The 72,089-nt window shown below is 36.6% G+C and overlaps 3 protein-coding genes across 3 annotated transcripts; 1 reads left to right on the forward strand and 2 right to left on the reverse strand.

The window, feature by feature from the left end:
- Nucleotides 1-39,047: 39,047 nt before the first annotated feature.
- LOC145103707 (glucan endo-1,3-beta-glucosidase 3-like) lies at nucleotides 39,048-42,479 on the forward strand. The gene is made up of 4 exons (XM_079040991.1): nucleotides 39,048-39,240; nucleotides 40,679-41,932; nucleotides 42,025-42,052; nucleotides 42,155-42,479. The coding sequence occupies exons 1-4, from the start codon at nucleotides 39,165-39,167 to the stop codon at nucleotides 42,303-42,305; spliced, it is 1,509 nt and encodes a 502-aa protein (XP_078897117.1). The 5' UTR covers nucleotides 39,048-39,164; the 3' UTR covers nucleotides 42,306-42,479.
- A 100-nt stretch (nucleotides 42,480-42,579) lies between these two features.
- On the reverse strand, nucleotides 42,580-43,651 carry LOC145103709 (F-box protein SKIP28-like). Its single transcript, XM_079040992.1, has 2 exons — nucleotides 43,224-43,651; nucleotides 42,580-43,139 (listed from the first exon to the last, which is right to left on the reverse strand). The coding sequence occupies exons 1-2, from the start codon at nucleotides 43,584-43,586 to the stop codon at nucleotides 42,600-42,602; spliced, it is 903 nt and encodes a 300-aa protein (XP_078897118.1). The 5' UTR covers nucleotides 43,587-43,651; the 3' UTR covers nucleotides 42,580-42,599.
- A 327-nt stretch (nucleotides 43,652-43,978) lies between these two features.
- LOC145103710 (Dynein light chain type 1 family protein) lies at nucleotides 43,979-46,064 on the reverse strand. Its single transcript, XM_079040993.1, has 2 exons — nucleotides 45,678-46,064; nucleotides 43,979-44,307 (listed from the first exon to the last, which is right to left on the reverse strand). The coding sequence occupies exons 1-2, from the start codon at nucleotides 45,918-45,920 to the stop codon at nucleotides 44,134-44,136; spliced, it is 417 nt and encodes a 138-aa protein (XP_078897119.1). The 5' UTR covers nucleotides 45,921-46,064; the 3' UTR covers nucleotides 43,979-44,133.
- Nucleotides 46,065-72,089: the final 26,025 nt, after the last annotated feature.

Genomic DNA, 72,089 nt, shown 5'->3' on the forward strand with positions numbered 1-72,089 from the left:
CTTTTTCCCTTTTTATCCTTCGGCCCAATACAAAATTCAAGGGTTGGATCTTACAACCATCATTATCACCTCCCAAAAGGTCTAAGCTTTACCTCCTTAAGTCCCAAATCCTTTACACAATCAATTTCCGACTCATGACCCTGAAATAAGAAATGACAAGAAACAATATGTTACAAGTTCTTTCATTCAAGACCAAATAAAATTGAAAACCAAGGGTTTACAAGCTCATCTCAGTTAGAATCATGTCCTAACATATAACCATGAAGAAACTGTATAACAACTCAATATCGGATGCTTAATCTCTTTATATCTTTGTTAATAGTATTTCAAAGTGCAATATATTTTGGTATAAACATAAATTCATCAGCCTAAAAACCAGTCTCTCTTAATTTTTTCACCCACCTGCATCACAATACACAAATCACATAAATGGTAATATAACTTATATTTTACATAAATGAAATTACTTTTAAAATGTCAAATAAAAGAATGCAACATAAATACTATAAATAATGCATTATTCTCCATCGTTAAATAAATTATATATTTAAAATTTTTAATAAAATATAACTATTATGTAAATATATCCACATTATAGCTTCAAAGGAATAAGTATTTGTATAATTAAACAACTATAACACCTGTTTTTCAAAGTGGATCAGCTAAAGACATAACGGGATCAAATATGGGGTTTTGGGGAAAATCTTTGTACCACGACGTGGGACATGGGTTGCCACGATGTGGAAATATATGTCTAAGCGTGTTTCAATCTTGTGTGTCACGATGTGACAAGCCTTTGGTCACGATGTGACGGCCGCATAGGTGTTTAACCCTAATTTCGGGATTTTTGCCCCTATTGAAGGGAAGTGAGGGATAGGGTTTGCACACCCTCATCCTTCATCACCTCCCTTTCACCCTCCAAAAAACCCTAGCCTTCATATTGACCTTGTGAGATCTTTGTGGTGATTTTAGCCCTTGAAGAATAAGGAGATGGTGTGCTTTCTAGTTTGAAGAGTGTATAACTCCAGATCTTGCATCTCCTGCATCTGGTGGATTTGGGAAGGTGTAAAACTTCCACCTTTTTGGTTCTCTCTCCATAGATCTAGGATTTATTGCATTTCTTGGCTCATTTTCAAGTTTAGGTTGGTTAGAGGAGAAAATTTTTACAACTTTATAGCTCATCTTGGTCCCTTGGTCTCGATATCTTTTGGATGTAAATTTTGATTGTGTATTGAGCTTCATGCATGAGATTTTGGTCTTATTTCTCCATTTTGACCTAGTTTGAGTCCTAGACTTGCATTGGTCATGCATGTCTGTAAAACTATGATTTTTATGTTGGGATAGAAGTAAGAAAGCCTTCTGTGAAGTATGAATGGGTGGCTTGAAGGATTTAGAGCTTAACCCATTAAGCTGTGAGAGTTTAGCTTTCATGACGTGGCAAATTGTTTGCCACAATATGACGTCTGGTGCCATCGTGATTGTTTTGTCGTGAATATGCCATGACGTGACCAATGGGTGGTCACGATGTGGGAGTGGACTGGGGGTTGATGTAACGCCCGTGTTTCTGGGCTAAGCATTAGTGCAATGATGTAATAGTCAGGTCAACCATTGTAACCTATTTTGAAGTAATAAAGATGAATTATTTGAGTATTATGTGAATTATGTAAATTTATGTGTTTTATACTTATTTATAAAGGTATAATAAATAAAGGATAAAAATAAGCGTAAAAAATAAAGTGTTAGATAAACACGATATCTATACATAAAGTTGTAGTGGTCGAAACAAGGATTTCGGATATATAAAGAACGCCGAAATCTGAGTTATCACGAATAAGTTATGGTATACCGAAGTTTCGCGACAAAACCGGCACGATACTGCGTGACGTAAATAGTGAATTTACGATAGAGGACTTTTTGGCCTTAGTGATCTAAACGAAAGTTTTAGTATACGTTAAACCGAGAGTGTGCATAAAAAGAACGCCCAAATCTGACTTCATATGGGGAAGTTATGAATTTTCTAAGATTTGGCATAAGAGTGCACAACTTGGAATTCGAATTTTAGATCGAGTGGTTTTTGGCCAATATAACCTAAATGAGAGTTGAAGATCTCATTATTAGTAGCGCAACAGTAAAAAGACAGACGAAAACGGACGTCGGATAAAGAAGTTATGAATTTTTAACGGACTTTTCCTGTCCCGGCCTGTTAAAAATATAACTTTAAAAATAAAGTCAAAATTAGCCGACGAAGTCTAAACGAAAGTTGTAGAGTACGGTCCCAACTACGCGTGGATATAAAGAACGTCGAAAACGGAGCTCGTATGCAAAAGTTACGGATTTTAGAAGATAATTAGTTTTTAGAGTAACCAGCGAGTGCGCAATCTGAGCCGCACCTTCTTCCCCACGACTTTGCATGAGATCGCAACACGTGGCACATTACGCCCAGCGTAATTTTGAGTACGCTTAGCGTAACCCTTAAAAACCCATTACGCTCAACGTAATTCTTGAGTACGCTCAACGTACTCGGCGCTAGCAGCCTAGCAGCCTATAAATAGAGGCGTTTTTCCTCATTTTTCTTCACACCTTTTCTCAACTTCTCTCCCAAATACCCCCAAAGCCTCAAGGATTTTCTCTAGCCTTTCTTAGGAGTTAGTAGCGAGTCCCGGAGTGCCACAAGACCCCGAGAAGAAGAGCTTTCGGCTCAGAAGTTCTGCCCGCGCAGAGCCCGGTTCTTCGCTAAACTCCAATATAAGTGAGTTATGCCTACCCTAATTTAAGTATAACTTATGTTTAAGTTCATTATCGTTATTATGAACCTATAAAAAAGATTTATCAGTGATTCCAAGTCGTTATACTTATTGATTTACTTACGGGAATGATGTCTAGGCTGTGATTCAGTGAGGTGTTTAAAGTGGGATTTCCAAACAGTATACTTTGTATACCAAACGGACCCTACCTCCGATATGATCCTACCTGGTTGTTCCTTACTTGATAGATCATGAAGTAGACTTTGAGTTAATGACGAATCTAGACTAATAATTAGTCGTAATAAAGATTAGACTAAAACTTAGCGATTATAATGCTAGGTTTCGTCGAAGTAAAATAGAATCGTTAGAAGCGAAGCGTTGCCCGAGTTTGGAATCATCACTTTAACAAGTGAGTGCATAGTTACTTTCATCTTACACATAGATATGAAGTATTTTATATAAATTACGTGTTATGTGTGCATATTGTCTGAATACTTGTTGTCTATGCTGGATGAAAGATTTTATACATGTTTTAAATGATTTAAACAGTATACGTATTTTATATCTACAAGATGTGTTGGGTAAAACATGGGTAGATGTAATAGTTGGGTGTGATGAAATAAAATGAGGAGAGGCCTCGATGTTGATGTTGATCTAGTCATCTAGCGGAGTATAGATCACGACCACGGACTCTTCTAGACAGTCCAGTGGAACGCTAGCAGGCTCGCAACTTGTAGGTGTTTGTGAACGATGTGTTCACCGGTGTACTCCATCCCCCTCATGGTTGCCTTAAGGACATTTATTGCTGAGGAATCCCCTTAGCAGTAGTGTCCATCCCGATGATGATCCTTAGGCTAGGTCCCTTATGATATGTGTTTAGGGACGTAAAGTGAGGATAACGGGAACGGGTAATCGGGTTATTGTTGGTTGATGAAATTAAATAACTTATTTATTGTGGGTTGAAAACCCTATGTGCTCACCAGGTTCCCAAGCCTGACCCACTCAGTTTCTTGTATTACAGGTAGTGGCACTCGAGCATAGATGTGATGTTTGGATGAGGGGTTACGGATTATAGGCCTGTAGATATGAATAAATGTTGTAAGGCTTATATTGTACTGTTTATGCTTTTGATTTGTATCGAACATGACATCCTGAGGTTTTTAATGAAATACATTTCTTCGGAAATTCTTTGATAAATCTTTATCATATTTTCTTTTGGGAACAAATTCCGCAACACTTTTATTTAAAATATTACTCTGATTTTTAAACAAAGCATAAACAAAATCGGTATATTCTGGCCGTGAAAATGGGGATGTCACAGTTGACTTTGGCTGTTGATTGTTGACTTTTTGATCGATTTGACATTTGGTCAAACTTTGAGGGGTGTTAAGCTGTAGTATGAAGTTTAGCATGTGCTTGGTTTAGGAGGATCATGTAGCTGATACCGTGGAACTTTGAGTAGTGGATTTCAACTCTTTGTTCAGCTGAATTTTCTCACTATACTTTGTATTGTAGTATGTGTCCTTGTGTGTAGGATGTTGTTATGGTGTAGTGGTCTGTTAGACTGGTAGATCTGTTATGATTACATGTGTCTGCATGTTATTTCTTTTGGGCATAGTATGGTTGGGTTGATACGGTACTGCTTTGTGTTGTAGTCCATTATACCCGAGAGCAATCCAGTCTTATGTTGTAGGCTCGGGGGCAATCCAGTCTTTGTGATTGTGGGCCCGGGGGAAATCCAGACTTCATGGTTGTGGGCGCGGGGGAAATCCAGACTTCATGGTTGTGGGCCCAGGGGAAATCTGGTCTTTATGGTTATGGGTCCAAGGGCAATCCAATATTTGTGGTTATAGGCCCGGAGGCAATCCAGTCTTATGACTGTGAGCCCGGGGGCAATCCATTCTTATGACTGTGGGCCCGGGGCAATCTAGTTTTATGTTGTTGGTCTGGTATGCATGAATTGTATGTGTATTGTTGTATGTGTTATTTTGTGGAACTCACTAAGCTTTGGCTTATAGTTGTTGATTTAAATGTTTTTCTGGTACTTATCGGATTGCGAAGGCTGAACTGTACACGCGCACATAAATGGTTTTATGATTCAAGATTCCACATTGTTTTCCTTATAACTCTGATTTTGAATTATAGTTTTTGAACAAATGATTTACTTAATGTAACTTTATAAAAATTGGTGTTTATTCTAGTTTTAAAATGAAAAACTTTATTCTGGAATTTGGGATGTTACAACAACATTCCTACTATTGATGTTAGGTCGGCACATAAGTCTCATCTCTTTACTTAAGAATAACATGCCCTCATAAAAAAATGACCCCATAATTATCTACTTTAAAACAAACATATGGAAGTAGGTTGCAACTCCTTGCATCTAAACCAAGTAAGTTGCAATCCAATGAATTCTAATTAAACATGTAATTAAACATTAAACGATCAAAATACAAATTCACAACATTTTAATTATTAGGGAACTTTTATAAGGATTCTTATTGATGCTAATTATCATGTCTTTGTTAACATTGAATCAATCCATTGTTTCCAAAAAACCCAAATTAAAGAAGATTGATTAAAACAACACCCTTGAATCATTAACCATAAAATTTTGCATTTAAATAATTCTAATATATATAAGTTAAATGATAAACAATATCCAATTAACTTGGTGTGGCCAACTTTATCTCCTTCTTAAACTGTCTAAGATCTTCATCATAAATTATAAAATAATACTATTCATCTTCAAAAAATCATCAAATTGATCAAATTAACTCAACACATTTTGAAAAACACAAATAAACCTCCTTTTTGTTGTACCTTTTAGAAATAAAAACCAAATATTAAAATGCTATTGTTTTTTCTTTTGGTGGATGGGGGGGGGGAGTGACAGAGAAGGTAGTATCAGAAAAAAAAGTTATAAAAAGGTTTTTAAACTATACATGTTGACTGGATCGAACTTCCTTCTCAACATTAGCCAACAAATACATGTTCTTTGTTCGTTCCCTCACCCATATTTCTAGGTACAATTCGATTTTATGGTTTGACAAAGAATGAAACTTTGGTAGGAAACATGAAGGCAAAACAAATTCAAAATTTTCAATTTATGAATATCTTTGCTAGATATTAATGTTTTTATATGTGCATATGATATCCACCAAATCAAAAACAGTGAGGCGGAATTCACATTAAACTTGGAACTATACAAGATTACCTTGAAAACAACCAAATGCTGAGAAATAACTATAAATTGGGGATACAATAAAGCCTCAAGTTGCAGTAGAACACAAACCAACATAGCTCTTTACATCTTTCACTTGAAACAAAATACAAAGCATCAACAACAATCGAGCATCAAACCACGTAGTGCACATAACACACACAACACAAATTATTAAATGTGAAAGTTGTCGTTGATAGCCATAGGCTAACTATTATCTTGAAAGGAAAGTTACCTTCTTGAAATTGGAAAGTATTGTTTATAGTGAACATCTATACCATAGAAGAAAAAACATTTAGGCAGTGTAATGAACTGAACTAAAGATCTAGGTCTCCTTCTAGATATTTGTAATATTCACTAAAAAATAGAAGTATAGAAGTGATGTCAAGTGAGAGAACACCAAGCAGATCAACCACCGAAATCAAACTTTCTCCCCAAAAAAACTAAAAACTTCAATTAAAGCATCAAAAACACATAAACAAATAAGCATGAGAAGATAATCACAATCAAAATCCCCTATTAAACAATAATTATTCAATGAGTTGCACAAATCATGCACATTGTGAGTTTGTAGAAGGAATGGGTGGAGATTGTGGATGTATTTATACTAATAAGTCAACAATAATCGTGAATTAAGGTTCTAGGATGAGTCGCAAAACGTACCTGTAGTAGCCATGTCGGTAAAGAAGAAGACGTACCAATAAAACGAAGGAGCAACAACGAAGGAGTCATACATAGATATTGAAATGGTTGTTTTTATGAGAGAATGGGAAATGTCAAAGAAGGAGACATGCTGAATCGAAGGTTATTAAGAGCAACATACCTGACATTAATTTCCATCGATGAATTAGGCAACAAAAAGAATGACAATATTCAAAATCAGAAGCAATAATATATATAGGCAAATCAGAAGACGGAAGCAATCGAAGCAATTGATAAAAACATGGAATGATTTACAGAGAACGCTAATACTTATATAGACGAGAAAGAAGATCGTGGGTAATGCAATTACCGGTTTACATGGGAGCAAAGATGCATAGAAAGACAGAGAAATAGAGTTTCTAAAAGGATAAATTGAGAAGTGGGAGGTTGAAGACGTACTGGGAGGTCGTGTGAGACTCTAGAGGTGGAAGATAGAACTGTCAAAATAATCGTAAATAGGAGTTATTACAGTGAAGATTGAAAGTTAAGGAATTTGAAAGGATGAGATGTTTCGGACGGTTATCCGCTCATCGTCAACGGTTATCCACTACTCGTCGTCAATAATATAAAGAATAACAAAAGCCTTGTAACTAGTGGTAAGCAATTATGGATGCTACAACTATTTGTGCCTAAGAGGTACAAACTATATAAAAGAAAAGGATGGTAATTATTTAAGTTTTTAGCAATCAAATTTTCGAAAATGTTGTTACTATGTTAAACTCTATTTATATATCATAATCACGAAGTTTGATTTCGAATAAATACATATCTTAATTAGTAAAGCATATATCAATATAATTTACAAAACAATCATTTTTGATGTATCTAAAGAAAAATACAGTATTGTTGGATTACAAAAATAATGAAAACCAACTTATAAACGTTGTAAAAAGAAATCCTTGTGATTTTTTATGCAAACCATTTTATAAGAATTAGACTAAAGTTATCATAGATAGGGGAACAAAGGACCTACTTTAGTCGTAAGTGCATAGTTTAGGGTCCAAAAAAGTAACTACTAATAATATTGGGATTGCATATCAAAATCGTTAATCTTTAATTCTGCATCATGAACCGCGATGCATCTGAACAAAATGTCTTTAAGACAGCATGCGTTAAATCCCGTCCGTCGGATCTCTGTCCCTGACAGGCAAACAACTCAGCAGATCAGCCCTTGCGTTATTTTTCTGGGAGTTGCGGATATCCTTTGATTTGATTTATTTGATTTAAATAAATTCGATTTGATTTTTTTTTAATTGTTTTATTATTATTTCGTATTTTATTTTATTTTATTATTATAATTATTAATTATTTTTAAATTAAGGTGTCTGAGATCATAACTAAGTTAATATACACTTATTAGAAGCAAAGTTCATTTTGGATTGCCCCGAATAGAATGACATTTGAAGAGATATGTTGATTTATTAATTTATTATATGACTAATAAATTTTAATAAATGATTTGTTAATATATTATATGATTAATACATTAATTAGAAATAGTATTATTTAATTAAGAATTAATCAAAAATAATTTGGAATTAATTTTGGGATTAATTAAAGGTGCAAGGACTTAAATTGTAATTGTTTAACAATTGAACAAATGAATGCTTCCAGAACCTTTCACATGTGGACGGTCTTGGAGGAGCCCAATTAGGGTTTCTGGAAGCCTCCTAAAGATAATGATATTGAATAATATATTCAAGATTAGGGTTTTCAGGGTTCCTTATATCAGCTATAAATATGACCCTTAGGGCTCCCATTTTCGTCCACTCCGATTGCTAAGAGAATAGTTGAATGTTCTCCTCTTTCCTCTTCTCTCCTCTTGTCTTCTAGTTGCTAGTGTTTAAGTACAACCCATTAGAGGCACTAATCTTTTGGTGTTTGCTTTCCAAGGTTTTCAAGAAAGATATTGGTGTGATTATTTGCTACAATAATCAAAAGGTATGTAACCCTAATCCTATGTTGTAACGTCTGGAACTTGAAGTACTTTTATCAAAATTTGACTTTTAGGAGTCGCCACATTGTGGTGAAGGATCGACACGACGTGGCGAGTCATTTTTGAGTCACAGATTTATTTGACCCGCCACGACGTGGAATATATAGGCCATGACGTGGCCGTCGTTGATGACTAAACCTTATTTTTTCTGGGGTTTGAACCTTATTTAAAGGAATGAGGAGGCTAGGGTTTGCTCACCCTCAACCTCCATCAACCTCCTAAAGATCTGTAGAAACCCTAATATTCTTCCTCCAATTTTGAAGCCCTTTTTAGTGTTCTTGGAAGTCCTTAAAGGAAGAAAAAGGAAGAAGTACTAAGCTAAGATTCAGCAAGCAAGTCTCCATTCTTCGTCCTAGCACTCTTCTGGACCTTTGTAAGTGTCAAAGACTTGATTTTTATCATGATGGGATGCTAGATCTTGAGTTTTGTCCCTTAATCTTCATGTTCTTGTTAGTTGGAGCGGTGAGATCTCATAAAGTTTGCAACTTTATAAATCTCTGGAACATTTGGTATGATTGTTGGGTTGGGTCTGAAGTACAGGTCGGCTGGATGATTTTGAAGGCCCTGTGCAATTTATAAAAAAAATGCCCTAAAACTTACAAATATCTAAAATTTTAAACAAAACAGTTTAATTTTTCAATTCTTAATTGCAAAATACATAAATAAAATTAAATTCAAAATAAAACAAAAAATGTTGTTTTTAAATGAAAACAACTATTCTTCTAATATTTGTTGAAATAAATTTTTCTATAACATCTTCATAAGTAACTTTATCCAAAAGGTTTCTCTCAATCATTATCAAATTCAATCCATTAAGTCGTTCATGAGTCATTTTCATTAGAGAATCTGTTTTTTGAGTAGCTTATCAGAATCTGATTTTTAAGTAGCTCATTAGAATTTGATTTTCAAGAAGCTTATCAGAAATACAAATAACAAACTTATCAGAAATTGAAATTATAAACAAAGGAAAAACCAGAATCGGATGTGTTTTTACCTTCAAAAATCATAAATGGATTTCCTTATAACTCTGTTGAGTATGTTCCTTCTATTCTTCGAATTTGATTTGTATGTCCCTTCAAAAAAAAATCAGAAACTGAAAACAAAAATGAACAGCTAAACCAGAAAAAATAAACCAACAAAAAAAATAAGAAAATCTTTTACCTTATGATTTCGAAACCTTTGAAGCTTCTAAAATCAAAGAACCGGATATTTAAAACAAAAAATGAACCAAAATTGAATCTGATTTGGTTTTACCTTCAGAATCTGATTTTCAAGAAGCTTATCAGAATCTGAATCAAAGAATAAAAATTTTAAAACAAAAAAACTTACCAGAAATTAAATATGTTCTTTCTGATTTTCGAATTTGACTCTCTTCTTTAACCCTTATGATTTTCAAGTTTAATTTGTGTGTCCGTTAAAAAAAATTGAAAAATCAGAAACATAAAACAAACCATTGATTAGATTACAAAAAGAAGAAAAAACGAACTAGAAAATATAAAAATCATAAAATCCTTTACCATATGATTTCGAAACTTGGAGCTCTAAAATATGATTTTCAACAAACAAAACGAAAGATTGTATGATTGTAAGAACTCAAAGCTATTTTTCAAGAAGGTTGTAAGATTGTTTTGCTTATGATTTTCGAGAAGAAAGAAAACATAAATCGAAAGTAGAAACCTCAAACCTCTATAATTGACTGATTTTATTCAAAGATCGAGACTGTTGTTATCTACAATTGGAGACGATTCATTAGCCATTATTAGTATCCGCATAATCAACAAAGAAATCGAAGCGTTTTTTTAACTTCCCCAAGTTTCATTCGATTTTCCCGCTTCTGAAGTAATGATGTGATGCATGCTTTCTTGTGCCTGGTAGTGAACAAAGAATTAACCTAAATTCATTTGGGCCTAAACTCAACCTAAGATAATATATATGCTAAAAAAATTGGGCCTTATGATTCAGTGGGCCCTGTTCATGAGCACATTATGAACTCCATTTGGGCTGGCCCAGCTGAAGTATAGTCGAGTTTTTAAGCCACGCATGAGATTTAAAAAAAAAACCCTTATTTTGACTCATTATGGATTCAAAACATGCATGTCTATAAAGCATAGACTTTTATATTAGTTTTGGTGTTAGTAACTTTTCTGGAGCTAATGGGTTGAGGACTTTTTGGAATAAGTGCTTAATGGATAAATCTATGTCTTATTTAGCCTTTTTGAAACCTAAGGTTTGAGATCTTGACCTTTTGGGTAGTCTTAATAGGTAAAGCTGGAAAATTTATCCTTCTAGACCATGTTTCAGACCAGATCTGAGCTTTGGAGCTCTTGGATCGAAGAAAACAGCTTAACCCATTAAGTCGTTGGGAACCCATCGCACACGGCATAACATTAGGTCATCACGGCATGGCAACCGTGAAAACCCCAATTGTATCAATGTATGAGGGTCATGGCGTAGCCATGGATGGCCACAACATGGCGGTTTACTAAATTCAACATTGACCATTGACTTTGATCGTTGACTTTTTGGCTTGAGTTGACTTTTGGTCAAACTCCTAGTTTTGGAAGAAGAGCTAAGGGCTTATCTGGTATGACTGTATAGATGGTGCGTAGCATCGACTGAGATGTGAGTCTTCTCATCGTACTTGTGGGTCGAAGGCACCAATACCGGCCTACTGGATTGTGTAATGTATGATGATAGCTGTCTTTGTGACTATTTCATGTATGATTAGGTTGAAATGTACCATAGGTTGGGCCCATGATTGTACGTTTAGGTTGAAAGAAACCCCAGGTTTGGGCCCATTATTGCATGTTTGGGTTGAAACATACACCAGGGTTAGGCCCATGATTGTATGTTGAGTTGGAATATACCTCGGGGCTGGGCCCAACTGTATGTATATTATGTAGTACTTTGGAGAACTCACTAAGCTTTGTGCTGATAGTTTTATATTTATGAGTTCAGGTACTTCCAATACGAAAGGAAGGGCCCGACGTGATCGCACAACATCCCCCTTGCGATTCCACATTTATGACTATTTTTACTCTGATGATTTTGATATACTGTATCGTGGTTGGTTTTGAGACATCTGATGTATGATATTAATGATTTATAAAATGAAAAAATTTATCACTGTTTTTGGGACATTACAGATGTATATTTTGATTATAATAGGTTACCATTAGTGTTCTTGATTATAATAGGTTACCATATGTATATTTCGATTATAATAGGTTACCATTGTGAACTTAAGGGTTAAGGTTTTCGCTTCACATGTATTTTCATAACCTATAAAACCAATTAGTGGTATCATAGCTTTTGTTTTCTATTGATTATGCATAAACTTGAATGGACCAAATTAAGGTTTATCGAAGATAAACCCTTTTCCTTGAGAATTTCGACTTTGCTAGGGTTTCTTGAAACCCTATCCTCCCTAACCCTATTTTAAAAAATTATAGGGTTCCCTTAGGATATTTTTTGTTTCCTTAATTATTATTTTAATGCCTTAAATTTTGAATAATTAAAACCTGATAACCCTAAACCCTAATTTCGAAAATTTGGAGGCACTATCTATATAGGGTCCCTTGTACTGTCTACACGGATTACAAGAGTTTGATGCATATTATGGATCATCCGAACCTAAACATGAGGCGGCGCAGGTGGCTGGACGTAGTCAATGATTACGACTGCGCGATCCTTTACCATCCAGGTAAATCGAATGTGGTGGCGGATGCTTTGAGCCGCAAGTCGGCTGGATCTTCGGATAGGTAGATGTGTATCAGGATGTCAGTGGATTCCCCGCTTTTGGGATTGATTAGGGAGGCTCGGGCCGAGGGAGTCCGTAAGGAGAACTGGAAGAAAGAGAGGATCAGAGGTGGGATTAACAGATTTTTCAAGGATAGTCGAGGGATGTTGACCTAGTATGGTCGGGTCTGGGTTCCGGTGTCTGGTGGGGTCAGACAGATTATGTTAGAGGAGGCTCATAAATCTCGTTTTTTTATTCATCTGGGGGCCACCAAGATGTATCGGGATTTGAGATTGAGATATTGGAGGTCGTGTATGAAGAGGGAGATAGCCTGGTGTGTTGAGAGATGCTTGACCTGCAGGATGGTCAAGGCAGAGCATCAGAGGCCGCATGGCAAGCTGCAACCTCTGGAGGTTCCCATGTGGAAATGGGAGCAGATCACGATGGATTTTATCACCAAGTTGCCGAAGACGACAAAGGGTTTTGATGCTATATGGGTCATCGTGGATCGATTGACCAAGAGTGCCCACTTTTTGGCGATTCAGGAGAGTTCTTCGCCGAGACGTTGGCTGATGTGTATGTTCATGAGATCGTTGCTCGCCATGGGGTTCCGGTCGTCATTGTTTCAGACCGTGATGTTCGGTTTACTTTCTGTTTATGGCATAAGTTCCACGAGGTACTGGGCATGAGGTTGCATTTCAGCGCTACTTATCCCCACGACGTGGAATAAGCTTGTCCACGCTGTGATGACTGACTGTTGACTTTTAACCATTGATTGTTGACTTTGACCAAGTTTGGCTTTAGGTCGAATTGAGGATTTTGAGTTGTAGTTTGAGACTCGATCCTTGTTTGTTGTATAGGTGAACCACAGAGCCGGTAATTAGATCTGTGATCAGTTCGACTATCTTCTAAACTTCGAGGTGAGTTATCTCACTATAATTGTGGGTCGAAGGCACCAATGTCAGCCCACTAGATTGTGTTATGTATCCTTGTGCATTTGATGTATTATGCTATAATGGTTTGTTAGATTTAGTAGATCTGTATGATTACCTGTATTGCTAGTTATTGTTTATCTGTTGCATATGTCGACATAGTACGGTTGGGTTGAGGTGGTACGACTTTGTGCTGTAGGCCAACAAAACCAGGGGCAATCCAGTCGAGAAACTGTGGGCCCAGGAGCAATCCAGTCGGGAGACTGTAAGCCCAAGGGCAATCCAGTTTTATATTGTGGGCCCAATGTGCATGTATTGTTTATGTATTGTTGCGTGTTGTATTTTGGGGGAACTCACCCATCTTTGGCTTACAGTTGTTGATTTCATGTTTTTAGGTACTTCTGATAATCGGGGGAAGGCGAAGGTTTGATCGTACACATCCTCCTATTGTTTTCTGTTTTGAAAGATTGACTTGATACTAAGTTTTTCTGGGATATGATTTGAAAACATTGGTTGTTTATATATGGTTTATTGTGGAAATGTTTTTATAAAAATGAAAAATTTTATCATGGTTTTTGGGATGTTACATTTTAAGCACGAGGTCGAGAATCAATTGGCTAGAAAAGTAAAGATGCTTCGATCTGACAGAGATGGATAGTATCTTAGTATCGAGTTCCACAACTATCTAAAAGAATGTGGAATTGTTTCACAATTGACTCCTCCCAAAACACCAAAACTTAATGGTGTAGCTGAGAGGCGTAATCGAACCTTAACTGATATGGTTCTTTCCATGATGAGTCGAGCTTCTCTTCCAATATCTTTATGGGGGTATGCCTTAGAGACAACCACCCATATCCTAAATATTGTTCCAACTAAGAAGGTTTCCAAAACACCTCATGAGATGTGGACAGGGAAAGTAACCTCGCTCCGACATTTCAAGGTCTGGGGTTATAAAGCTCTTGTGAGATGGGAAACTCATGACAAACTTGAACCCAAAGCTGAAAGGTGTATTTTCATTGGATACCCACATAAGTCTTTTGGATACTTGTTCTACAGACCTAGTGAGAACATGGTCTTTGTTGCTCGAAGAGGAGTCTTTCGCAAGAGGGAAATCATATTCAAAAAGGAAAGTGGGAGTGCTATTGATCTAGAAGAAATTCCCGAGTCATCCAATGAAGGAACCTTGAATGACAATAGCTCTCAACCATAGGATGAGACTCATGTTGAGTCCTTTGATAATTCATTACCTATTCGACGGTATATTAGGGTTAGCGTTCCACCTGAGTTCTATTGTTTCCATATTACTGCAGATGGGGACATGTTTATCAATGATTGAACTAGGAAATAAGAGGAGGGATCCGCAGACCGAAGTTTGCCAAAACTAGTTTGGGTCACTGCCAGGGTAATAGCCAAGCTCGAGGAGCAAGTTGCAGCCTTGCAGACTATGAGGGGTGTTGCTATGACAACAAGGGAAGTACTGGTTGTGGGGACACAACTAGGAAATAGGAGGAGTGATCTTTCAGCAGAGGATGAGGAGACTGAGGCTGCTGACCTGGGTACTAGAAATCAGGAGAATCGTGAGGTATGTGGCAAGTGTGGGGGAACCCACAAATTTGCTTGTCACAAGTTCAGGTGTTTCAAGTGCGGAGAAAGAGGGCATGTGCAACGAAATTGTAAGAAGGATCAGATATGCTTCCACTGCCATCAGCCAGGCCATTTCCGGTCCAACTGTCCTACTTTGGAGAAGGAGGGAATTCGGGTCCCAACGATCATCACTCATCAAGAGGTCAAGGTCGAGCCGCAAGAAATCTCTGGTATGTAAATGGAACCCCCATTTTGTAGTAATTTTTGTTGGAATAGTGTCCAAGGTCATTAACTATTGCTAATATTTCTAATAATAGCAGGGTCCTTTTGGGTTGCCCTCAAGACCCAAATTGAGTAGAATAAATAAAGGAGAAATTGGTTTATTAATTATTATGGTTAATAATTAATTAGAAACTAATTGGAAATATATTTTGGAAATATATTTTGGGAATTAATTAACAGTTTAATTAATTAAAGGGTTGAATGTTCATTAATCGATAGTTGGTTAATCAGGAATGTTCCAGAACCTTATGGAATTAGGGTTGGATGAAAATCACTCCATCCCACATGGGAAAGGAGTGAAATTTCGTGGTTAGGCCTCCATCCCACATGGGAAGGAGTACTAAACCTAAGGAGACATCCAAGGCTATAAATAGGGCCTTAGGGATTTCATTCCTCCTTGCACCTTGGCTTGAAGTTTCGCCATCCCTTCTTCCTCCCCCTCTTAGGGACGATTTCTAACCGCTTTGGGTTTGTGAAATTGACCCTTCTCCTAGTTATTTTTATTCCACTCTTTGGTGTCATTGGGTGTGATACCATTAGAGGGATTCTGGTTTGGATCCTTTCATCCAAGCAACTTCATGGAGGTTCAAGATCTCAAGCATGGAGATCAAGGGCTACATAAGAGGTATGTTTTCTTACTTATGTTTTAGTTTTCTAGGGTTGATGTAATTAGCATGAAGCCATAGATCCATAGGTTGCATGTACACTTAGGTATATCGTTGTATCGATTTTTCCGCTACCTAGTTTTAGAGTGTATTTGATGCGTAGAAAACTCAACAGTGGTATCACAGCCATTGGTTCATGGTTATATTCACCCTAGATCCATGTTTTCTGTAAAACCTTGTTTGAAATTGAATGGTAGAAGGATTATTGAAAAATTCGTAATTGATAATACCTTAGTCGCAGCTCAATACGTGAGAGCTTAGAGCTCACGACGTGAGCTCAGCAGAATTAGGGTTTTCGGATTTTTTCCATTTTTCAAATATGAAGCTTTATCAAATATGGATAATTACCAAACTTTAAAATGTTTTAAATCTGGAAATTGATAAATATTATTTAAATGTTTTATTTGAATTTGAATATTTATTAATGGATAAATATTGTTTAAATATGTTTATTTGAATTTGAATATTTATGTGTTTATTTGAATTTGAATATTTATCTATTATTTAAATAGTGAGTTTAAATATTTAATATTATTTATAAAAGAGATTTATAAATTTGAATATTACCCCCTCCTGATTTATTAATTGTTACATTGCGTCCTCGCAATTAATTAGAATTAATAATAGACAACTAAATTTAAAGAGTTTTAAATTTACCCCTTGTATTTATATATATTAGAATTGTGTCTATTATATGTATAAGAAAGTTAGATCATGCGCCCTCGCGTGTTTAAATATTGACATTGTCAGTCTTACCTCGACTAGGCTCACCCGTTCTAATGTAGGGGTGTTGAGGAGGTCTCTTTGATTCCTAATGAGGTCGGTTTTTAATATGCTTCGCGCTTACCACCCTCACCGCCCTATTGCATTTTGAGAATGGAGTTACCGAAAGGGTTTGATAGTGATAATGGTCAATCTAAAAGTATTCTAAATACAAGTATAAAACAAAATCCAGTTTTATTAATAGAATGTGAGTTTATATTATCCATGAAAATTTCACATTCTCTTTATATTCTGTTGGTGGAGCTCGTGTGGTTAACCGACACATCAATCTAGGGTATAGTTGAGAATGATATGGAACTCGCGAATCTCAAGCGTAACTTGAGCCGGGGGCCATGCGATTTTGCAAGGTCAATTCTCAATCTATTTAATGTGAATCTTATGTTATCCATAAAAGTTGCACATTCTCTTTATAACTTGTTGATGGAGCTCGCGTGGTTAACCGGCACGTCAATTTGAGAGTATAGGTAGAGAATGATGTGGAACTCGCGAATCTCAAGCGTAACTTGAGCCGGGGACCATGCGGTTTTGTATGGTCGATTCACCATCTGTTCAATGATCCGCGACGACCCCGTCATTGAATTTGAGATGAACATAATTCGAGATTAACATGCCATTGATAGTCAATGAATCTCAAAGATCTAGGAATTTCGTGGTGATCGAAATTGGCAAAGGGCTTTGCCTACCTAAATAACTTTATGGTGTGTTTACGACATCCCTTTACACATCATGGAGCCAAATATGGATCCTAGCCTTATAAAATAATTTTATTTAGGGTGATTATTTTCTAAGGATAAGTAAAACAAACTATAATGGAATTTGTTATTGAATGATGTCTATAACCTTATCCACTAAAATCTACTGCTATAAAACCTTTGAAAGGATTAGCTATGAGGATGATCAATCTTGTCAAGTTCGTAGTTTGGGAGTAGTTCTCATAAACGAAAAGAAAGATCATGCCTTTGTTAAAGCTATTCCTTGGTTACTTCAAACATTGCATTCTAAAGTGTTAGAAAGAGCAATTGTCAAATGTACGTTGTAAAATGACATATTGAAGTAAAATGGAATTTCCTTGAGTTAGGAGTTGACTAGGATTAATCGACTAGCTGACATGTACATATAATCAATTCATTTTGATTTTGATATGAACAACTTGGAATGACCATGAAGGAGTTGTGGAGCATGTTAAAGTTTCCTTTTGGAATTAACATGGCAGTCATAGAAACTCAAACTTCAAAACACTCCCATATTTTACTATCATTAATAGAAGTGTCAAGAAGAAGAAAGCCAATTGCACACGGTTTAAAAGGCGATTAGTGTGGGTATACCTAATCTAGGCCCTAATACCTAGGACAAAGGAAGGCTTATTCTAAGACATGTTCTGATAGTTGCTCGTTTCCATAACAAGAAAGGGACTAAGAAATCAAACTTGCCCAAATGTATATTTGAGGTGAAAGGACTGGAACATGAAGAAGTTAAATTTAATCATGGATCACGAGCCCGTGCTACTTTCCATTGGATCAAAATATGACTAGTTCTTCCATGTTTTGTATTTAATCAAATATATGGATTTATAATGCCATCAAAACATTACTTCTAAGCCTTTGAGTATTTTACTGACATTTGCAAGAATGTGCAGTTGCTAAAATGAAGTAAGAAGATTGATACATGGAGAAGATAATTTGATCATGAATGCCAAGCCCTTGCTACATTCATGGGATCAAAGGACAATTCTCTTCAAATGTTTAGTCTATGGTATTATAATTGAAATTGTTTATACCATGATTCAAGAGATAGTTATGACTTATTTAAATGTGGAGCATTCTAACATGTTAAAAGAGAGTCATGAAATCTATGAAACTAGTATAATAGCAATATTTCAAAGTTGATTCGAATATTTGAATAAGGTGTATTATTGTGAATATCTGTTGAAATTAGTTTACCTAATTGATCGTTAAAATTGACCACAATAAGTACTTATTCAAATACATCCAAATGTTTGGGTGAAATGTATTTGTGGAATCATAGTATTGGATACATAAATGAGAAATGCATTACCAAGTATCCAGTTGGATCGGATTTTGGATATCATTTGGCCTCGAGTCTTATGATAAATGAAAATCTTATTTATCAAGATAGATGATGAATACGTCACTGGGTGATGTGAGTATCTGTTGGAATTAGTTCACACTAATCGACCGTTCAGATTAACCGCAATACATGGTGAGACCAACTTCGTATGAATGTGAGTCTAGAACCTTTCAGGTGTTCAGAGCTCTCATAAAGCGAGGTTAAGAATCAACTGGGCAATAGGATGAGACACTCATAGTGAGAATCTCAGTCCAAACTTTATCGATCATCTAAGGAATTGTGAAAGAGTTTCACGATCTATCTCCACCCATAACACTACTGCTAGGAAGTGTTAGTTGGATAGAGAAACAAATCATTAATTGATTTTGTGCCAGGTGAGTCGCGCTATGTTTGCTAACAATTCGTGGATTGTACCATGAATAGTGTTACAAGAAGTCCTTTGGTCTTGTGCCAACTAAGTAGGTTCCTGAAACGCTCTATGATATGTGAAGTGGGATTCTAACCTCACTGCCATATATGTAAGTCTACGATTATGAGGCTTACGCTTATCGTGAAGCGCTCGACAATCTAGTGCTTTGATTAAAGATGTGTTATCTCGTTGGAGAGCCCATCAAGCATTTTGGATAATTGTTTAACAACCTTCTGAGAACAAAGTGCATGTTGCTCAAAAGGCAGTCTTCCAAGAGAGGGAGCTGATTTCTAAAAGGGCTAGTGGGAGCCACATTGATCTTGGTAAGATTCAAGAGTCAACCAACGAAGAGCCTAAAGTTGGACATAGCATTCAATTTGGAATTGAAAGAGCTATTAAGGAAACTGACATATTTCCATTTTTCCATATAGATATGATAGAAGACCTCATGGACCTAGTTATATAAGAGTTTATATTGCTAAGGTATTTGAGTCACTGGTAGATAGAAATCAGAGTGTACCAGCTATCGGAAGCTATGGTAGGCCCTAAAGGCTACAACATAGAAAGAGGAATTGGAAAACGAGATTCAATCCATGTATGTTGTTATTTGGTAGATCTAGCACTTGACCTTAACCCTAAGGTGCAAGTGGATCTTCAAGTAGAGACAATCATGGATAGGAACAAACACATAATTAAACTAAGATAGGTTTTGAAGGATGTGTAAGCTTAACAAGTTCATTTATGGAACGAAATAAGCATCTCGCAAGATGGATCATTATTTCAGTGAGAAAGTTCAAAGAGTTTGAATTTCGAGAAATAAAGATAAGTCATATATATGTCAAAGCTAGTGGGAGTAATTGAAATCTTTGTTTCAATGAGAAAAGTTCAAGGAGTTTGAATTTCGAGAAACATAGATAAGCCATATATATGTCAGTGCTAGTGGGAGCATTGTAGTCACCCTTGTATTGTACATAGACAATGTACGATTTATAGGAAACTATATTCTAACTTAGCAGGTGTAAAAGCATGGCTTGGTATGAGAACTGTTTCACTATGATATACATGGGAGATACAAGACACGTGCATAATAAGGATCTATGGAGATAGATCAAAGTGATTTATTGGATTAAGCCAAAGTACATTGAATGTTGAGGAAACTCGACATGCAGAACTCAAAAAGGAGTTTAGGCTGGCATGACATTGAGCAATGCTAATGTCCTAGTTCTACTATTGAGCTAAAGCAAATGAGTCGTGTCCCACATGCTTCTGCTATGGGATCGATCATAAATGCCATGACATGTACTTGATCTAATGACTCGTATGCCTTGAACATGACAAGTTTGATTAGATCAATTTGGCAAGAATCAATGAATCAAGATCAAGAACATTCTTAAGTGTCCTTGGAGGACAGAAGAGATGATCTTGACAGTATGGAAGAGATCATTGTAAGAGTTACATTGATGCTAAGTTCCGCACTAATAAAGGCAATTCCGTTCGCAGTCGGAATTCGTGCTTTTACTGAATGGTGATATATTAGCTTTAAAGAGTACCAGGTAATACACCATAGTGGATTTAACATACTTAGAGTATATTGTAGTTGGTTAAATTGCAAAGTGTATAATGTGACTGAAAGAGATTCATTAGTGACATCTTTGTTGAAATTCAATCATTGATGGTCCTTATGAAGTTTCTTGTGACTTTGGGTGAACTTACCTCGAGTATGGATCCCAAGTCATACGAGCTCACATGAAACATACTCAGTAAGTACCAACACATTTGATAGTAAGTCAAATGTAAAGACATCATAGTCAATGATTCATATCGAAAGATAATCTTGTCGATCCATTCCATAAGCCGATGTCATTGACCAAGTCTGACAGTCAGACATAGTCGAGAGACATTAAATTTGCAAGTGAATTGGCTTAAAAAACTCTTAGTTTGGTTTGTTTTAAAACCCGAGAACTGTAAGCGGTATAAGTTTTAATTTGATTTGGAGATTATTAAGTGGCGATCTTAATATATGATGGATTTCAGTCATTTCAATTAGCCTATCACTGTGTTCTCACTTTTGCATGTTTGGAACCCACTTCCCGAGTATTAATTTACTCAAACGTCCACAGTCGGTCATACTCTTGGAAGTAAGTAGTGATTCAAGACTGTCATGAGTATTAGTGGATTGTCTATATTGATCGGACATAACATAGTGATTGCGCTAACACTCATGAGTGCTTAATAGAGATTTAAGTATTGGACCAACCCACGCTTAGAGATTACTTCATGGATTCAGTCACGAGTAATTCTAAGACGATAATATCTTCTATTCTTCAAACCTAGATACATGTGGGGTTTTGCTCTATGATTTTGTTATGCATTGGTCTACTCCAACGCTAACCGTAACTGGTAGTTATAAAGGGTATGTCCATGTGTGACATGATGAAATAGATAAAAACTATGTAGTCGAAGTTTATTCGTTCCTTCTGCCTTAATAGGAGAAGCGATATCTATAGGCCCCTCGATGATTTGGTGCTGACATCTAAAGTGCTTGGCCGAGCCCTGACTGGAATTGATGTGTTCAATTTAGTAGTCAGATGCAGTCGTCACAAATCTATATCGGGAAACATAATATTGAATTCTTGAGATTGACCATTATACATGTCTCGAATTCATACAGATATCATAGAACGAAGGGATAGTTGATCACTTATCTAAGGGCTGAATCTGGATTAGATCAAGAGTTCGGTAGTTGCATTGGATGGCTAACTCTCTGTTGATTATTGAGAAATATTGGTCCTCATATAGTTGATGACTTGTCCAAGTGGGAGACTGTTGGAATAGTGTCCAAGGTCATTAACTATTGCTAATATTTCTAATAATAGCAGGGTCCTTTTGGGTTGCCCTCAAGACCCAAATTGAGTAGAATAAATAAAGGAGAAATTGGTTTATTAATTATTATGGTTAATAATTAATTAGAAACTAATTAGAAATATATTTTGGAAATATATTTTGGAAATATATTTTGGGAATTAATTAACAGTTTAATTAATTAAAGGGTTGAATGTTCATTAATCGATAGTTGGTTAATCAGGAATGTTCCAGAACCTTATGGAATTAGGGTTGGATGAAAATCACTCCATCCCACATGGGAAAGGAGTGAAATTTCGTGGTTAGGCCTCCATCCCACATGGGAAGGAGTACTAAACCTAAGGAGGCATCCAAGGCTATAAATAGGGCCTTAGGGATTTCATTCCTCCTTGCACCTTGGCTTGAAGTTTCGCCATCCCTTCTTCCTCCCCCTCTTAGGGACGATTTCTAACCGCTTTGGGTTTGTGAAATTGACCCTTCTCCTAGTTATTTTTATTCCACTCTTTGGTGTCATTGGGTGTGATACCATTAGAGGGATTCTGGTTTGGATCCTTTCATCCAAGCAACTCCATGGAGGTTCAAGATCTCAAGCATGGAGATCAAGGGCTACATAAGAGGTATGTTTTCTTACTTATGTTTTAGTTTTCTAGGGTTGATGTAATTAGCATGAAGCCATAGATCCATAGGTTGCATGTACACTTAGGTATATCGTTGTATCGATTTTTCCGCTACCTAGTTTTAGAGTGTATTTGATGCGTAGAAAACTCAACAATTTTATAGTGTAAATGTCCTTGATCGGTATTTGTTTTGCTTCAGAATCTTGTTGGGTATGGATAAGTAGTGTCTTCGGGTTAGTTCTCTGTTTTGCCTAATCTGTGTATTGTGAATCCTCATGTGTCATTCCGCTTGGGTTGTTGGGGCATTGGAAGTGTCAAGGGAATTTTATTACCACGAGGGATTGCAGATAACTAGAGTTCAGAGATTCATTTGAAGATGAGGAGTTAGAGTAAAGATTCACCAGTTCAGGATCATGGTTATAGTTTTAAGTCACCAACATAAAGGACTTAAGGACTTGGTTGCAGTGGCTAGCGACAGTATGTTAGCGCCGAGGTATGCATGCGGATTGATGCGACACGAGTACCTTAGTGATACAAGCAAGGGCCGCATTCTTGGGAATGGGGAAGCTAGGCATTGGATTGTATTTGGGTCGCAAGCAAGGAAGGTATGTCTAGATCTAAAATCGGTAGTTGCTTATGCTCTATAAGTAGTGATAATTTGGAAATTCAGAGGTCTTCAACTGGGATTCAGATTTCTCTTGAAGTTCGGTTGCTCCGTACCTGAAGGATTATTTTGCATAGGTTTTCCCTTTCCGTGGTAAAGTACGGTAATACCTAGTTGGGACGGTTAGGTTATGTTTTGATTTCGTCACTAGTGGGTAGTGGTTAGTGTTCTAAGTGGGGTAGAATTGAGAATTCTAGGGTTGAGTGCCAGCAGTCTAAGGTTTCGTCAGTTATTGTTCAGACTGCTGCTTTCAGAGTTGTTGGTCATGTAGGCCAACGGGGCGTACCAGTCAGGCCAAAGGCCCGGAGAATGGTCCAGACAGGCTGAAGGCCCAGAGAGGCGGTCCAGACATGCTAAAGCTTCTGAGAGTGGTCCAGATAGACTGAAGGCCCGGTGAGGCGGTCTAGTCATGCTGAAGACTCTGTATGTATTCTGTTAGATATACGTTCGGGTATTGAGCATGTTGCCTTGTGATAATAATCTGTGGAACCGTATGTTATATGTGCTTGTTGGTTATCACCTATGGAGTGCCCTTAGGGACTGTCGGTGGTCATGTAGGAGAGCCTAAAAGCTTAGATTGAGATTTTAATCAAATTTAGTCAAGGATATATATATATATATATATATATATATATATATATATATATATATATATATATATATATATGAATTTCATGTTAGAATGGCTCAACATAAGGAAATTCTATATATGAGTTCATTATTTGCGTTCTAAAATTCGATTATGATTACGGCATCCCTTTTCATAATCTGAATTATGAGAACTTGGCAAATAGAAATGGAAATATTATAGCAAAAGACTGGTTTAGTCTTTATGTGAGACATCATGAATCGTGTCCCATATGCTTCGGATATAGGATCGATTACATGTGCTATGTTCATCCTTTCTAAAATTTTCCAAATGCCTGGGGCATTAAGAAGGGGAAAGGTCTAGAACTGGATATGACTAAAACGATTAAGAAATTGTCGAGGACAATCTAAGGTTTACCAAAGATTGGTTGCTCAGGGACAGTTGGAAGTATAGTGTTAATTGTTGGAAGGATCATATTGACATATTCTGAAAAGAGGCAACTCTTGTTCAGAAGTGATAGTCAAAAGGGGAATGTGGAAATGATCCCATTGGTGAAAGTTGTTCAATAAATCTGTGTAAGATTAGGAAACTTAATGCAAGAAGGATGTTTCCAAGGAGTTGATCTCCTTTGGAATGCTCTGCAATGTTTGTTGTCAAGTCTTTGTGACTTTGTGCATAATCATTACAAGAGAATCATTGCATATAAGTTTAGAATCTAACAGATTTCGGTAAAATGGCATGAATTTGGAATTCCTGCATTTGCCATAAGAATTCGGGAGTGTGAAATTAGAATCATTGAAAGTTTGGTCAATTGGTTTATTTCACAAAGTAAGGATCATAGACAAACATAGAGTGCATACTTGGTGTATGGCAAAGCTATTGTTTAGAAAAACATAGTGTACATGCTCGGAGCATGGGACAACTATTGTTTTAATTCAAGAATAAAGTTGATAGCTGAAACAGTATGCAATGAATAATGTGTAATCATATGGTGATAAATAAAAGGTGTTTTATTTATGTTCATAGGTTTTGATACCATATTAGATTCAATTATTCTTGTGTTTCATTTTGCATGTTTTGACTTCCAGAATAACTAAGTCGCTCTTCCTGAATGATTAAGTTATTCAAACCATCCACAGTCGGTCATATGTTGGAAGTAGATATGAATCAAGACTGTCATGGGTTGGTTTGTAGAGGTCCAAGTTGGTGGACAAAGTGGTGCTACAACACTCATGAGTGCTCATAAGTTCTGAGTATTGGATTCAACCCGCGCTCATTTGAATCACTTCATGGATTTTATCACGAGTGATCATGAGACGATAATATCTTATATTCTTCAAACCTAGAGATATGAGTTGTTACTATGAGTTGGTTATACATTGATTGCACGAAAACGCATTGGTAACTCAATGTTATAAAACGTGCCTTTGTGTATGATTCAACAAGTAGTAGAACAAGCCATATGAGTCGAAGTTTATCCATTCCTTTTACCTTCGGGATAAAAGCGATATCTGTGGGCCCCTCGATGATTTAAAGATGATACATGTGAGTGCTTGGCCAAGCCAGGACTGATTTCATTTGTTCAATCAGTCAGTCATCATGAATCGGAAATTGGGAAACAACAAATAGACAGAGAGAATGATTGATAATCCATGTCTCAGTCCATATGATATCTAGAATGGAGGAATATATGATCCCTTATCTAATGGACAAGTCATTGACAAAGGTCAGAGTTCATCGACAAGGTCAGAGTTCGACAGAAGCTTTTGAGAGCTACGATTGCTGATCGGTTCCTGAAATCATACGCAATAATAGTTTTAGACTTATCCAAGTGGGAGACTGTTGGATTAATGTCTAAGTCCATAACTATAATTGGTAAGACTTGACCCGACCCGGCATGGTCCATTTGGGTTGCATGGCATCATGCATTTGGATAGACTATAATGAGAGAAATAACACTTAAGGTTGGTTAATATATTATAAGTTCTAATATATTAATAAGGTTATTTAATTAGTATTGATGAAGAATTAATTTGGAATTAATTAAGTGATCAAAAGGAGACTAATTAAATATATGGGTTGATTGTGTAAATCATTCATTCTTATATATGTGGGCTTGTGATCCAAGATTCCTTATGTTGGACTAAGTCCATGGGGTGACCCATGGATACTCCATGGAGGTTAAAATCCATGGAGCATAAGGAATGGGTAAAGTTATGAGTTACATGGTGTAACCCTAATAGCCACCATATAAAAGAATCCCATGGCTCAAGAAATCGTGGACTAATGTATGAGTGTGAGGGCTAGACGATTTCAAGGAGTGTTCAAGTTTCTCTCAAGTTATTCCAAGTGTATTTGGTGTTGTGTGAACCATTTGAGGTGTCACACTTGGGGCACTAGGCACTCAAGCTTCATGAAGATATTCTACATCAAAGAGGTATGTATTCTATCTTGTTATATTTATTATTTTGTATGCTAGATTAGGATAATACCTTGGATGTTCATAATTGTATGTATAATAGAGAAAACATAGATCCAAGGTATTTAGGGTTGCATGTACACTTAGGAGTGTTAGAATGCTCAAAACCCAACAGTCGCAAGTCATAAGAACTCTTTACGATGTCCCGAGTGGTGTTCAGGTGGGGGTACGCCTGAGCCGATAGGAGTGGATGTAATGCAGGAACTTTTGGTTGATCATCTTGCTCATCGGAGCAGTGGTTGTAATGACATAGCAGTGAGTTGATGGTTATTAAGGTATTAGTACATCATATGGCTAGATCAGGTGTGGGACTGGTAGTCTCAGTGACGAGGAGAAAATTCTTGGCATCCAGGATTAGTGAGAGGTTGCGATGAATTAGTAGATTTTGGGTGAAATGTAATGGTAGATCCTTGAATCTCGGGTTGTGAGTTTAGAACCAAGTTAGATCTTTCTCCTGGTACTTAGCAAGTTGCTTCGTGGTAATCGCCTGCAGGATTGTATACTATGATAAATTAGTAGGCAACAGGGAGCGGTATGATTGCTGTTGGTCGGTATTATGTGCATACTTGATCGTGATTGTATAATTGATGACATATTGCTTTTGGTTGGGTTGCGGCGGTCCTGATCTATGCAGTAGGCCAAGATACCCGGTGCGGGCCGACTGTAAGTCGTAGACACGGAGGCTCGTGGGGAGCGGTAGGGTTGAGGCGGTAGGCCCACAAACCCTAAGAATATTAATCTGATGGTTAATTGAATTCGACATATTAGTATCCCAGCCCGAGGTTGATCGGGCCAGTCATGGGTGTTTGAGGTTATGAGCTAGCAGTGATGAGCATATTGGTTCGGGAAGCTAAATGGAGCATTGTCGGTCGGCACAAGAACATTCATCTCTCGGTTGTCTCCCATTGGTCATCATATCCTAGGAAATCTTGTCATCATAATGACCCTTCTCTTGAAAGAATACGTATTCCCTCTGGTCAAGAAAAGAATTATCGGTAGCAATGTCCGATATGTGATTCTATTTTTTGGAGAGAACCTCAGGTTTTCAGGGGTGAGTAGTCAGCTTAAGCATAAGGGGAATGGATGCAGCGATGGTTATTATGGGCGGTCTATCGGGGAGTCAGACCAAGTTCGAGATTCCAGACTACATATTTTCAGGTAAAGTAAGAATAGCTCGTTGAGTGGAGTTTTGGATTTACTTTCTTCGGGTGGAAATTTTCTGCTGAGTTTAGTCACCTTGGGAAGGTCGTTGTGTGTACGAGTTACGGAGGTGCCCCTTAAGGTGACGGGCTTGCCGCGGGTGGCAAAGGATGATTTCGAGGACGAAATCAAATTTAAGTATGGGAGAGTTGTAACATCCTGATTTTCAAGAATAAAATTTGAAGGATTTTATGCATTTGGCCTTAGAACTCGACGATTTGGGAGGCTCCAACTCGTCGTGTAGAGACCGAGATGGGCGCGTGAACTTTAGAACCTACTCGTCGAGTTGTAGGTCCCAACTCGACGAGTTGAAGCTGGATGTGAAAACCCTAATTTTTAGGGTTTGCACCCTATTTAAAGGACCTTAAGCCCTCTCTCCAGCCTCCCTTACCACCTTATCGTCCAGAAACAAACCTTAATCGAGCTAACCTTCCATTTTGAGTGTATGTAAGGCTAAAGAGTGTGTGTTTGGTGCATTTCTTGAAGAAAATCGAAGATTTAAGAGCTTGGAACGAAAATGAGCTTATAGATCCGACATCTAATCAGCTGTAGCAACCTTTTGAAGGTAAAAAGCCACTACCTTTATCACTTGTTTGTTAGATCTCTCCATTAAAGAGTTTATGGTCATTTCTAGCTTCTTATTGAGCCATTCTTGGTTTTGAGCAAGTTTTGAAGCTAAGACTTCGGATCTGGACACCACTAGGCCCTTTAGGCCTAAAGACTCAAGCTTTATCAAGCTTTGGCCAACTTCCATGCCTTAAACCCCTTTGTTAAGCTATTTTTAGCAAGTTAGCCCCTTAATGCCATGCATGGACGTAAAGCTTGCAGCTTTACATAGTATCTCAGCCCTAGAAGACTAGATCTACGGTTTGGAGCATTAGTTTTGTTTAAAAGCGTCTGAATGAGAAAAAGGGCTGAAGGAACTCGACGAGTTGCTTAGCCAACTGGACGAGTTCGTTAGGCTTTTCCCGCTTCTGGATTCTAAGTGAACTCGACGAGTTAGTGAGATAACTCGACAAGTGGTTAGGGTTTTCCTCGATCTTCTGGACAGTGCATGGACTCGATGAGTTGTTTTGGGAACTCGGTGAGTTCACTGGAGTTTTCACAGGTTCTCCGAGTTATGAAGGAACTCGACGAGTCAGTAGCTGCACTCGACGAGTTAGGTCAACATGGACTGTTGACTTTGACTTTGACCAAGTTTGACTTCTGAGGGTATTTTGGTAATTTAGGTCTTGATAAAATTGGTCCTATGGTGGTTGTAGGTGTTGGAGTTTGGAGCTGTGTTTTGGGAGATTGACATTATCATCCACCACTACTTGCAAGGTGAGTTCTTCTCACTATATCAACAGGGTCTAAGGCACCAAGGCCGACCCTTTTGAATTATATCCTGGTTATAGGATGATGTTATGTTAGTGATCTGTTATATCTGTATCCTGGTTATAGGATGATGCTATGTTAGTGATCTGTATCCTGGTTATAGGATGATGTTATGTTTTAGTGATCTGTTAGATCGGTATCCTGATATATATGATGATGCTATGATTAGTGATCTGTTAGATCTGTATGATTATCTGTACATGCTAGCTAGCGTATGATATTATATGTTATTTGTAAGATTGGAGGTGGGTTGAGGCGGTCCTTCTTTGTGCTCTAGGCCAACATACCCAGGGCGCCCCAGATAGACTGCAGACCCGGTAGGGCGTACTAGTCAGGCGAAAGGCCTGGAGAACGGTCAAGACAGGCTGAAGGCCCGATAGAGCGGACCAGACATGATGAAGGTTCTGAGAGTGGGCCAGATAGACTGAAGGCTCGGTGAGGGCGGTCCGGTCATACTGTAGACTCTATATGCATGCTTTTGTTATGATATTGTTTTGGTTTGTATGGCGCTGGTATTTTGGGGGAACTCACTAAGCTTCAGGCTTACAGTTGTTGATTTTGTTTCAGGTACTTCAGATGATCGCAAGAAGGCGAAGGCTTGATCGTGCACCTCCTCACATTTTATGATTTTGATTCCTGGGATACTCTGATATGAAACTATTTTGAAAACATTTTGTAATAAATAATGGTTTTTGAATGTTTGAAAAAGTTTTAAATTGGCTTGAATTTTATGGATGTTACAAAGAGGATTTACGCATTCACTGTACTGTCAAATTGAGTAAGACTCTAAGTCCTAGTACTGAGGAAGATATATATGACATGAGTCCAGTCCTATATGCTTCGACTATAGGATCGATCATGTATGCTTTGACATGTACTCGCCCTGATGTGGGTTATGCTTTGAGCATGGTTAGTCGCTTTCATGGAAATCCTGGCAGAGCCCATTGGACAATAGTCAAGAACATTCTCAAGGATTTGCAAAGAACAAAAGATATGTTCCTAGTTCTTGGAGGTAATGATATATTGAGAGTGAGTGGTTACAGTGACACCAACTTTCAAATAGAGCGTGACAACTTTTGTTCTCAATTTAGTTGGGTTTTCTTGCTGGATGGTGGAACGGTGACTTGGAAGAGTTCCAAACAGTCAACGATGGCTGAATCTACTTGTGAGTCAGAGTACATCGCAACGAGTGATGCATCAAAGGAAGCGACTTAGTTGAAGAACTTCATCGACGATATCGGAGTAGTCCCGACCATTCAAGATCCAATGGAACTCTTCTGTGATAATGAATGCATTGTTCCTTTGACAAAAGAACCAAAGGATCATGGTAGATCCAAGCATATTGACAGAAAGTAACACCACATCAGACATAAGGTTGAATAAGGGCATCTCCTGGTGAAATGAGCATCATCAGAAGACAATCCTGCAGATCCTTTGACAATGGCTCTTAACAGGATCAAGCACAACCAACATGTTATGAGCATTGGATTAAAAGATGATATTAGTTTTAGTAGATAGGTGAGAGTTTTGAATCCTTGTAACAAAATAAATGTAATTGATTTTGGTGAATGATTAACAACAATTATTTATGAGTATCGTACTTCATACTTCAATTATTTATTCTTGTGTGTCACTTTGCATGTTTTACTTTGTGAATGATTTGATTATTCAAATTCCACAGTCACTTATACTTTTGGAAGTGAGTACTGAATTAAGACTGTCATGAATAGATTGTAGATTGTCTATATAGATTAGACATTGCAATAGGATTGCTACAATATTCACGAGTACTTAGAAAATGGAGATTTTGAGTATTGGACAAACCCATGCTTAGAGAATACTTCATGGATTCAATCACGAGTAATTATAAGACCATGATATCTTCTATTCTTTAAATAGAGATATATAAGTTGTGATTTACAAACCGGTTGTACATTGGTGTTGCGAAAATGCATTAGTAACATGATGTTATAAAACATAGTGCCATGTATGATTTAGTAAGTAAAGGTCATAATTATATAGTCAAAGTTTATTCGTTCCTTTTTCCCTAACGGGAAAAGCGATATTTGTGGGCCCCCCGGTGATTTGGGTTGACATTATAGTGATGGGCCCAGTCATGACAAAATTGATGTGTTCAAATAGTAGTCTGGTGACGTCATCACAAATCGGGAAATCGGGAAAACTGAATCTTGGACAATGAGATTGATTATAACCCATGTCTCATGTCCCTACGATATCTTGAAGAATGAATAAATAGTTGATCACTTACCTTAGGGATAATGTATGATTAGATCAGAGTTCGGCAAATGCTTTGGAAAGCACACTTTGTTGTCTGATTAAAAGTTATACTTGCAATTGTAGTTATAGACTTATCCAAATGGGAGACTGTTGGATTGGTGTCTAATATCATAACTAAATTGTTGTCTGATTATAAGTTATACTTCTAATTGTATGTTTCAACCCAACATGTATGTTGCATAAGAACGTATATGTTTCAACCCAACAAGTCTGTTTAAACCCAACATCTATGTTTCAACTGCACATGTATGTTTCAAACCAACAGGTCTGTTTCAACCTATGCAGTTAATATCGACGATTTCCAGGTGGGATATCGGTTATCGGTACCTTTCAAAATATCGGTGTCAAATATCAGTCCAAAATATCGGAACCGCAAAAATCGGTGATATTTACTGATATTTAACAGATATTCACCGATATTTCCAGGTGGGATATCGGTTAACTAATTTTAGTTACTTCTGTTAGTGTTAAATCATTGTCTTAAGTCTTATGGTCTTAACTTATCTGAACCTGCTGTTATGTTAAGTACTTAATTATTAGTTTTAAGTCATAGACTCATGGTTTTAAGTCTTAACTGATCCTATTGTTGTGTTAATTGTTAAATACTTAAGTGTTAACTTGCTAGTTTCTACAGGTTTGATCATCTTGTTATGTTAAGTACTTAATTCTTAACTGGTGATGATGATGATGATGATGATGATATTAGAGTTGATGTGGAAGATCTTTATAAAATAATTGGAAGCCTTGGTTGATGTGGACTTGGAGGAAGATTCCATGGCTTACGTATGATTATGCTTGAAACATTGACACTTTTGAGTTTTTACTTTTGATATTACTATTATATATGTCTTATGTTATGTTTATATATATATATATATATATATATATATATATATATATATATATATATATATATATATTATGCATGATATAAAAATACCAATATCCCACCGATATCTCACCGCGATAACCTAAATCTCAAATATCGTCCCTTGACTGATATTTGATTTTGGACCGCTATAACTGCCAAGGTTTCAACTGAACGGGTTTGTTTCAACTCAACATGTCTATTTCAAGTGAACGGGTCTTTTTTAACCCAACATGTGTGTTTCAACCCAAAATGTATATTTCAACCAACATAGCATACAAGCAAGCACACAATAACTTACGAGTCTAACTAAGCATACAATCATGTCATAACAACTATGTTATAAGTAATACAGTGAGAAAAGTCACCTGGACCGCTACTCGAACAAATATCAACAATTTAACTGTCGAGTAAGTGTGCCATACATAAAACAATCTATAATAATATAGTTTATTAATAACTACGGAAATATTGTAACTAATAGCTAGATCCTTCATTAATTCCACGAACACTGAAACAAATGACTATCAATTAAGGATTAGTTAGTGAAGATAGTTCGGAGGCAGGATCATTTCTACGTATTACCTTTCTAAAATGCAACAACCAGGCCAAAGTGTCTATCATAGACATTGCTCCCATAAGTAGACCAATATGTAATAGTCCAAAAATACTAGGAAAAAAGTTTAAAATTTAAAGTGAATAAAACTATTCCATAAACTTCACAAGTCAAGTAATACAGAACATGAGTATATTGTTTTCATCAAAATATCAGAGTAATCCCAAAGTCTCGTAGTGCGGAATAATCGGAGGATGCAATGCAATTAGGTTGGCTCCTTTCCCTTGCTACTGGAAGTACTTGAAACATTTAAACTTAAACCGTAAGCACAAAGCTTAGTGAGTTTCACCAAAATCCCACATACCATACATAACAATGGGCACCGCCCTAGGGTGTATTTCAACCATTATGCATACTATGATCCCACCATAATCTTACAGTCACTTCCGTTGCTACAACCACACTGCAATCTTTTTTGCCACAGTCCCACCATTATCTTCCATACAAATGTTGTGATCCCACAACAATCTTTCATATAAGGGTTGTGATCTCACCATAGTTTTTCATGCAAAAGTTACATAGACTATCTAGCATACCACGACACCTAGTGTTCTACATAGTATAATCAGAAAATTCACATGATCAAAGAGTTGTAATCCACTACTTGAAATCCCACATAATCAACTACACGAACCTCCTAAACCAATCACAAGCTAAACCTTAGGCTATAACTCAAAACCTCTCCAAGTTTGACCAAAAGTCAAACTAGTCAAAAAGTCAATAGTCAGCCCCTATGATGTGGCAGCCACTCGACAAAACAATCGCGGATGAAACCCGCCACCGCACCATGGTGAACCATACTCTGCGTCGTAGAAACTGTACCAAAACAAATTAATGGATTAAGCCCTTGATCCATTAAGCCAACTACTCATACTTTCCAAAAGGCCTCAAAGCACCCAGAAGAGTCATAAAAATCATAACTTTACGGACATGCACACCTCATGCATGTCTACCACAATTCTAGGTCAAAAAAATGAAAATGAGACCTTTATTCTTTGCATGGTCCCAAATCACTCCCTAGTTCTAGATTTAAAAGATAAAACACTCAAGGGACACCCTAGATTGTTAAAGTTGCAAGCTTTACCTGTATTTCTTCCATAAACACCAACCAAATCCAAAATAAGAATTTAAAATGCTAGACCTATCAATTTAAAACCATAAAGTTGAGAACTTGAGCACTTACAAAGGTCCATAAGGTAACAAAGGTGACAAATCTTCCACAAGACACTCTCAAACTCCAAGGGGCGTTGCTTATTCCTTCAAAATGCCACAACACATACACACACAAAAGGCTTAGAATACAAGAAAGGATGTTGGGGTTTGGAGGAAGTGTTTTGGAAAGATGGAGGCTAGGGTTGAGAGGAAACCCTAACCCAATATTCCTTAAATATGGCTCAAGATTCGAGCCCTAGGGCTTTGAGCCCATGATGGTGCCACACCATTGTCACAATAGACACCACACTGTGGTAAGCATATCACCACATCATGGTCTGGGCCATAATGTCAAAACCCAACTCTAATACTTAGTCCTATAAATCATAAAATCATACCTGGAATGATTGTTACGATTCTCCCCTACTTGAATCAAATTTCGCCCTCGAAATCCATTTTTCCAAAGAACTCGAGGTAATGCGCCCTTATCTCCTCCTTGGGTTCTCCACACAACACTCTCACACTCCAAGGGGTGGTGCTTCTTCCTTTAAAATGACACAACACACACACACATAAAATGCTTAGAACATAAAAAGGAGGCTAGGGTTTGGAGGAAATGTTTTGGAGAGATGATGGTTGGGGTTGGGAGGAAACACTAGCCCCAAAATTATTTAAATAGGGTTCAAGATCCGATCCCAATATGGCACAACGTCGTGGGTTACAATAGACACCATGCTGTGGTGACAAGGCAATCACCACATTGTGGTCTGGGCCATAATGCCAAAACGCAACTCTTGTACTTAGGCTTACAAGGCATAAACTCATACCTAGAACGAATGTTACACAATCAATATAATAAACGTGATTGATGATTATTCTAATACACAAGTCCATAATAACGACAATGATTATACTATAGTTTAAGTTATACTTAAGCGGAAGTGTAACTTACCCCATTGACGAATAGCTCAGAAAAAGACGAGCGTAACTTCGACACTTGATCCTTCTCTTAATTATCATTTCAAAACTTCTAGCGCTTTGCTGATGATACTACAGAACGAGAATTGAATTACGAGGCACTGAGATCTCGAGAGGTAGATATAAAGCTTTGAGAGTGAAATGTGTAAGAAACGAGAGAGCCTAAACCCTTTATTTATAGGATGGATTTTTAATGGTCGTGTTGCGGTCCCTAACTGGTCTGGCATATCTTTTCTTCCACGCAAATGCTGCTTGTGGAGCCAGGTGCATTTAATGTCCCACACCGCGGTATAACATGGGTCGCACCATAGATTTTTTTTAAAATTTTCCAAAACTTATAAAAATCACAACTTTCACATACGAACTCTGTTAGGCATGTCAAACCCAAAAAATAATAGGGGTACATCAGACTCCACATACACTGCTTTAATGCACTAAAAAGTAGTACAAGGCAAGCAGGGTCGAACCACAGAGACACGGGACAAAAGTCTATACCTCTTTGCGTAAGGTACTTTGGTCACAAAGGGGGGTTTTGTTTGCAAAAGTCAAATAATGAAAATAACAATCAACTTTGGAACATGCAGAAAATGAAATAGATTTGTAAACAAGTTGTAAAAGTGCCTCCAGTTCTAGTTCTCAATGTTGTCATTTAACCTGATTATGATTTGATGTAATTTGTGATTGCTATTCTAAGTTGGTACTGAAAGATATTAACACGCTCTAATACCTCTCGCTTGCCAAATTATCTAACCAAAACACGCTCTTTGACTAGACCTAACTTTACCAATTCAACCTAAACACGCTCTTAGATTGTATTGAAAAACTACATTAAGTTTCGTACAAGCTTCCCAACAATGTTCATTTCTTCTCATACGCTCGGAAGTGTGAAAACATGTGATAAATGTTCTACAATAAGAAAACCTATTGCTTGTTACCAATCATTAACTTTGTAGAACGATTAGGTGCCCTAAAAGTTAATTAACTACACAAAAATTCAATTCATGAAAGTGGCCAATCAAACACAAATCAAATTTAAGGATTCTAGTTTAAACAAGAACATAATCACTAGAATAGAATCACAAATCAAACATCAAATCACATGCTTCAAGTCAAGCAATCAACATGTTTTGAATAAGAACTAGAAACTAGGGTTTCTTAGCCACACATGGCTAAAAACAAATCAAACAAGAATAAAGATGAAATTGAAATGTTTAATTCTTACTAAAATGAAATCAAAAGTGTTTGCAATGATTTGGTCTTCTCAAAAGCTCCAAGAGTTCTCCCAAAATCGCCCAAAACTGCTCCCCAAAACCGTTCTCCCCAAAAAATAACGTCTCCTCCTGTTTTAATTAATGTTCACGTGCATGCCATGAGACCATGCGTTTTTGGCATGGCCATGCCTTTTGCCCATGTGTTTTTGGCATGACCATTTGTCTTGACCATGTGTTTTTGGCATGGCCCATGCTTTTTGCTAAAATTCCAAAAAGTCTTCACTGTTGGCTCCATCTTCAATCTAGCTTCACCACGAGTCATGTTGCTCAAATATAAGATGACAAAGGACAAACACGACCCGTGTCGGTGTGACAAGAATCGCGTTTCAAACATAGTCCTTTGCTATGATAATAATGCACAATGACTCGGGTTCCATCTTCATGTTTTCTGCCATGGAATGACCGGTTCATCTTCTCCTCATGCTCCAAAGCTCCAAGCATCCAAGCTCCATGTATCCATACATCCATGCATCCAAGCTCCACGTTCCATGCTCCATAATGCCTGCAAAATAAATCAAAAATGGTGAAGTACCAGGCGTTCTTAATGAAATATGCAATTGCCCAAATAATTAACTAAATGCAAGAATTATGAAGTAGAATGCTATGAAATGACATAAATAACATGCAAAATAGGTGCATAAAATGCACCTATCAAACTCCGTTTTCGATGTTCTTTATATCAATGTGTTCGTATTGACGTCTACTATAACTTTCACGTTGATCATTTAAGCTAAAACACAATATATTTTCACTTTCGTTTTTATAATAAAGGTTTATATTTTTATATCTCGAAAAGTGAATACATGGTGTTACATGTAGGCATGGATGGCTGGTCAATGTATTTACGTATCTAATTGGATTGTATATGAACAAAGGGTGACATCATCCACCAGGGAGTCCAGTATCGTCGTTAGGCACATAAACTTGGTGATGAATGGCATTTTGGCCTTGGTATTTGGTTGTTGTTTGGGCCACAATCAGATTATATGTTCGGTTGGCAAGATTGTTGGGATGACATGGGGAAATGTCCAGTTGGGGGTCGCGAGGTGGTTTGTCGCAATAATGTGATGTCACCGATGGTTCATGAGAAACAACGACAACCACAGTCGAAGAGGAGTGGTTCTCGTATGTGGTTTGATGGGGTTGCTCTAGTTAAAGCATGTTGTAAGTTGCGTCCCATATCAGAATGCTTTGGTTGATAAATGACACAACGATGTCGAATTCAGTGTGGACCGCAGACATATTAAAAAAATGAGGTATTGTTCGTTCATGATGTTGTTGATATTGTTCAGTTGACCAATAAGCTCCTTGAGTTGTTAGCAATAAGCATCGAGAGATGGCATAACTTTAAGAGTAAGGTTCATGAACTCGTGCTCTAAAGCGGTTGTATGAGAGCCTTGTTATTCATAAAGAATTAAAAATGCTCTTGATGCGAGACATGCTTCAAAGGAGGTTGATTCAGAATCAAGTACACATACCAAAAGTTCATCTAAGAGGGTTTCATAGATCCACTAGAGACCGATGTCATAAGTCTTGAACAAGACTCGAGAAGACAAATCGATGGACTCATGTGGTTTGGTATTGTTGATAAGGACGAGAACGTTGTAACCCCACACATAAAGTTGAACAAATTTAACAAGAACTTTATAACCCCACACACAAAGTTGAAAAACTTTAACCCATGATGAATAATCACTCTTGTGTCGTCGATGATTCATACCTTGTTCAAGATATTCGTTACAATGTTGACCAAATGAAATGCATTTTTGATAGGAGTATAGTGGATATGGGAGGCGGAAAAGTCGTGATCCGTAACGACGTGGGTACGTATAACGGTGGCTATGAGAGTTAGTAACCATTATACTATGTGAAATATTGAATATTTCAAAAAATTTATTAAACACTGAGGGATATAAAATAAGAAAAGCTTTAGAAAAACCAACATATTTTCGTCAAATTAGTAAAGATACAAATATATATTATTTTTTAGTACGTTAAAACCTTTATATTTTAGAATGTATAATTTAAAGCTTTGAACTCGTGAAACCTTAGATTGTCACAAATACCAGGTAATCAATTCTTAAGGATTTAGTGTTAACACTCACATTAAAAAATTTAAAAAATATAAATATTTTAACACACCAGAAATATATATACTTTATTTTTTAATATTTGGATGAAAATAGATTGTGTTTTCTAAGTCAAAAAGTTTTAAATAAACTTCCAGAGAAAATATAAGGATTTTAGTATTATACTAAATAATAAATAATATAACAGTTTTTTTAAAAAAATAGATAAAAATATGTTGGATTTTTTAAAGTTTGCGCTATAAAATACATACATTTACAAATATGAGATATTAAGCGAAATAGATTATATACATGGCGTGTTCGACAAAACTAGTTGATAGCGGGTAGCTGATAGAGTTTTGTTAAACGCTACGTGATGTAGCTTTTAGATTTAGAGCGTTTTGTTTAAATTAAACTCTAAAACTTATAGTGTCAAACGATATTTTTTGTTTAAAACGGAACGTTTTATTAAACGTTAGAAGCTAAAAGATCTCAAATGCTCTGAAACGTTTCGTGTCAAAAACGCTCATAGTCTAGATATCTACAAGTCTACACCTGGAACGATATTTAAGTTGCTAATGATATATAAGTCATGCAAATAGTTATCAAGTTGCAATATGTATATTTTTAATTTTAATTTCAAATATATAATTATTTTAGAGTATAATTCGAATGTATTACCGTACCAAATGATTAACTTGCTGACAATACTTGGATTAGGTTTTTGGACATCATCCCGGCTAGAACCTTAAGACTAACGAACCACTTCAAACTTCAAAGTCTTTATTATTATTATTATTATTATTTTCTTTTTTAATTTAGATAGTTTAATGTTCCACTTCCAACCCCACCCCCAACCATTGTCTTTCTTTCTCTTGGGCTATTGCTTCCTCAAACACCCCCTTTCTGCCCCCCTCCCTTTCTCTCTCTACATTTCCTTTTTGGGTTATTGGGAGTGGGAACTGTAGAACCCTTCAATGGCGACTTGGAGATCAATGGCGCTCCTCTTCCTCTTCCTCCACCTTCTGCCTTTAGCTGCCATGGCCGACAAAGGTCAACCCTTTCTCTCTTCATTCCTCTTCATATCTTTCATCTTTTTCTGCACATGTTATACTCTGTATGCATAGCTCACCAAATTTCACTTTGGAAATCCTATATTTTTGCATCTTTCAAGTAGTTGTATTCCTAAAAAACATTTTTTTCACCTGCGTTTTTGCATTTTTTACGGTTTTAATCTGAAGGTTGGGTGTTATTGGAGATGATTTAATTAGGGTTTATGGTGTAAATTGTGAAAGGTTGGACAAAAACATATAAAACCAGAAAGACATTGTGTTTTAGAAGCCATAAACCCTCCTTGTTCATATTCTGATTCTTCTCATTGCAAATGAGTAAAGTTTCTGGGTTTTTTTCCACTGTTCAAGAGAGATGAATTTTATACTTCATAAATATCTTTCTGTTGAAATTTTATACTTTGTAACATCATTCAACTACAATGTCTTTTGAGTAGTTTTATTCTCAAGGAACAGTTTTTTCACATATCCTTTTGCATATTTGGTTTTGTTGTTAGAGGTGTTTTAATTAGGGTTTATGAAGTCAAAAAATTGGGCAAAAACTCAAGTACTCAACCTATAGAAGCTTTTGGTCATTGCAAATGAGTAAAGTTTTAGTTTTTACTGTTCTAGAAAAAAAAGAAACTTAAAGGGTTTATTTGAATTTTGTATATTACCTTAACCTTCCCAGAATAGTACAACTCAAGTACAGCGTATTTTCTAAGAAATCAACAATTTACACTACAAAAATCATTTCTTTTGAATCTTTTGAGTAGTTTTATACTAAAAAAACAATCTTTTCACATACCCTTTTCGGTATTTTATAACCTAAAGTTTGTTTTTTATTATAGATGTTTTAATTAGGGTTTATGTTGTCAAAGATTGGTCAAAACTCATGAACCCAGAAAGACATTGTGTTTATAAGCCATAAATCATCATTGTTCATATTTTTGCTTATTAAAAATGAGTAAATGTGTTGATTTTTCACTGTTCTAGAAACAAAAGTTCTGCTTTTCATATACTTTTTTCTAACATTTACCTTAATCGACCTTCCTGGAATACCACCATTGAGATACAACTCAGAGCATGCTTTATTTATTTATTTGTTTTTGCATAAATTATACCCTTTTGATTTTCCAAACATTAAAGTGGGAATAACAGGACTAACAAAGATTCCATTTTGGGTCCATCTAGATCAACTTTGAAGGGCACTATTGACATTTTCTTTGGTTATACAGACATCATATATAAGTTAAATGTTACCCATTTTTCATTTTTTCTTCTAAATATTTGTAAATCCCATCATTGATAAGCTTAATTGTCATATTTGTTCCATATCTTATAGTGATTTCTCCCAATTTTTATCATTAAATTCAGACATTAAAGTCAGTGGTTGACTTTTTGTGAAATGTCTAAAATACCCGTAGTGCCTTTTGTTCCAGATGCTTTTGTAGGTTTCAACATAGGGACCGCCCTCTCCGACATGCCCAGCCCAACTCAGGTGGTGGCCCTTCTCAAGGCCCAAAAAATCTTCCACGTCAGACTCTACGACGCCGACCAAGCCATGCTCCTCGCCCTTTCCGGCACCGGAATCCGCGTCACCGTTTCCGTTCCAAACCAACAGCTCCTCGCAATCGGCCAATCCAATTCCACCGCCGCCAATTGGGTGGCTCGTAACATCCTCACCCACGTCCCCGCCACCAACATCACCGCCATATCAGTCGGATCCGAAGTCCTCACCGCCATCCCCAACGCCGCCCCAGTACTCGTCTCCGCCCTAAAATTCATCCACGCCGCCCTCGTCGCCGCCAGACTCGATTCCCATATCAAAGTCTCCACCGCCCATTCCTCCTCCATCATCCTTGATTCCTTTCCACCATCCCAAGCCTTCTTCAACCGAACATGGGACCCAGTAATGATTCCATTACTTGAATTCCTTCAATCCACGAAATCTTACCTCATGCTTAACGTCTACCCGTATTACGATTACATCCAATCCCGCGATGCCATTCCGTTGGACTACGCCCTATTCCGCCCTCTCCCACCAAACAAAGAAGCAGTCGATTCCAACACCCTTTTACACTACACCAATGTATTCGATGCCATTGTCGACGCTGCTTATTTCTCAATGTCGTACTTAAACTTCACGAACATTCCGATTGTGGTAACGGAATCAGGATGGCCATCAAAAGGCGATTCCAACGAACCCGATGCCACTCTCGACAACGCCAACACATACAACAGTAATCTAATCAAACATGTTATAAACAACACCGGGACACCAAAACATCCAGGGGTAGCTGTCAGCACGTTCATCTACGAGCTTTATAATGAAGATGCAAGATCGGGGGTGGTTTCAGAGAAGAATTGGGGGCTTTTTGATGGAAATGGGAGGCCGATTTATGTGTTGCATTTGACTGGTTCAGGGACCATGTTGGCTAATGACACCACGAACCAGACTTACTGTGTGGCTAGAGATGGTGTTGATCGGAAGATGTTGCAGGCTGCATTGGATTGGGCTTGTGGACCGGGGAAAGTTGACTGTTCGGCTATGGTTCAGGGTGCACCATGTTATGAACCGGATACTGTTGCAGCTCATGCCACTTATGCTTTTGATGCTTATTATCATCGAATGGTTATGGCTGAAGGGACTTGTGATTTCAATGGTGTGGCTACTGTAACTACCACTGACCCAAGTAAGTAAAAGGTTCAATGGTTTATATGTGTAAAGAGTTGTACTCCGTGCTTTAAATGTTATACTTATGTTATCGAATTGTTTCACTTGCAGGTCATGGAAGTTGTATATTTCCCGGAAGGTAAATAATTATTACAAAATGTCACACTTTTCATTGCAAAAAAAAAAAAAAAAAACCATTGAAATTGTGAAATTAATGGTTTTTATATTATTGTTTGTGTAGTAATGGGAGTAATGGGACATTCATAAACGGGACTTCTTTGGCTCCGTCTTCAAATTCGACTTCGGGTAGCTTGTCAACATTCAATGAGAGCAACTCGGTTTCTTTTCTGAGACTTATTGTGGTGTTACTTTTGAGTGGGGTATTTTTGTAAATTTTTCGGAAATATTCGGTTCTTGATTACCTCATTTTGTTCCTGCCCATGAAGCGGGAGGGTAAAAAGGTCACAAACAAAGTTTGTATGAAGCTTGAAGGAATTGTTGGACTTAGGAGCGAGTTCGTTTGTTGATTGTAGAAACAAGCGAATCAAGATTTTTTCTTCATGATCTATCTATTCTTTGACTGAAAGTTGCAATTTTTGTCTCATTCACATCAGTCTTGGTGTAATGCACACAAAATGCAGTGTTTGTAGGTACAAGTACTTGAAATGATTAAATTGATTTGTCATTCAAATTTCATCGATTGTTGAATAACAAGCCTCACATACAAAACCGGAGGACTCGGGAAGAACACTTTGCTTGTATGCATGCTTGTTACAATAAGGCTTATTACAAAAACCACATTTTGGTAGTTTAATCCAACAATCTAGACACAACGTATCTTCACAAGCGGCTTCACTATCATCTTCATCTACACATTTTCCACACTCTTCGCACCTCAAAATGCAAAATTTACACCCTCGACATCCACCAATTGTCTTCTTCCTCTCGCATGTCTCCAAAGGGCAATCGAACACCATTCTCACTTGGTCACATTTCGGACAAATTCCCACATCTATGGAATCTTGTCTTGAAGTGTCGGGATAGAATCGCTTGTGTTGCATTTCGTTTGATTTTAGCAACATACAAAGCGTTTGAAAGTGGTCTTTGGTGATGTTGTAGATACCGTTTATCTTTAGGCTCTTTAAGGTTGCACTGTGTTGGTTTAACGTTGTCACTGCTTGGATAATCCCTTCGGGGGTTAAACTCGTGCATTGAGGTACATGTAGCTAAAAAAGGAAATATTGTTGTTATAAACACATATCCAACACCCTGTAATTCACATCAAATTACAAGATCAAGAAAAATCATACCTTTTCGATATTGGGATTCATGGCTACCACAGTTTGAACACCATCGTTTGTAATTCTGCCACAGTTATTAAGAACCAATGTTCTAAGCCTACCCATTGCTTTTGAAGCAATCTTGACTAGAATTTCATCCGAAATCCGTGATCTTTGAAGATTTTCATCCACTATGATGTTGAGCCATGGCAAAATATCATCTTTTAAAGCGTTGTTGAAGGATTTACATACTTGAGCCATGGCAAGAAGCTCAAAAAGTGGAAGATAGGGTAATACAAGGTATAAAGATTCATGGGGTTGTCCTGTGTTTGATGAATCTTGATTTATTTGATGCTGTTTGTGGTTTGTTTCATGTGAAATCTCCATATCCATGGCTCAAAAATGTTTTTTTTTCTTAACAAACTGGAACGGTTGTTTAAAAGGTTTAGGGAGGAATTGTTTTCCAAGATAAGTAACATGTGGCCAAGATTTTGATAAAAGTTCAAGAAATTGACTTTGTACCCCTCCAAATTTTTGACAATGTTACATCTAACCTTCAAGTTACCAAAACTTATCGTTCAAGTCCAATGTGTGTAATTTGACTTGGAATGCAAAATGTTGCTCAACCATCAAACTTTGTTTGAGTAGCCATTAATAATTTAGCTTAGTTCGATAAAAAAAAAAGTAAAAATAACTAGTTTCTTGCTTCAAATCAGTAACCCGATCAAATAAAAACCCTAGTTTTCAAGAAGTAAGCACTTGACACAAAAGTTTGAAGAATGACATGAATCGACAAAAAAAAGGTGATATGATTAACGTACAACACATACACAATTACGCTTAAAAAAGTACACGAAAATACAAGTTTCATTCCTTCCTAAGTTTTAATTTAAACAAAAGGACATTGAAGGCTATACTAAGAAAAGTCAGAAAATAGTGATTAGCGATGATGATCCATGGGCATGGGCATGGGGTCAACAGTGGTCTTGAAAAGAAGAACATAAACTTTGTTGATGGAAAAATACAAGAAACCTCCCAATGAATGCGTCACGTATGACCCAAAGCTGCTTCCCACAATGCAGTGCCATGCAGGCCCGTATGATGCGTCGAATTCCTATGATAACGACATATAACCATTTTTAACAAAAAAAAAATTAAAAAATTATATATTCAATTTTATTATTACTAATTAGTATTATAACACAAAAAAATTAACCACGAACAAGAGCTAATAACCATTGGTGTATATTAAATAAAAATAATGAATAATTAATGTAGTGAAAATAATAAGTAATAGTATATTAGTTTAGATTACCCATTATAGATACATTAACACCTTTAGGAAATATAATAAGGACAAGTTTTTAAAATAAATGAAATTTCAAAAAGATAAAAACAGGAAAGTATTTTACTGTATTGCCCCTATAACTTGATGGGAACATGTCCATAGGAAGCTGCACACTGTCCAACATCGCTTTGTCCAATCCAACCAAATTAATATCATAAACATTTTATAACAACGACTAGAACTATGTAGAAGTTTTATGTGACATATCACAATGGAAATCTTTAAACCTGAAAGTATCATAAAAGGTGTCAAAATTTCCTTTTATGGAAAATACTCAACTCGAAATGACATCTACGATGGTGTTAACTTTGAATAAGCATTAAATATTCATTTTAATTTATACATTTAGATAACATGTTTAATTTTAAGATATTAAAGAAATAAAAGTCAATCAACATTCTCGATTATCAATTCATGTAAAATGAGAGCAAAAGGCTAAAAGAGTAGTGATACTCTGTGAGTAGAATCTCACAAGACTACAAATAGTAGACATGAACAAAATAATTCTGACACCATAAAAAAACAATTTTGACCACCTGCTTTGGAATTTTTCTGTTTGTCCCTTCTTTTTCATTAAAGATATTGGAGATCATTATCATACTTTAAAAAGGTCAAATATTTTTCAAACATGCAAAAACTTCAAATCTTAGTTTAAAAGTTTCTAAGAAAATTCTAGATTTGCGACACTTGAGCATTCACAGAAAGACAAGTGATTGAGAATTAAAGAATCCCACACAGGAAACCATAAGAATTGGAAAAGGAATTTTGTTTCATATAATCCAGAACAATCAAACTACCAAAAGCATTTATAGACGAAATAAGTTTGAAAAAGGTTTCTTGTTTTTCTTTGCATTTTGCATATTCAATACATTTATATGACTTGAACCATTTAAAATGAAGTTATGAAGGCTTCTCTTCTAATGTGAGGATAAGTGGTTAACACTCAGAACTGTTTTGATTATTGCCACGGAGAAACATCCATAAACGTTCATGAAACAGATTTGAGAATCTTTTTAATCAATGCACTAAGCTGTAATTAACCCATAATCAAGAAAAAAGATAGACCCATGATTTATTGTTATGCATTCTTGAAAATAAAGCGAAAAAAGAAAAGATTTTAGGAAGAGAATGTTTACCTTCTTGAGGGCAAGAGCAAGGCGTTTGCTGTCAATCTTGATTCCATTTCCAGGAGACATGGAATCAAGATGATCTTTTGCACACTTAAAAGCTTTGTTTTGCAAAACCGTTGACATATCAGAAGCTTTGACTCTGATATTGAGTTGTTGATGGAGGTTTTGTTGATCGGTAGCTTTCTTCTTCTGTATTAAATTGCTCAAGAACTTGCTCCTTCTTTCTAGCTCTTTCTCTGCTTCCTCCATAGCCTCATCACTCGATTCTTGATTTCAAACTTGTTGAATTTTGTGGGGTTTTGAGTTGAAGAAATGGGGTTTTGGGGTTTGATTTGTTTGTTTTTCTTGTAATGAGTGAAAAGTGAAAAGCAATGTGAGTGATGAGGTACGGTGATGGAGTGGGGTCAATTTAATTGATCCTCGGATTTGGTAAATAAATACAAATATTTCCCTCCTTTAAAAGTATTTTTAATTTAGGAAAACTTTTAAAAAACTAAATCTCTATTATCATGTAATAAGTAAAACACAAATTTAAAAAACAAATTAAATTAAATTGTTTTCTACATTTTCTTCTTATAAATATTTCTAACCATTAAAATTATGATACTTATCATCATTTTATCATCTTATTTAATTTAATATAGTATCCCTAAAATACCTTTAACTAAGTAATTGAAAAAAAGAAAAAAAAACCACTTAATCTACATCTTCATCCCCATTATGTATCCAAGCCTTTCTTCTCACATTGCCTATCGCTACTTCAATCAACATTCGTCTTCTCATCTAGTATGTTGCCCACCACCATCGCTGCTTCAATCGACATCTTCAATCGCCGCCACATGGTCTTCAATCGTTGCTTCCTAATCTTCAAACGACAACAAAGTTTTTTGATGATAAGGAAGAGTGGCGAGAACCTTTGCAGTATGTGTATGAATTACATTAATCAGGGATCGACGCCAGTGAATTTCCATGGCAATGTTGTGGTCAAGAAGAATCAAGCATTTAATGTCTTATGCCACTACTCCTATTTCAAAGTAAGTCTCATTTCGTTGTTTTGAACTTACCTTACAATCGACGTTTTCGTTAAAAAGAAAGAGGTGTATTTTGATTGATCCAACAACTAATTTTTGTTTCAAATTGTTAGGAATTAGGAACCTTCTTCATAATTGCATTATTATTTCATGGAGAAAGCTTTAGCCTGCATGAGTAAAAACGATTCATGAGACCTGAAACTTGACAATTGATACATACCTCATGTGTAACGTCCCAAAAATCATGATAAATTTTTTTATTTTTCAAAAACCATTTTATAATCCATAAGTCATACAAAACATTATTTCCAAAACATAGTCATAAAATCAGAGTATCCAAAACATCTCTGAACATAAATCCAAGGATGATGTATATGATCACGCTTTCGTATTGCCCCGATCATCTGATGTACCTGAAACCATGAAACCAAACTATAAGCCAAAGCTTAGTGAGTCCCCCAAAATACCCAACATAACAAAACATATACAAACATGCCTGTTGGGTCCACATGTTGATACGCCGAACTCCATGTGCATGATGAGGTCTCTCACCCCAGGGGGTTTCGTCCTATAGGCGTCCGGGAATTCACTATGTGCAAGAGTAACAAAAACTTGGTCAGACAACCATACCGAGGTTAGGACCCCGATATAGTTCTCCGATGCCTAAGTCAGATTGCAACCCTTTGGTATTGCTTCTGTGTCAAGGAATATGTGTTCTCCTCACTTACTTGGTTAGCATGTCTCCCGCGGATATTTATAGACTGTCTGTGGTTAGTAAATCCCACTTCTTAGAACGGTCCTCCACTTATTACCCATTCTGCGAGCGGTCGCACTTCCTGTCATTTCCTTGTTTATTTTATTTGCTTTGTACTATTTGGCATATTTTCTTGGATACGATTCCGATGCTTGCGTACGATATATTTGAATACATATTTGTCCGAAACAAGTGGCAATGCTTTGTAAAGCCGACCTGGTGGGTACCGGGCCGGTAGTGGGATACGATTATGATTGTCTTCTATTTAGGTGTGAGCATGGGTGTTGTGTATATGGCTACCTGTTCTTTTTCTTTTTCTTTTGATATCTACTTAATTTTTCATATTTTGGATTCAATTTTTCATATTTTGGATTACACATGCAACAACTGTTGGTTTGGTTCAGCTGTGAGCGGTGAATTTATGAAGAACATAAAAGATAGCAAGGTTATTAGGATAATTTACTTTACCCATATTATTTGTTTTCTTACCCCAATTGTATGGATTTTCTTAGTAATAATATGAAGACTTCTTTTATATAGGTTTTCATGAACAGAGGCTAACGAGAATAGAAAATTTTAACAAAAGGCAACTCTTGTTGTCAAATGCAAAGATGTAATGAAATGTAAAGGTAATGAAATCGTTAAAATGAAGGCAACCTTGTTGTTGTTCAATGACATTTTCATTATTATTGTCCAATCATCATACTTTTTAACAAATGATTTTACAGATTGAAAAGGGAAAAATGGAGAAAGGTGGGTATTCATCTTTACAATTAGTGGGTTTAACTGTGTCAATGGGTTCGATCCGAATTTTGCCAAAGGGCGTCATTATTAGAGAACATATATGCATTTAGGTAAGACACATTATATAATTTACCATTATTGTATTATTAGTTTCCTTATGTTTTGTTTTTTATAGTTTGGTATCCAAATTTCCATAGGATCATCGTATTTGTTTTGATTTTAATTGAGAATCCATTATTGTTGCTACTTGATTTTAATTTAGGTTGCTCCTGTTTTTGGTATATGCAGATCAATATGCAGTGTAGCCTTGGTGAAGATCTGATAAGTATGAGAGGCTCCATTGGTGCTTTCTGTACGCCTACTCCACCCCATTTGCTTTAATTGATGTGTAAGGAATTTCCCCAAACTTTATTTGTTGATTTTCTTTCTGATCTCCATGTTGTAGATTATTTAAATCTTCTATGTATTCCATAAGCATGAACATCTTGGTGATCCGGGAAGGGCATAATGGGAAATATTTCCTTCAGGAACCAAAAATGGTGTTGATGGTATGTCAAATGGGCATGTTTTAATATTTTTATTGACAAATCTGAAGGTTAACAATGGACCCACATGAAAATAGTAAATTACTAGGGTTTGGTTGGAACATTAGGCTCTTCACTTATGGAATATCTTCTTCGACAATACCACATGATGAAAGAAAAATCGGTCACAAGAACTTTTGATTTGGTTGCAATTAGGTATTAGGGAACAACTTTCATAAATTTCCAGGTAGTAAATATAACCGTATATTGAATTTATTTGTTATATGTTTTTTTCACAAAGAATATTTGATATATATTATAATGTTAAAAAGTCAAACATTGGCTTAAACCATTTTTTCCTGCATATTAGATGTATAATTAAACATATTGTTTAATTGGAAGTACTATAATTTCATTCCCCTTTACAATCTGTAAGTTTACTTTCTTCAACAAAAAATAGCAACATATTTATTGATTTGTTTATTATGGTATCCTACTTTCTTGAAGCCAATTTAACTACTATAGTTGGGTATACTTTTCAAAGAAAATTTTTCTAACAAGGAAAAAATTGAAAGTTATTGCTATAGTCGGGTAGAATTTTTAAACTACAATGTCTTAATGGCATTTTGGTCTTTTTCAACATACAAACAACATAAATTAAGAATGTTACAGGATTGTATTTTTGAACTTTCAAATGATCTATATGTTGAATTATTGATCTGATCATGTGAATTTTTAAATGTTGGGGGACAGAAAAACACCAAAGGACACATAACATCACCACCATAAAGAGAAAGATAAGAACTTATACCATCTTCGACACCCTACAATGTCAGCAGACACACGATAACATACCAGGGACAAAATTGTCTAGCTATGAACAAAATGTCATAGGCTAGACAAGAAAATGTACCAACGAGACTACCCATCGCGTGAATTTGATCAGTACAATGAGTAAAAATGACACACACAAAAAATTGATAACAAATCATAACAATCCTAGAAAACAATCAGGGGCAACTTGGTCAAAATACAACATGCACCAATCATCCGGCCTTCAGATATACAAACAACAAAATATGTAATTGGTAGTCAAATAGATGAGATCCTTTGAGATTTTAAGGGTAAATATTTAAATTTCTTAAGTTCCATATGTTTTATGCAGACGAGGAAATCATCCCCGGATGTGAAATTTTGAAAGTGCAGATGTAAAAAATTATCATCATACATCAATTCCTTTGAGGGATACATTATTCTGTTTATTACAACATCTCAATTTCATTTTTTATTACAACAAACATGGTGCGATTCGACCATGTAAAAAGAAAAATGATTATTTAAATTCTATTTGTTAATAAATATAAATTAGGTTTTAATAATTTATGATTATGTTTTAATAATTTATAACTATAACCAAAATACACCATTTTGGGTTTAATCATCTACGAATATAACCAAAATATATATCATTTTGGTTTTCATAATTTATGATTATAATAAAAAATTTGTCTAATACACATCACTATTACAGATGTATTGGATGACAATTTTCTGTAATTTCTTTTACATTTACAATGTACATTGCTAAAAAGATAGACATCTTGAAAAAACATTACATAAATAGATTATTAGGGCTTAAAGAAATTGTGTCAAACTTTTACATATGTACCATGTTTATGATTTGACTGCAGAAAAGACGATTCTTACACAGTTTAAATCCGGTAATAATAAGAAAGGGGGAGTTGATTTGTTTTTGAAGGCTTATCAACTAATCTCTTATGTTTTCTTAATAGTTAATTAAATAAAATTTTCTTTTTTTCTTCTGTTTTTGGTTGTTGATTTGTTGAAACAAAACTAATGTATGATGCTTGGATGAAAATGATATGAAATCATACTTTACAAAAGAGTACCCTCTAACCCTGCAACGCGGAAAATCTTCTCTAGTTTGAACTAATTGCAAAGCCAGAAAATTATGAAGTGTGGAGCTAATAATGAAGTCAATGGATAAGGTCGTATAGAAGATTATTTTATTCGGTGAACAAAACAAAAATGTTTTATCATAATAATAAAATAACAAAAGAAAAAGTAGCTTTTATAGGACCCAAACTAATATGTGAACACCATTTTGCACTCATATGCCACAAGTTACAACCTCAATTATTAAAAAAAAAGAGTAAATTACACAAATGGTCCCTATGGTTTGTGGTAATTTGTGTGTTTAGTCCTAACTTATTTTTTTATTCGGATCATCCATATAGTTTGGTGTTGTTTCGCGTTGAGTCCCTACCAGATCTGAAATGACTATACTGCCCTTAATGATTTCTTTTTTAATTATCTGTTTTTTTTCTCATTTTTAAAGTTAAAAAAATAAAAAAAAAGAACAAACACCCCAAACCACGTATCCCTTGCTTTTCATCTCTAAGGTGTTGTTTGTTTTTTCGAAGCGAAAATGCATGAAGTTTGCGGACCACCTCTGCAACTTTCTGTAGCAAAAGAGGGGGACCAAACGGCTGCAATATATAATAATAAGTCTGTTTGTTTTTTAACCTCTGCAGACTGCTGCAATAAGTTAAAGTAAGGTGTGAATAAGTTTGAAGCAGAGGGTTCAATGTTGCACCACGCAGCACACGCGCAACAGTTTTTAAGTCAGAAGTCTTCTGAAAAACAAACAACTGCGAAGCGCGTTTGCTGCGCGGTGCAACAATAAGTGGTCAGAAGTGGTTTTTTAGAAAAAACAAACAACACCTAACTTGCTTAAAACCCTAAATTGGAGAACCATGAGAGAGACAGCCGCCGAAAAGCTCTGCCACTGACCGCCTCTCATCCGTCGCCTCTCACCCACAACCACCAGAAATCTATATATGCCCCTTATTGTTTTAGTCCCTTTCTACAAACCCTACCGTCTTCCTCATCCCGTTCTTCCATCGACGATCAATATCAAAAGTTGTACTTTTGTTCTCGCTCATCTCCGTCTCCATCGACGCCATCTTTTTAAGTTTCGCTCAACCAGTGTCACGCCACTTATCTATGCCTCCGTTTGCTTTCATACTTCTTCTTTCTTCGTTGTCTCCGACGCCATCTGCATTCGTTCTTATATTTCTTGATTTCATACTAGAAATGTAGGTTTTAAAATATTTAAAGATTTTGGTTTTGATTTTAAGGTTTGATTCTGATTTTATTTTGAGATTTGAGTTGAAGGTTTGATTTCAGGTTTGATTTCAGGTTTGATTTCAGGTTTGATTTTTATGTTTCATTTTGGTTTGATTTTTTTCAGCTTTGATTTTCATTAGGATTTGATGCTACTTGTGGTCATTGTTAGAGGTGGACATGGGTGAGAGGCGACGATGAATGGTGGTTGTCGGAGTTGAAAGGGTTGCTGGTATTAAGTGGTGGTGCTTGGAAAATCAGAAAAAATTATCAGATCTTTACTTCCTCTCTTCTCTCCCCTTCTAGCCTCGATCTATGATCTGTGTACATATCCACCATCGACCAAAATAACTAGCTTGGTGTCTAGACAATTGTTTCAGTAGGGGATTGATTTAGGGATTTTGTTTTAGGTTTGTTTGGGGATTCCACAATTGAGTAATGATATGTACAATTTATTTTTCTGGATGTTCTGTCATAATCATTTTATCAGGTTCATTTTTATCAAACCACTACTGGATTGTTTGCATTTCTTTATGGGGTGGGGTATTTTTTGATGACTAGAGATGGTTTTTTGTAATATTAGACGGAAATATGTTAGGGTGCAAAGTCACGCTTGGATGTGGCTTACCCTTATTGATGTGTAAATGAGTTGTCTTTCCTATAAATAGGAAGTGAGTGACACTCATATTTAGGATGATCATTTTGGAGTGTTAGACTAGAGAGATAAATTTGTACAAACCCATTTGTATATCCTTTCTAGATCTAAGTTGTACAGATTTATTTATATCCTCGATTTTCTGTTTATTGATTCTTGACTTCGAAAAGTCAAAATCAATTTTTAAGCGTTGATTCATTGAATTGGAAGTAGAAATCGTTTGATACAAGTTGAACATGGGCTGTGGATGTCGAAATCGAGCTTAATTTGATTTTGATTTTGAAATTGGATGAGTTTATAGTTGTTGAATGATTTTGGGAAGTTAATTGAGAATGAAAGCTGAGATTTTAATTTCGATCGATTATACTTCATGTGTTAACCGAAACTTGAAATCGTAATGGCGAAAGGTCCCTGTATTGGTCAATGTGTGAGGTTTGGATCGATTTTGATGATGTGAGGTAAAGATTGACGAATTCGATCTTGATGTATTAGTCAATCAGTTGGAATGGTGAACAGGGACTTAAGATAATCTTTATTGAAGGCTTGATGGTCTTTGATAGCGAAGATTTGGAGATTGCTGTCTAGATGGTCGATGCAGAAAATGTTTAAAGAAAATGAAGGTTTTGATTTCGAAAGTTTGGAGTTGGGTTTCTAAGTCGATGGTCAAAGAACGAAAACTGAAAGTCAATGGGTTGGGGATAAACAACGAATTAGGAAGTATGATTGATAACGAAACGGAGATGGATTGTGATTTCGAAAGCTTGGCTGTGGGGAATCGATTTGGGTTTCGTTCTCTTGTTGGGTATTTGGTAATCACGAATGTCGACATAGTGTGCATTATTTCGATGGAAGTATTGACGAATTCATCATCTGGATTAACGAATGGAGAAGAAAGCAATAATGTTTTCGAAATTGTCCCTGATCTTTCGAAAGTTTGTCACTTTACACCCGTTTCAAAATAAGGAAGTAATTTCGAAAGTTTGAAGTATTGTTCAAAATTTCTGCTTGTATTTTCGAAAGATTGACATTTCTTACCCACATTCGAAATTTGCTGTTAATTTTGAAATTTTGGAAAGCAAAGGAAGAAGTTTCGAAATTGGACTCTGTAGTTTCGAAAGTTTGTGAGTATGTACTCATTTTCTAAAGTTTGTAGCAAAGTGGAAGCAGTTTCGAAAGTTGCACCTAAACTTTCGAAAGTTTGACAATTTTTGCCCAATTTCGAAAATGGACTGATTTTTGCTGAGAAATTGAAGAGTATTCATTTCAGGCCCCTGAAGTTAATGCAAATTGACGCTTTTTACCCAGTTTCGAGAATGTGGGAGAGTTTCGCATTTTTGGCTGTTTTGGGCGCACCGGGTCACTGCAGAATTTTGAAATTGACAATTTCTACCCATTTTTGAGAAGTTTTGTCAAAGGCGGTCCGTGAACGAAGCTAAAAATTAAATTTTTTTGATTTTACGGATTAAAGCAAAAAGTTTATGCCACATGTTAAGGGGGAGTTTTGGCTAGAAAAATTCCGAATAGAGCACTTTCTCTTTCCTTGTTGGTTTTATAATTAAATTTCGATTATAAAAAGGAGGAGAAATTTATATGGAAATTCGAAAGTTGAATTTTTCATATTACGCGGACTTGAAGACCGAAGTGACCTTGAGTATTTGAAGTTTATGAAATGATTCGATTGGAGATTCGGAAGTGATTTCGGTTCATGATGGGTTTGGAATTATTGAAGATTTTTTGGGTGTGTTTTTATGCTAAACTTTAGGGTGATTATTTGGAGTTTGAGAAGCTCTTGATCATTCGTTGATGCTTGGTTCGTATGGTCTCACATCCTAGAACCCAAATTGAAGAATCATGGAAGAATTGAAGATTTGAAATTCATCTCTACATGTGTCACGCTTGAGGCTCGAATCGCGTAGTTGCTCGATTTTGGAAGATTTGAAGTGTTTCATCCATTCCTAACTTTGAGGTGGGGAATGTTGGGGTACAAAGTTATCCATGTATGACTTTGTAAATGGTTTGACTTTTGTAGACCCACTTGTATGTGGTGCTTTAGCCTTGTGACATGAGAGATAGAGAGTGAGAGAGAGACATGTAAATACCTCTATATAAGGTGGATTCATACCACTTATGGATGTGTGCTTGAGAGATGTAACATTGAGCGTGTGTGTATGTGTTAATTATGTAGATTTAGATCTAGATCCTTTTTTGTGTAACACCATACATAATCGAATACATCTCTTAAACACCCAAATCACCGTGTTCATTGTGTGTTCTTTAATTCCGCATGCCAAATCTATGCTCATAATTCACATCATGATATTTGCCGGAGATGGTGGTCGGTGATATAGCCTGAGATACGCAGTAGAGTGGGGAAGGAATACTATGATTTTACTAAAATAAATAATAAGTTTTAATTTTATAAATTATAAATAATAAACTAACAATAAATAAATAAATAAATAATATTAAGGGTAAAGTAGTCTTTTTACTTTGGCAGGGACCAAAGTCGCAACAAATATATAAAGTAGGGACCGCCCAAGTTAAAAAAATAAGTTAGGGACCAAACATGTATTTTAACCTAAACTATAGAGACCATTCGTATAATTTACCAAAAGAAAAGATTCTTTACTTTCTATTTCATATAAGAGTCATTCATTGAATCATCAAGAGACAAAATGACACTGAGATAAAAAAAACTATTTTTTTTTGTTTATCCAATATTCGTGATATCTCTTAGATCATTTCATTAGATTTGGATGAAAATAAAATGCTAACTATAATTTTTATGGTATAATCAACCTTTTTATTTGAATATATATCTTAAAAGTTAAAACAACAAAAATGTTTACTCCACAATTTATCATTTTTAAGCTGTAATAAGTGAGAACCACAATATAAAAATGGAACAAAACAAACTAAACTTATTTGAACTAATTGCGAAGCCAAATTTTTTTTGAAGTGTGGAGCTAATAATACGACTTGTAGTCTATAATGTTGGTGATGCACATGTTATATATGTTATTTAAGTGTAACTGGATTTTATACAAGTATCAAATGGGATCAAAACTATCATATATATGACAATTCCGTCGGTGTGAAATGCACATTTGTATACACATGTTATAGTCCTGTTGACCGATCAAGCAGCAAGCAGGGTCAGGTAGCACCCCCAAAGTTTCTATAAAATTTAAAGTTAGAATGCAGTGGAAAAACATGTTCAAAATTAGGTGGAATAAAAAGATGGATTCCAACCAAGCTAAAATATGTCTAATTTTATAAATGAATTAGTTGGCATAAAAAGATGGATTTTAACCAAGCTAAAATCTGTCTAATTTTATAAGTAATTTAATGCAAATTTGTGATTTGGTATAAGGATCTGTAGTATAGGGTGCAGCGTATGAAGATATACGATCTTGCCTACAATAAATGTGGTGTACGATGCAAAGATCTGTAGTCTTGCCTAAAAAATATCTCATAGAATTCCCACTCAAAGTTCTAACTGAACTTCCGAAATTGCCCCTACCATGATGATGATAATATGCCCTTATTACTTCAATTCTATTTCAGATTTTGAAATCAAAAAGTTTTGCTTATCCATTTAGGGGGTGTTTGAATAAATTAGTTTTTAGCTTATTAGCTTATTGCTTATTAGCTTATCGCGGTGGGAATAAGCAGTTTTTGCAAAAGTGTTTGTGGTGGGAATAAACAATAAGCAATAAGCAAGGGGGGAGATACTTATTAAAATCAGTTTATTTAACTTATTCCTACCACAATAAGCTTATTTTTAAGGATTCCTATCCACACACTTAAACTTAGTTTATTGTGGTGAGAATAAACAATAAGCAATAAGCACCCTTTTTTCTCTATCCAAACACCCCCTTAATACTGATTTCTCTCGATTCAATAGCCTGGATGATTCTGTCGACTTTAGGACTGGATGTTTGGGGAATCATTGATGCGGCGATAACCCTAGCTTCAATGGATTGTTCCGACGAGCTCAAGTATCATAGATACAAAATTGTGGAGTGACTTTATGCACGTCATCGGAGTCGCAGTTGAGACCTGAATGTAAATCCTCAACAACAGCCGAATTGCGTCGTTCTGACCACGATTACGAAAGATGTAAACGGCGATGAAGGAGGAGGAGGTGATACTCCTTTAACTCCACAGTCGATTCCTCAATATGAAGAAGGAGACGAAGAGCGAGATTCGTACGCAGGGTTTTCGATGATGAGCATAACAAAATTCTCAGGATCAAAGAAAAGCTTGAACATCCACACCAGGTTTAATTCCTAATTCATTTACCCACATGCGTTTTCCTAATTCAAGAACGAGGGTCCGTTGGTGTGACATCCCCATTTTCACGGCCAAAAAAGACCGATTTTGTTTATGCTTGTTTGAAAATCAGAATATCATTTTAAATAAAAGTGTTGCGGAATTCAACCCACAATAAATAAGTTTATTAACTTTATCAAACCAAACAAACCCGATTACCCGTTCCCGTTATCCTCACTTTACGTCCCTAAAACATCTAACACAAGGGACCTAGCCTAAGGACTTTCATCGGGGTGATAACACATGCTTCGGGGGTTCCTCAACAATTCATGTCAAATAAGGCAACCATGTGGGGGATGGAGTACTGCTGGTAAACACACAGTTCAAATAAACACCTACAGGTTGCGAGCCTGCTAGCGTTCCACTGGACTGTCTAGAATAGTCCGTGGTCGTCATCTATACTCTGCTAGATGACTGGATCATCAATAACATCTATAACGAGGTCTCTCATTATTTTATTTTGTCACACAGCAACTATTACATCTACCCATGTTTTACCCAACACATTTTGTAGATATAAAATACATATACAGTTCAAATAATTTAAAACATGTATAAAATCGTTCATCCAGCGTAGATAGCAAGTATACAGATAATATGCACACATAGCACGTAATTTATATAAAATACTTCATATCTATGTGTAAGATGAAAGTAACTATGCACTCACCTGAAAGGTGGTGACTCTGCACTTGAACAGCGCTTCGTTATCTAAAAATAATTTTCCCTCGACAAAACCTAGTATCAATGCCACTAGGGTTTAGTCTAACGTTAACCGCGACTAATTAATAGTCTAGCTATTATTATTATTATATAAGCGTTAAACAACACTCTATATAACTCATAATAATAGCCCAAATAATTATTTTAAGGACCTAATAACATTACTATAATTATTTTAAAACTATATTAAAAATTTCATAGGCGTAGCTCACTTACAGCAGATTTTAAAGAAAACCGGGCTTCGCTTGGAGCAGCGTTTCCGAACCGAAAGACCATTTTTTCTCGGGACTCTGGGAGCCTCGGGGCTTCCTTCGGGTGCTAGGGAGGTTTCCTAGGGTTTAGGAGGGATTAGGGCTAGAGAGAGAACCTAAAAAGAAAGAAAAGGTTGAAATGGTGTGGAAATGAAGGCTGCCTCGGCCCCCTTTTATAGCCGCGAGGCCTCGGACGTACACTGGGCGTAGTCCTTGGCTACGCTGGGCGTAAGGCTCGGATAAGATCACCAGCTCGCTTCCAGCTGGCTTCGCACGTGCCTACTCTCGGAAGTGGATAAGGCCAAGTACGCCGGGCGTACCTAGCTTCGGACGCGGGGCGTAATTGCGAGGCTACGTGGCGTTCATCGGATGCGAGACTGTGGGGAGCAAGGGAAGGCTGGGATCATGCCACGTCATCTTATCTCGCAGATTCACATCCCGACTTCTAAAATTCATAACTTTCGCTTACAAGCTCCGTTTTCGACGTTCTTTATATCCACGCGTAGGCGGGAACGCACTCTACAACTTTCGTTTAGACTCCGTCGGCTAATTTTGACTTTATTTTAAAAGTTATACGTTTAACAGGCCGGGACAAGATTGGTCCGTTAAAAATTCATAACTTCTTCATCCGACGTCCGTTTTCGTCTGTCTTTATATCGTTATGCTACTATTAACGAGATATTCGATTCTCGTTTAGGTTGTGTCGGCTAAAAACCACTCGATCTACTATTCGAACTTCGGGCTGTACACTGCTAAGCCGAAACTTCGAAAAATCATAACTTCCTCATACGAAGTCAGATTTGGGCGTTCTTTTTATGGACGCTCTCGGTTTAACGTATTCTACGACTTTTATTTAGATCGCTAAGGCTAAAACTCGCTCTATCGTAAATTCACTATTTACGCTTCCCTGTATCGTGTCGGTTCCGTCGCGAAACTTGGACGGGTCATAACTTCTTCGTTATAACTCGGATTTCGGCGTTCTTTATATCCCCAGAATCTTTGTTTCGACCACTACAACTTTATGTAAATATATCGGGCTTATCTCACACTTTAATTTTGACGCTTATTTTTATTCCTTATTTATTATACATTTATAAATAAATAATAAGCATATAAATTCACATAATTCACATAATACTCAAATATTTCATCTTTATTACATCAAAAAGAGTTACAATAGTTGACCTAGACTATTACATCGTCTAAAAATGCTTAGCCCCGAAACCCGAGCGTTACAATTCTCTCCCCCTTAGGATGATTCCGTCCCGGAATCATGCATCCACAAACAGGTGTGGGTAGCGACTCATCATGTCTCTTTTCTGTTTCCCAAGTGAGATTCGTCCCATTTGAATGTTTCCATCGGACTAGCACTAAGTCGACCATCTTGCGTCGTAACTTATTAGTCTTACGGTCAACGATTGCCTCGGGCTCTTCGATTAGCCTCTTATTCTCATCCATTCTTAACTCCGAGATTGGAATTATGTCGGGAACTTCTCCCATGAATTTCCTCAAATAACACACATGGAAGGTGTTATGAATACCATCTAGTTCTTCAGGCAATTCGAGCTTGTAAGCTTGGTTCCCAATCTTCTGAAGAACTTTGAACGGTCCAATAAACCTTGGACTCAACTTTCCTCGTTTTCCGAATCTTATAAGTCCCTTCCACGATGAGACTTTAAGCAAAACCGAATCCCCAACTTCGAAGGTCATCGGTCGTCTTTTCTTGTCAGCATAGCTCTTCTGACGATCCTGAGCTGCTAACATTCTTTCCCTAATCACCTTCAGCTTCTCAGCAGTCTCATGGACTATCTCGGGGCTCATAAACTGCTTCTCTCCGGCCTCAAGCCAACAAGACGGCGTACGACACTTCTGTCCGTACAAAGCTTGATAGGGTGCCATCTTGATGCTCGAGTGGAAACTGTTATTGTAGGAAAATTCTACCAGAGGTAAGTGCTCATCCAAGTTACCTTGGAACTCTAGGGTACATGCTCTCAGCATATCTTCAAGCATTTGAATCGTTCTTTCGATCTGACCATCAGTCTGCGGATGGTAAGCCGTACTCAGACACAACTTCGTACCCAGTTCCTCTTGTAGACTCCTCCAAAACCTCGACGTGAAACGACTATCACGATCGGATACAATCGTTAGAGGAACACCGTGAAGTCTCACAATTTCCTTCACATAAGCATTTGCAAGCTTATCCATAGACCACCTTTCGTTGGCAGCTATGAAGTGTGCACTCTTTGTGAAACGATCCACGACTACCCAAATCATGTCGTGACCGCTCTTCGTCTTGGGTAGTTTAGTCACAAAATCCATGGTGATGTCTTCCCATTTACCCATGGGTACAGGTAAAGGTTCTAAACTCCCGTATGGTTTCTGATGTTGTGCCTTAACTCTCGCACATGTTACACACTCGGCCACATACTTTGCAACATCGAGCTTCATCGTCGGCCACCAGTAGTTGGGTTTTAGGTCCCTATACATTTTAGTGCTACCGGGATGAATCGAGTACATGGTCTTGTGAGCTTCTTCCATCAGAAGATCTCTTATTCCTCCCGTCTTAGGTACCCAAATCCGATCTTGGAATACCTTCAGTCCTTGACGGTTTGTACCGAATACCAACGTCTTTCCCAAACGTTATTCCTTTCGGTCATTCTTTTCTGAAGCTTCTTCTTGAGCTTTCTTGATACTTTCCACAATTGTCGAGACAACTTCAATTCTCAACGCTCTTGGCCTTTTCCTTTCAAGATTGACTTTCCGACTGAGAGCATCAATAACAACATTTGCTTTACCGGGGTGGTAAAGTATCTCACAGTCGTGGTCCTTGAGTAATTCTAGCCAGCGTCGTTGCCTCATGTTCAATTCTTTCTGATTAAAGAGATACTGGAGACTCTTATGATCAGTGAAAAGCTTGCACTTCGTGCCATAGAGGTAATGCTTCCATATCTTTAAGGCGAATACTACCGCTGCCAACTCCAGATCATGAGTGGGGTAGTTCTTTTCGTGTTCTTTCAATTGTCGAGAGGCATATGCTATCACCTTTTCTCTTTGGGTCAGAACACAACCCAACCCGACTCCAGATGCGTCACTGTAGACCGCGAAGTCTTCAACTCCATCGGGTAGAGAAAGAATCAGTGCTTCACATAACTTCTTCTTTAGCTTCTCGAATGCTTCTTTGTGTTTCTCACTCCATGTATAAGTAGCTCCTTTATGGGTCAAAGCTGTCAATGGAGCAGCTATCGAAGAAAAGCCTTGGATAAATCGTCGGTAATATCCGGGTAATCCTAGAAAGCTTCGAATCTCTGTGGGACTCTTTGGACGTTCCCACTTCATTACAGCTTCGATTTTTGCTGGGTCAACCATTATTCCCTCCTAGTTAACCACATGACCCAAGAATTGGACTTCTCGGATCCAAAAATCACATTTGGAGAACTTTGCATACATCTTTGTTGGGTTTTGAGCATTCTAACACTCCTATGGTGCACATACAACCCTAAATACCTTGGATCTATGTTTTCTCTATTATACATGCAAATGGTTTCCAAGGCATTAAACCTATAACTAGCATGCATTTGACGTAAACCATATAATATACTAGTTAGGGAAACATACCTTTTATGTGGCTTGAAGTCTTGATGTATTTGGCCTTAAGAGCTTAGCACCAATAGTATGAAATGCCTCAAATGGAATCATAACACACCTAGGACAAAGGTGGCTCTTGAGAGAGAATTCCATGCATCAAAACACCTCCATATTTCTCTAAGAAAAGAAGTGGTGATTTTGGCTATGGAGTAACCTATTTATATGTAGGATTCCAAGGGTCATGGGTATAACCCATAATCCATACCCATGGGTTTTATGATCCATGGTTCATGTGGCCCAACTCTTTATGTATCCATACATAAACTTGGTCCAACATGGATCATAAGCCCAACACATATAAATATAACTAATTATCATAATTAGTCCCCATAGATTTAATTAGTCTCTTTTGATCACTAAATTAATTCTTGATCGATACTAATTAAAACATATGATTTCATATTAATATATTATAACTTATAATATATTAATAAACCATAAATAACCTTCTCTCAAAAGTCCATCCTAACAAATTGTCCTGATGATATGCAACCCAAATGGACCATGCTACTCTCGGGTCAAGTACATACCAATAATAGTTATGGGCTTAGACATCTAATCCAACAGTCTCCCACTTGGATAAGTCTAAAACTATTATTGCAAGTACGACTTCATAACCCGACTAGCAATCGTAGCTCTTAAAGCCGCTGTCGAACTCTGAACAAATCAATGACGCGTCCATTAGATAAGGGATCATATATTCCTCCATTCTAGATATCATATGGACTGAGACATGGATTATAATCATTCTCTCTGTCCATTTGTTGTTTCTCGATTTTCGATTTATGATGACCGACTGATTGAACAAATCAAATCAGTCCTGGCTTGGCCAAGCACTCACATGTGTCATCGCTAAATCATCGAGGGGCCCACATATATCGTTTTTATCCCGAAGGTAAAAGGAATGGATAAACTTCGACTCATATGGCTTGTTCTACTACTTGTTGAATCATACACAAATGCACGTTTTATAACATCGAGTTACCAAATGCGTTTTCGTGCAATCAATGTATAACCAACTCATAGTAACAACTCATATCTCTAGGTTTGAAGAATATAAGATATTATCGTCTCATGATCACTCGTGATAAAATCCATGAAGTGATTCAAATGAGCGCAGGTTGAATCCAATACTCAGAACTTATGAGCACTCATGAGTGTTGTAGCACCACTTTGTCCACCAACTTGGACCTCTACAAACCAACCCATGACAGTCTTGATTCATATCTACTTCCAACATATGACCGACTGTGGATGGTTTGAATAACTTAATCATTCAAGAGCGACTTAGTTATTCTGGAAGTCAAAACATGCAAAGTGAAACACAAGAATAAATGAATCAAATATGGTATCAAACCCTATGAGTATAAATAAACACTTTTATTTATCACCATACTGATTACTCATTATTCATTGTTTCGGTTTTATCAACTTTATACTTGAATTAAAAACACTAATTGTCCCATGCTCCAAGCATGTACACTATGTTTTTCTTAAACAATAGCTTTGCCATACACCAAATATGAACTCTATGTTTGTCTATGATCCTTACTTTGTGAAATAAACCAATTGAACATAATTTCAATGATTCTAATTTCACACTCCCAAATCCTTATCGAAAAATGTGAGAATTTCAAATTCCTATCATTTATCGAAATCTGTTTAGATTTTAAACTTATATGCACTGACCCTCCTGTAATGAATATGTACAAAGTCACAAAGACTTGTCAACAGTCATTATAAGGTATTCCAATGGAGATCAACTCCATGGAAACTAAGTCTCATATTCAAAGTACATTGCTTTGGACATGCTTCTTGCATTAAGTTTTCTAATCTTACACAGATAACTTCCACCTATGGAGACAACTCCATATTCTCATTTTGACTATGACTTCTGAATAAGAGATGCCTCTTTTCAGAATATGTCAATATGGTCCTTCCAAAATTAGCACTATACTTCCAACTGTCCCTGAGCAACCAATCTTTGGTAAACCTCAGATTGTCCTCGACAATTGCTTAATCATTTTAGTCATATCCAATTCTAGACCTTTTCCCTTCTTAATGCCTCTGGGCATTTGGAAAAATTTAGAAATGACAAATATTATAGCACATGCAATCAATCCTGTACCCAAAGCAAATGGTACACGATTCATGATGTCTCACATAAAGACATGATTCTAGACCAGTATTTTGCTACAATATTTTTATTTGCCATGTTTTCAAAATTTGACTATGAAGAGGGATGCCGTAATCATAATCGAATTTGAGAACGCAATATATAGAATTTCCTTAAGTTGAACCAATCCAACATGAAATTCATATATATATATATATATATATATATATATATATATATATATATATTCTTGACTAAAGATGATTAAGGTCTCAATCTAAGCCTTTAGAACTGAAATGAAGTATATCCTCTCCCTTAATTATAGCAAAACAACATTTTCAATCCCTGCAGCCTCACGAATTGAAACTTTTGTTTTCTATAATTAACATTGCTAACTTGCAACACTAACAATAATTATCATGCTCCCACTAACATGATGATTATTAGCATAACACTTATGCTCCCACTAGCTTTGACATGTACTCAGAAATCAGCTGGACTTCTAGAAATTAATACTTTATTGAGTTTCTTACCAAAGTTCAGATTTCTGATACGAGATGCTTTGATAAAACTTTATCAAAATCATACACCTTTCCTTAGATAGCATGCATGTGTGTCTAAACAATTTCAGAACTATGAAAAGGGATGTCGTAATCATAGTCTCAATTGTTTAGACCTTTTGCCATCTGCTTCAAATCTACTTGGTGGAAGTGTTTCCTCACCATCATTTTCATGAATCGGAGAGAAACCTTATGACCCTTAGATTTTATGGTGTATGTGTTCTTATCCATGTGAATCGTCAAAACCATAGTCACAAGACAAGGATAATGACAAATCCAAACTCATATGGACTGAACTTATGCAATCTTAACTTCTTGCCACCTGGCAGTACAGGGCCTGCCATTGCTTCCAAGTTGTTATGCAACCAATTGAGAACTTTCAGAACTCCTATGCAAAGCCAACTTTAACTGGAATGGGCACAGAATATGTCAACACGATAGGTTATAAACCTCAAGTCGTGTGCTACTGAAGAACCTCAGGTTTTATTCTTGATTAGTTCTTGAAATTCTTTTTAGGATCTTTAAGACTCCCACTATCCTCTTGACATATAAGACTATCTTGCCAAATATTCAAGAGATAGTGCAGATTCTTTATCAAGACAAACACTTCACACAATTGGCCTTAGTTGGTCTTTGTTTTATCCAAAACATCACAACTTACCAATTTCAAATGTACAAGAGTATGACACTTTTACTCTTACATTTGACAAGTGTTTTAAACCTTTCTTTAAGATATGCCACTCAAGTTACAATCTTGGAGTATGACTCTAAGAATTGTTTTGGAACGAAGTATGACTCATCTTCCTGATCTAACCATTTCAACAATTCATGACTCCTTTTCTTAGTCATAAGAATGCACTAAGATGACCTTTAGAGGACTAATTGTGATATGATTTCTAAATCGTTAAGATGATCACAAACATGATACTAAAGTACTCTCCAATCTTTTCAGATTTGAGAAACTTTTATCTTTCTGCCTAATTTGATTCTTCCCATTCGTTCTGCCATACATTGAGACTTTTCCAATGTTTCAGAATTATACTTAAACTTGTAAGTATAACCATATTTACTAAACTTTAGTAAATCAAATAGTCTTAACGAGCTTTGTGGTGGACATGACCAGTGCACAAGAATGTGTACTCGATCCCTTTAGTCCTTCACTTGACTCACACATCTATGTGAATAAGCAATTAGTCTTGATTTTCCAATGCTTGAAAGTTCTCATTCATCATACTATTCAACTTGCATGATTCCAAGTTGCGGTCCAATTGAAACTTGGGTGATGAGGAACTTTTCTGATTTGGTAAATTTAGACACTACCACAAATGAAAGAATCAAATCCATTTTCCAACATTGCTGTCAGTGGAATCATATAAGCAACAATTTTCCACAAATGCCATTGTAAGGATACTTCAAATAAATAAAATTAAACAATTTTCTTTTATTTTAAAACTTTGCGGAAAAACTTATCCTTACAATCCACATGGAAAATTGTTGTTATCTATTCCTTAGCAATATATCATAACTTCTTAAGCAACTGCTCAAAATTCTGATGCGATCGAAATCCACCTTCGCGATCAGAATCAGCATATACTTCCTTTAAGATTTCTCTCTATTGTTTGATTCTAAAAACATCAACATGTGACCCAGTCACATCATGTAATGAGGATCTCAGAATAGAACTTAACAGAGTTAGATAATGGGCTCTACCTGATGTAGAGTCAAACTTATTGACTTTAACATCCTTAGGTAAATTTGGGAGCTTCGCAATCAACGCCCCTTCCTTTGGCAAAATAAACATATGGACCCTTTGGTAATGGGACTATCTCAGACTTAGCCTTTCTCTTTACCATTTGGTCAACCGGGTTGACTATGGCCAATCCCTTTCCATTGGGAAGAGAATGCTTTTTCTGGATTTCCAGTGTCACCATTGTCACTGTCCATAAAGTTTTTGGGAAGTTGATCTTCTAATCAAATTTGCTTTACTATCGTTCCAAATCATTGCTGATTCAGCAGCACCAAGAAAATAGATATGATCATTAAGGTTCATGTCATAGTCTGTTTCATAGTAGTCCCAAAGGAACTCACTATGTGACTTAGAAAGTGATTGAACATCCAACTTTCTCAAGACTTTGACACCCAACTCTCCCGGCTTGTCAATATGTGACTTCATCTCTAAGATGTGATCACACATAGACCTTGCTTGCCATTAGGGATTGAGTGACCTTGAACTTGTGGGTTAGGGAGAATAATTGGAGGAGGTGGAGGAAGAGAAGTATGACTTCCATGAGCCAAACTCGGGAAGTCATATTCATTAGGAAAGCTTGGTTTGGGAAGATCATTGTTCTCTAAACCAGACATCAACAATGGGAGAAATTCTCGTAAAGTTGATTTAAGTCCTTAATATAACACCCAATATGATATATTAAGGCTAGGACCCAACAAACTATTTTATAACTTGGAAGAGGGATGTCATAATCCAAGCTATAAAATATTTGAAGGTAGGTGAATGACGATTCACCAATTTCCACCAAGATAAACGAAATGTATTATTAGGTTTTAATTGGTTTTGAAACTCCTAGATTCTTTTGAGATTCATTGAACTTTTCAATGGCATGTTTCAATCTCGAGTGTGCCCTTCAGGTTTTGTGACTGGGATGCCGAGGATCACAAAACAAGGTGTGAAGTAACCATGCAAATATACTTGGTACCCTTAATATTTACCCCTCAATCGATGTGCCGGTTAACCACACGAGCTCCACCGATACTATGATAAATATTAAGTTACCCTTTGCCTACTTTGTTAAATCCAGGTTAGTGTGCCGGTTAACCAGACACGCTCCACTAACGGTTTAAACAAAGTGCAAAGTGTAATTTCATGGATTAGCACCTTATTCACATTTTCCTAAGTAACTAAGATTGGGAATTAATAAAAGGTTTAGTTACTTAGTATTTATCATTAATACTTTTAATGAAGGGAGAATTATAGTCCTTGTCCTACCTGTTCGGCTAACGACCCTCCACCGGTCAAGGAAGCGGTGAGTGAGAGTGGACACCCATTAAACGCCATTTTATAGGCAGTAACCTTATACCCCCTTATAGACCGGCTTCGTGAATGAGGCCTAATAATGGTAAGACGACTTTATCTTATACATATCTATATAATTAAAATTATAATAATAGTATAAGGGTTGAATTTTAAACTTTTAAAATTCTAAGGTCTAGTTTGGAATTAAAGTATACATGGGGGGTAACTTTACAAATTCCAAAACTTGAGGACAAGTTTTGAAACCTTTCAAAACTCTTGGATTTTTCATAACTTATGAGTTTAATTAAGGTTTAATGAAAAAAAAATTCAAGTTCCATAACTTGAGGACAAGTTATGGAAGACATTAAATCATTTAATGATGACATTAAAAATAGTGACTCTTCTATTTTCATAACCTATGAGACTTAATGACACTTTAAAAAGAAAAACTCTTCACTTTCCATAACTTGAGGACAAGGTATGGAGTTCATAAAAACCATTAAGATCAAATATTCCAATTATCACAATAATCAAATAATTTTTCTATGATCTAGATTAAACTCATAAGTAAAGATAATTCACATCAACAATTTTCAAGAAATTAGATAATCATATAAACTAATACAAATCTTGAAACTTTGACAATTATCCTTTGAAGACTTTTGGAATTCATAACCTAAAGAGTTAATAAATGAGACATTTCACATCCATAACTTATGGAAGTTTCAAAACTCTTAAGATCATAACTTTAAAAAAAAAAATTGAGTTCCAAAATTTTATGACAAAATTTGTAACTCCTTAAAACCATTTAGATCAAACTTTTAAAACAAATAAAATAATCATATCATTCTATCTTTTAATAAAGTGACCTAATTCAACTCTTGTAGTAAAGTGACTCAAATTTTATAAATAATTAGTTTTTCATAAAATCAAGTAATTATCATAAAATTTGACAAACTTCATGTTTTTTTTTCTTTTTTTTTTCCTTCAACTTGAAAAAAAAATACATTTGCATCAAATATAATAGAAAACAACCCATGGCTCTGATACCACTGTTGGGTTTTGAGCATTCTAACACTCCTATGGTGCACATACAACCCTAAATACCTTGGATCTATGTTTTCTCTATTATACATGCAAATGGTTTCCAATGCATTAAACCTATAACTAGCATGCATTTGACATAAACCATATAATATACTAGTTAGGGAAACATACCTTTTATGTGGCTTGAAGTCTTGATGTATTTGGCCTTAAGAGCTTAGCACCAATAGTATGAAATGCCTCAAATGGAATCATAACACACCTAGGACAAAGGTGGCTCTTGAGAGAGAATTCCATGCACCAAAACACCTCCATATTTCTCTAAGAAAAGAAGTGGTGATTTTGGCTATGGAGTAACCTATTTATATGTAGGATTCCAAGGGTCATGGGTATAACCCATAATCCATACCCATGGGTTTTATGATCCATGGTTCATGTGGACCAACTCTTTATGTATCCATACATAAACTTGGTCTAATATGGATCATTAGCCCAACACATATAAATATAACTAATTATCATAATTAGTCCCCATAGATTTAATTAGTCTCTTTTGATCACTAAATTAATTCCAAATTAATTCTTGATTGATACTAATTAAAACATATGATTTCATATTAATATATTATAACTTATAATATATTAATAAACCATAAATAACCTTCTCTCAAAAGTCCATCCTAACAAATTGTCCTGATGATATGCAACCCAAATGGACCATGCTACTCTCGGGTCAAGTACATACCAATAATAGTTATGGGCTTAGACATCTAATCCAACAAGCTTCTCCTTCTTCAATACCTCCAACACCTCTCGTAGATGCTTGCCATGCTCCTCCTGGCTTTTCGAGTAGATCAGAATGTCGTCGATGAACACTATCACAGATTTATCGAGGAATGGTTTACAAACCCTGTTTATCAAATCCATGAATGCAGTTGGAGCATTGGTTAGTCCAAACGACATAACCAAGAACTCGTAGTGTCCATATCTCGTTCTGAATGCAGTCTTCTCAATATCCTGATCTCTCACTTTCAGATGATGATACCCTGACCTAAGATCGATCTTTGAGAAGTAGCTCGAACCTTTTAGCTGATCGAATAGGTCATCAATCCTTGGCAAAGGGTACTTATTCTTTACCGTTGCCTTGTTCAGCTCTATGCACATTCTCATGCTCCCATATTTCTTCTTCACGAATAGCACCGGAGCTCCCCAGGGTGATGAACTAGGTCGAATGAAACCGTTGTCCAACAACTCCTGAAGTTGCGTCATAAGCTTCTTCATCTCCGTCGGTGCTAATCGGTACGGTGCCTTTGCTATCGGTGTTGTACCTGGTAACAAGTCTATCCGAAATTCCACTTGTCTATCAGGTGGTAATCCGGGAAGATCTTCGGGAAAGACTTCCAGATAATCACACACGACCGGTATATTCTGCACCTCTTTCTTTTCCTTCTTAGCATCGATTACGAATGCCAAGTATGATGCACATCCCTTGGACAAACATTTTCTGGCTTTCATCAGGGAGATGATTCCAGAATTTACTCGGCGTTTGTCCCCGTACACCATAAATGACTCTTTTCCGGGTGGGTTTACCCTTACTATCTTCTTTCGGCATTGAATCTCAGCATCATTGGCGCTAAGCCAATCCATACCCAAAACGATATCGAAACCTTTCAACTCTATGGGTAATAGTTCTTCAGGGAATTCGTTTCTGTTTAGGTCGATGACGATGTTCCTAATACGGTTACTAACAGGTACGAACTTGCCACTGACAACTTCCACAATTAGGGCATTATCAAGTTTTTCTACAGGCAATGCTAATTTCCCACCAAATTTATGCGACACAAAGGAGTAGTTGGCTCCGGAATCAAATAGTATATTGGCAGGCAATCCGTTTACAAGAAAGGTACCTGAAGCGACGTCTGTTACCTCCTTTACAGCCTCGAGCGTCATCTGGAAGGCTCTCGCCTTCGACTTTAGTGGAATGTTGGGCCTTGCCGCGTCTTTCTTCTTCGGGCAATCCTTAGCAATATGCCCTTCTTCACGACACTCATAGCACGCCCTCTTGTTGATGGTGCACTCATTGGCATAGTGCCCCGTTTTCCCACACTTGTAGCAGGTCACTTCCTCGCTGTATTTTTCCGAGTGCTTCTTCTTGCACTTCTCGCACCATTTTGATTCATTTCCTCCCCCGAACTTCTTTGAACCGAACTTGCTCTTCTTATTGTTGGGTTTAGCAGACCCCTCGAACTTCCTTTTCTCGCCAACCTCAACCTTGCTGGCAGTTCTTCCCTTAATCATATCCTCCACAGATTTGGCAGCCCAGATAGCTGCCTCCAGAGGATGTGCCTGACGCACTGGCACCGCATACTCCCATGGGAGTCCCTTAGCGTACTTGTCGATCTTTGTCAGCTCATCTGGAATAAGACGCAAGGCAAACTCCATTTTCTCCGTGAAGTTGTTACTGTACTCATCAATGGACATGCTTCCTTTCTTCAGGGTTAGGAACTGGTTCTCTAGCTCGAGAAGGTTTTGGGCTGAGCAGTACTTAAGTTTGAACTGCACCAAAAACTCGGCCCATGTCAGTTGCAGGGGCTCATTGGGGCTCAGAGTCTTTCCCAGGGTATTCCACCAACACACAACGCCTCCTCGGAACTGACGCACTGCAAACGTGGTCTGTAGTTTGCCTCTGCAACCACACGTCATAAAAGCTAACTCCATTTCTGAGATCCAATCCATGACTCCGATCGGATCTTCCTTTCCAGTGAAAGACGATGGCTTGCAAGTCAGAAAATCTTTGTACTTGCATCCGTTTCTCTCGACTCCATCATCTTGGCCGTTTCTTCTATTTACTGGCGGATCAGCTTGGCCCACTGACCTACTGTAGTTTCCTTCCTTCGATTGTTCGGGAATCGGGTCTTGTTGCACAATGGGCACAGTGGCTTCGTCCCTATTCTCTTGCATCATTTGCCTCATTTCTTCCCTTTGTTCAGCTAACATAGCCCGCATCATGGCTTGTACTCCAGCCATGATGATTGGATCAGGTGCAACTTCTACTACGACTGGTATTTGCTGTATCACTAGGGGTTGATCTCGGTTCCCATTTGCATTCACGTTTCGGCTACGGGTCCTTGCCATCTTGATCTATACACCGAATAAGGTGAATTTAGATCTTTATTTAGGATAGTCGTTTAAACCGTCCTTATCACTCTGAAACGTTTACATGTTAGTTCTAATATCGTAGTCGTACGTTTAGAATCCTAAACACATAAGGTTTCCAGATCCGGTCGGCAACAAACCATAGATCCAAACAAATAACAGCATATCAGGCACAAAGCATTTAGCACATAAAAGCATTTTAGGAACAATTCCTAAAATAAGCTAGTGCTCACATCTCACAATCATCGCTTAGCATTCTAAGTTTAAGTCTAGAAATCCTACAAATTCCTAGTTCGCTTAAACTAATGCTCTGATACCAACTGTGACATCCCCATTTTCACGGCCAGAAAAGACCGATTTTGTTTATGCTTGTTTGAAAATCAGAGTATCATTTTAAATAAAAGTGTTGCGGAATTTGTCCCAAAACAAAATATGATAAAGATTTATCAAAAGCATTTCCAAAGAAATGTATTTCATTAAAAGGCTCGGTATGTCATGTTCGATACAGATCAAAAGCATAAACAGTACAACATAAGCCTTACTACATTATTTCGTATTTATAGGCCTATAATCCCTTATATCTCAATCAAACATCTATGCTCATGCGCCACTACCTGTAATAAAAGAAACTGAGTGGGTCAGGCTTGGGAGCCTGGTGAGCACATAGGGTTTTCAACCCACAATAAATAAGTTTATTAACTTTAT

This window comes from Lactuca virosa, chromosome 4 (assembly GCF_052849685.1).
Source record: "Lactuca virosa cultivar CGN04683 chromosome 4, Lactuca_virosa_CGN04683_v6, whole genome shotgun sequence".
Classification (NCBI taxonomy): domain Eukaryota; kingdom Viridiplantae; phylum Streptophyta; class Magnoliopsida; order Asterales; family Asteraceae; genus Lactuca; species Lactuca virosa.

Excerpts from the sequence above, each read along its gene's own strand:
- LOC145103710 (XM_079040993.1), bottom strand. The coding sequence starts at position 45,920 with ATGGAGGAAGCAGAGAAAGAGCTAGAAAGAAGGAGCAAGTTCTTGAGC. Across the intron at positions 44,308-45,677 it reads TTGCTCTTGCCCTCAAGAAG|GAATTCGACGCATCATACGG; the intron begins GTAAACATTCTC and ends TCGTTATCATAG.
- LOC145103709 (XM_079040992.1), bottom strand. The coding sequence starts at position 43,586 with ATGGATATGGAGATTTCACATGAAACAAACCACAAACAGCATCAAATA. Across the intron at positions 43,140-43,223 it reads TGAATCCCAATATCGAAAAG|CTACATGTACCTCAATGCAC; the intron begins GTATGATTTTTC and ends TTCCTTTTTTAG.
- LOC145103707 (XM_079040991.1), top strand. The coding sequence starts at position 39,165 with ATGGCGACTTGGAGATCAATGGCGCTCCTCTTCCTCTTCCTCCACCTT. Across the intron at positions 41,933-42,024 it reads TGTAACTACCACTGACCCAA|GTCATGGAAGTTGTATATTT; the intron begins GTAAGTAAAAGG and ends TTTCACTTGCAG. Across the intron at positions 42,053-42,154 it reads AGTTGTATATTTCCCGGAAG|TAATGGGAGTAATGGGACAT; the intron begins GTAAATAATTAT and ends TTGTTTGTGTAG.